This window comes from Pseudonaja textilis, chromosome 13 (assembly GCF_049901715.1).
Source record: "Pseudonaja textilis isolate UNSWEBS1 chromosome 13, rPseTex1.2, whole genome shotgun sequence".
In the NCBI taxonomy this organism is placed as follows: domain Eukaryota; kingdom Metazoa; phylum Chordata; class Lepidosauria; order Squamata; family Elapidae; genus Pseudonaja; species Pseudonaja textilis.
In genome coordinates, this window is record NC_142002.1 from 20,488,328 (window position 1) to 20,554,638 (window position 66,311).

Genomic DNA, 66,311 nt, shown 5'->3' on the forward strand with positions numbered 1-66,311 from the left:
TACTCTATATTCTACTCCATTCTACTCTACTTTACTCTACTTTACATTCTCTTCTACTCTACTCTATATTCTACTCTATTCCACTCTACTCTATATTCTACTCTACTCCACTCTACTCTACTTTACATTCTATTTACTCTATATTCTACTCTACTCTAGTCCACTCTATATTCTATTCTACTCATCTCTACTGTACTCTACTCTATTGTTGTGATGGGTCATATGATGACAAGACCCACCACAAGACCCTCACATGACACACCCATACCTGATCCATCACAAGACCTTCACCTGACGTGACCTCTCCATCACAAGTCCTTATACACCACCCAAAGCCCTTATACACAAAAGGACACCAACACACTGACCTCCCCCAAGCTCCACTGAAGACGTGACCTCACCTGGTAATGAAACGTTCAGAAACCAACCCACCAATTCAGAGAACGAACCTCCAGCCTAGCTAGCTAGGGGTTTTTTTGCAGCAGGATCATCTTCTCTTCCAATGTTCAGGGGTTAATTAGTCCCTTAACCGGAAGCCGTCTTCATTTGTGGCCGGGCGCTGAGCGTCCTTGGCCGCAAACAACCTCAGCCCAGCAACTGGCAGCTCGTTGCAGCCTCGAAGGTTCTGTTCACGTTCCAGATCCGGAGAAGGCCCACCGCCACGGACGCTTTCTTTCTTGAAGAGCTTTTCAGATGATTTTGCACACTACAATTATGTGCCTAATTAAAATTAAGAAATTAGAACACAGTTAAAAGGAGTCATATTTTGCTCACAGCTAATTTCATTAAAGTATTAATGAATAGGACTCATTTTATGGCTGGAGGGGAACTGTTTCCTGCAAACGGCCTCCATGCCAGCTAATTTATTCATGCATGAAAAACAACCCAATGAGAAATGAGCAGGCTGGGAACTTCTGGTCCTAATTAAAATATTTAAAACACGATGTCTATTCTGTTTCCATCTAGGCAAATACCTAAGCTTGGAGCCAGCATGGAGCCAATTAACATGGAACAAGCAAACACACAGCACCCACAGACTCTGATTAAAGTGCGCATTATTGGACCATACGATATTGTCGAGCACATGTATGTAAATGTTTAATTAACCCATGTCTGAATCCCTGCAATAGTCAAGAAAAGATACTTTAATCCCTGCGGATAGTGGTGGCGTAATAGCACACCACCGTCATGCTTTATATATTGCCAGATCCTTACCTGAGAAAGTATTTGGAATTATCCTGAAAAATCCCAGTCAAGGAATTTATTTTTTTTGGGTGGGGGGAGGATAGTTCTCTTGGTGCATATCAGGGAAACTGAGGATAGCCAAAGACATGGAAACTGTATTTGGAGTTGTCTTGGCCTCTACAAGAATGGCCTCTAGTAGACCGATGATTACAAACAGAAGAAGGACCTTAAAAAGAACGGCCAGAATTGGAGGAATTCTTCTTTTGATCCACCCAACATCCCACATATGACCCTATTCTGGGATTTGAAGGCACAGAAGAGCTACCCTGGTTTTCGTCTTCGTGCAAAGACCATTTCTTAATTGGTGAAATATCTGGAAGATGATTTCAAGAGGTCATCAATCCAGGTCTCTCCCATATGAAAACCTTGCCATGCACTGAGCCTTCTCTTGCTGGCATGGGTGATCGGTAGGGAAGTGACAAGCTCATGTGCCTTGGGTGCTCCTGAGTGTAAGAGGAGGAGGAGGAGGAGGAGGAAGAGGAGGAGGGAAGAAGAAGAAGAAGAAGAAGAAGAAGAAGAAGAAGGAGGAGGAGGAGGAGGAGGAGGAGGAGGAGGAGAAGGAGGAGGAGGAGGAGGAGGAGAAGGAGAAGAAGGAGGAGGAGGAAGAGGAGGAGGAGGAGGAGGAGGAAGAAGAAGAAGAAGAAGAAGAAGAAGAAGGAAGAGGAGGAGGAGGAGGAGGAGGAGGAGGAGGATTCGTGAAAGCTGCTGCTCTTTTCATGCCTCTTTAGCCAGACAAACACCCAGAACCCGTGTGGCCAGGATGGCAGCGGCCTCTTCTTGAGAGGAAGAAGAAAAAAACTCAGGGAGGAGCATCCTTCAACCTGAACTTCCTCGAATATGCAGACGTTCTGCAGCCGGAGACCTGCCGGCGTAAACGAGTCCCTGTTGAATATTTCATCCAGCTCTGCCATCCCCCTCCAGGGCTCTGAGAACGGGAGGCTGACCACCAGCACTGCTAAATGCCCATTAAGATGCCAAACGCCTCTCTTAAAAGGGGCTTAGCCAAACCAGGAACATCACCTGCTGTGCCTCCCCGCCCCCCACCCCCACGGAAAGGAAGGCAGGCTGGAGGAGGAGGAGGAGGAGGAGGAGGAGGAGGAGGGGGGGTGGGCGGGAGTCAGGGGGTTCACTGTTCATCATCATCTACCCCCAAGATGGCGATGGGGACCCCCTGCAGTCCCTGGGGAGGCTGCAGAAGCCAATAGCAAGAGGGGGGGGGACAGGAAAGACCTGTTGGCAGTGGGCTTGCCTTTCAGGAAAGGTGGACTTCAACTCCCAGAATTCCCCAGCCAGGTGGGGGTCGTGACTCGGGCCCCTCCCGTTTGGCCCACCTTCACAGCCTGCCTCCTCTGCACCCCGCTCCCCCCACCTCTGCAAAAAGAAAGGGGGGGCCCTTTTGCCCCCTCCTCTCCCTTTCCAGAAGGCGGCCTATCCCGGGGGCCTTCATTTGTTCCCACAAGCCCTGAAGTTTGGGGGTCTTCCAACCCGACCCGAGGAGAAAGGTCAGTCGGACCAGGAAGTCTCACCTTGTGGCCGGAGGTGAGAGGCTCAACACACCCAGATTCGGAGTCTTGAATCCAGTGGTGGGATTCAAAAAATGTTACTACCGGTTCTGTGGGCGTGGCTTGGTGGGCGTGGCAGGGGAAGGATACTGAAAAATCCCCCTTCCCTCCCCACCCCACTAACCTGCTTTCCAGCTCTGTTCTCCTGTGTAGGGCAACCCAAGAAGACCCAGACAATCAGCTGTGGGTGTGGCTTGGTGGGCGTGGCTTGGCAGGCATGGTGTGTCTTAGTGGGCGTGGCTTGGTGGGCGTGGCAGGGGAAGGATACTGAAAAATCCCCTTCCCTCCCCACCCCACTAACCTGCTTTCCAGCTCCGTTCTCCTGTGCAGGGCAACCCAAGAAGACCCAGACAATCATCTAGGACTCAATGGGAGGCAGAGAAGAGATGGGGCTGGCCGGTTCTCCGAACGACTCCAAATTTCTGCTACCAGTTCTTCAGAACCGGTCAGAACCGGCTGAATAGCCACCTCTGCTTGAATCCAGGAAAGGACTGCATAGCTTGGCTCGGGCTCGGCACGAGTTCCCCTTCTTCCGTCTGAAGGTGGATCCTTCCGGGGGTCTACAGGGCATCTCAGGTGACACGGAGCCAGAACCAGAACACACCTGAAGAAGAGTCACTTCCTGGGGTGAGAGAAAGGAAAGAGTCGGTGCTTAAGCTGAGCCCAAGGGGGAAGGTGATGGGTGGGTTTCAACGCCTCCTTCCATCGGGAGATTCGCGGGCGGGAGGGGTGGGATGTGGGCCCGATGCTAGCGGTGCCTTGGTGAGCTTCCCAGGGCCTTTTTCAGCTTGGTGCTCCTCCCCCGTGTATACCAGGCTAGACCCTGCGAGAAAAGGAGGGGTGGGCAAACCTTTCCTCCCTTCCCCTTCTAGCCCATCTCTTGAACGCAGCGGATCTACGACAGGGAAGAGAACCGGTGCTAGTTAAGGGCAATATTTGTAGCTTGGGGGTTGAGAGGAGGGACCTGGTGCTCTCTGAGCTGGGCTGTTTCCTTGCAGACATTACATGACCCGACTAGGGAACACCATCAGTGCTAGAAGAGAGTAGGTTTGCAAGGAGGAGGAGGAGGAGGAGAAAAATTAGGGAAAGAGGAGGAGGATTTTGGTGTCCTCTGGGCTGGGCTGTTTTCTTGCAGATGTTTCATGACCCAACTAGGGAACATCATCAGTGCTAGAAGGGAGAGGAGGGGGGAGGAGGAAGACTGTGGGGTCCTTGGTGGTCTCTGAGCTTGTTTGTTTCCTTGCAGATGTTTCATGGCCCAACTAGGGAACATCATCAGTGTGCTAGTTGGGTCATGAAACATCTGCAAGGAAACAAGCTCAGAGAACACCCAAGGACCCTACAGTCCTCCTCCTCCTCCTCCTCCTCCTCCTCTTCCTCCTCCTCCTCTCCCTTCTAGTACTAGTTGGGTTATGAAAGGTCTGCAGGAAAATCACCCAGCTCAGAGACCACCAAGGACCCTACAGTCTTCTTCTTCTTCTTCTTCTTCTTCTTCTTCTTCTTCTTCTTCTTCTTCTTCTTCTTCTTCTTCTTCTTCTTCTTCTTCTTCTTCTTCTTCTTCTTCTTCTTCTTCTTCTTCTTCTTCTTCTTCTTCTTCTTCTTCTCCTCCTCCTCCTCCTCCTCCTCCCCTCCCTCCCCCCTCCACTTCAAGAACTCAATTCTAGCACTGATGCTGTTCCCTAGTTGGGTCGTGAAACGTCTGCAAGGAAACCACCCAGCTCAGAGCACATCAAGGACAGACCCCCTCACATATAATGATCGCAGAAAGGCTCCCGGGTCTTCAGAGAGGCCCTTTTCCTCACAGGAGCCGAAACCACACCTGAGAGCTGAAACCCAGGGTCCAAAAGATCCCCTCCCCCACCAGAGCCCCCCAGCCCCAAGGCTTCCGATGTCGACCGGCCTGCCTGTGTGTGTGTGTGTGTGTGTGTGCGCGCGTGTTTAAAGGCCCATCCAGCTAGTGACGGAGAGGTGTGCCTGCCTGCCTGCCTGCCTGCCTGCCTGCCTGCCTGCCTGCCTGCCTGCCTTCCTCATCCCCGATGAAAATGACAGCCCACCTAATTAGGCCTAATAAAGCTGCAACCACCGGAGCCAGGCGGGCGCGATCTAAGGGAGGATGGCATTGACCCACAGAAGGAAACAGGTGCCGCCTTCGGGCAGCGGCAGCTCCAGCGAGCTCCATCTCTCCCCTCCCTCAATTCTCTCCCCCCTCCCCCCGCCCAGATGAGAGCAAGCGGGGCTCAGAGCGTATTCAAATGCTGGGAAGATGTTTTTCTCTCCGGTTCTTAGATCAAGAACAAAAAGAAGGAGAAGAAGAAGAAGGAGAAGGAGGAGAAAAGGGGGGCGCCCTCCCTGATCTAATCAAAGGGGGAGAAGGAGAGGAGGGGGGAGGGGGGGGCACTGACAATTTTTCGCGTTCAAAGCCAAGAATCCTCCACCTTTCCCGCATCCTCCTCATCGTCGCACTCCGTATTCTATTTTATAATATCACTTAAAGCGATGCCTTTGAATCTCAGGCAGCTCTTTGTTACGGTGGAAAATCAAAAACCCTTCAGAAGGAAACACTCGGGTCTCGGCACCCAACACACACACACACACACACGCACTCACACTCTCACACTCACACTGGGCCCGCCTTGCTTTCTTCCAGCTGCCCAAATTCCCCCCCCCCGCCCCTGCTCTGCCCCGGGAAGAAAGGACCCCTGCGTGGGGGTCTGTAGACGCGAGGAGCTGCCTAAGTAATTATTAGTGCTGAGTGCGTGACATCCCCTCTTGTCAACAACCCACATTCAGCCGAGCCCAAATCGGCAGGATGGAGGAGGAGGAGGAGGAGGAGGAGGAGGAGGAGGAGGAGGAGGACAAAATTAAGCCTGGCCCTGCCGATCGAAAGAAGCCCGTCCTTTCCTTTCCTCCAACTATCTCCCTCCCTCCCCTTCTCCTTTCCTTTCCTTCTTTCCTTTCCTCCTTTCTTTTCCTCTTTCTATTTTCATTCCTTGTCCTTTCCACTTCCTCCTTCCCTTTCCTTTCCTATTTCCTCTTGCCCTTTTCCTTCCTTCCTTCCTTCCTTCCTTCCTTCCTTCCTTCCTTCCTTCCTTCCTTCCTTCCTTCCTTCCTTCCTTCCTTCCTTCCTTCCTTCCTTCTCCCTTCCTTATCTTCCTTCTCTCTCTCCCTCTCTCCCTGTTTCTCATCTCCCTTTCCTTCCCTTCCTTCCTTCCTTCCTTCCTTCCTTCCTTCCTTCCTTCCTTCCTTCCTTCCTTCCTTCCTCTCCTTCCTTATCTTCCTTCTCTCTCTCCCTCTCTCCCTGTTTCTCATCTCCTTTCCTTCCCCTTCCTTCCTTCCTTCCTTCCCTCCTTCCTTCCTTCCCTCCTTCCTTCCTTCCTTCTCTCTCTCCCTCTCTCCCTGTTTCTCATCTCCCTTTCCTTCCCCTTCCCCTTCCTTCCTTCCTTCCTTCCTTCCTTCCTTCCTTCCTTCCTTCCTTCCTTCCTTCCTTCCTTCCTTCCTTCCTTCTCTCTCTCCCTCTCTCCCTGTTTCTCATCTCCCTTTCCCTCCCTTCCTTCCTTCCTTCCTTCCTTCCCTTTGCCCCTCACTGCCGTTGTTCCATTAGTAGCAAGGTCATAATATGGGTCCGGCTTCCCCACGGACTGTCCGAAGGGGATCGCCTGATTCCCCAGGGACCTCGCAGCCACCCTCAAGACGGAGTCAGTGTCCAAGCGTCTGAATTTGGATCACCCGACCCTGGGGAGGCGGTGAAGGTCACCAGTCCGGAAAATGGTCGTAAGTCACTTTGGTCGGTGCTGTCGTAACTTTGAACAGTCACTAAGCAAACCGCTGTAAGTTGAGGGCTACCCGGGTTGCTAACGTCCCTCCCGGGGTGACCTTGGAAATCCATACATCCCGGGCGACGGGGAGAGGCCGCCTGCGCCCAAGCGCTGCCCCCGGTGGGCGCCTGCCCGCCTGCCCTGTGAGTAAGCAGAATCCGCTGGCCTCCGCATTTTCTCCGGCGCATTTGCAGCCATTAAGTTATCTCCTGGTTATTTATTTCTGGGGGCTTGTTATTAGCTCCGCGGAGGACATGATTCTAATTATGCCAGCCCAATCAGCGGTATTGCCTGCCTGCCTGCCTCATTTGCATCTCCTTTGTCTTTCACACCATGATTTTAATCCAGGGAGACGTCAAACATCCACATCGACCCGCCACGGGGAGGTCAAGTCGCTCTGCCCTTCCACTCCATTAGCACTCCAGTGTAATTGCGTCGGTCGCTCGCCCCGCGACGGATCGCGTCCGGGTGGCTGCGGGGGGCTCGGAGGAGCCAGGCCTTCCCAGGTGGTGGGCTTCCCTCCGGCCAATTGGCGTTTATTGGGGAGGGGGGCCGCAGAGGTGGGATTCAGCCGGTCCTGACCAGTTCTGGAGAACCAGTAGCGGAAATTTTGAGTAGTTCAGAGAAGCGGGAAATCCCACCTCCGACTGGTCCCGCGAACCCCATCTATTCTCCGCCTCCCATCGAGTCCCAGCTGATCGGCTGGGTCTCCTTTGGTTGCTCTGGCCAGGAGAACGGAGCTGGAAAGCAGGTTAGTGGGGCAGGGAGGAAAGGGGGATTTTGCAGTATCCTTCCCCTGCCACGCCCACCAAACCACGCCCACAGAGTGCCACGCCCACCAAGACACAACCATAGAACGCTACGCCCACCAAGCCATACCCACAGCTGATCGGCTGGGTCTTCTTTTGTTGCCCTGCCCAGGAGAACAGAGCTGGAAAGCAGGTTAGTGGGGTGGGGAGGGAATGGGGATTTTGCAGTGTCCCTCCCCTGCCACGCCCACCAAGCCACGCCCACAGAACCGGAAGTAAACAAAAAATGAATCCCACCTACGATGCCCCCGGGGCTCTGGGACACTGGAAGGAATGCACCCAAAAGGGGGGGGGAGGGGCTCGCTCCTGCGAAGGAATTCTGGCGGGAAAGATGGAAAATGTCTTTTGGGGTCCAAGCTGAGCTCTGGCTCCCCTTTGGAGAAGCAGCCGAGGATCTCCGGTAGCGAAACCCCACAAGAAAGGGAAGGACCGGTGGCAGTTCTCCACTTCCGGCCACAGCTGAGCCCAACATTTCTCTTACTGGTGGTGAAGTCAGTTTTGCCCCCCAAAATCGGGTCACCGGCTTTTTCTTGCACCCGGTTATGAAGGGAATCGCTGCAGCTGTTACGTTGGGAGCACGGTTGTTAAGCGAATCTGACTTTTGCTGGTCAGAAGGTCGCCAAAGGGGATCACGTGACACACACACACACACACACACACACATGGACACAGCAACCGTCGTAAGTGGGAGTCAGTTGCCAAGCGTCTGCATCTCGATCCTGTGACCATGGAGATGTTGCAATGGACATAAGGGTGAAAAATGGCCGAAAAGGGTGAAAAATGAGAGAGAGGGGAGGGAGGGAGGGAGAGAGTGGGGGAGAGGGAGAGAATGAAAGAGAAGGGGAGAGCGAAAGGGAGGGAGAGAGGGAGAGAGAATGAAAGAGAGAGAGAGGGAGGGAGAGGAGAGAATGAAAGAGAGAGAGAGAAAGAGACACCCAAGTGGAATTCTTTACAAAGCTTCTAGTCCTTAATGCCCGAGGCAGCAGAGAGAAAAACGGGCCAGGCCACCTGTCAGCTGCAACCTGCCGGGCCCCCTGCGGATTCCTTCCTAAGGTGGCATTTAGGTCACCGCAGAAGCTGCTCCCTCGGTGGGCATAAAGTCGCGCTTGCGTCGGGCACAAGAGAGCTGCTCCCACAAGCGACGTCCAGGAGGATGCAATTGGGGGGGTGGGGGAAGGATCCGAACCCCTCCCTGAAAGCAGAAACGAGACTCTGTCAGTTTCCTCATCTTCACCCCAGCAGAAACTACTCAGAGGCTGGTCTCAAAGGCGGGGCGGGGGGAGGTTTATTGGGGCAGGTGGGGGGGGGCGGTTTCCTCCCGCTGGAGCTCCGAGTGGTTACAGCTCCTTTAACAATATTTATAATGAAGGGAGAAGGTTGGGGCGCCCAGGAAGATTATGCAGTCAGTTCCTCCCTCTCGCACGCACGCGGCTCCCCTTAGGCGAGCAGCCGAGGTACCTGATTCCCGATTCTCAAACAGAAACGCTTGAAAGGAGCCCAGGCGAATCAAGTTTGCATATCCTTAAGAAGGAGAGCGCACAACCGAGAAGAAAAGAAGAAAAGGAAGATTAAACAAAAGCCGTTCGGCTCGGATGGGAAACGATAAAAATTTCAGGGATTTCTGAGAAGTTGGTGGGTTTGGGGCTCTCCCTCCCTCCCTCCCTCTCTCTCTCTCTCTCTCTCTCTCATGTTCTCCCTCAGCCCCCCACCCTCTGCCCCCCAAAAGAAGCATCCGTCCACTTTGATCTCCTGACTTCTGCATCAAAGGATATTAAACATTCAGGTGCTTTTATTAGACTGGGAGAGGAGGGGAGCTCAGCATCACGTCAGGAGGAAAAACCTTCCTGCCTGACTCCGCACCTGCCTGTGGGAACGAAGAAGAGAAGGAAAAGCGGCAACAACAGCGGGAAAAAAAATAACACCTGAAAAAGTTGGTGTTTTTGTTAAGGTATCGGCTGGGGCAGCCACCCCACCGATGGCCAGAGCCCAAGAAGAAGGAGCTGGTTTTATTGCGGACAGCAGTTAGGCTGGACTCTCCGTCCTGAACTCAAAGACTCTGCAGGACTCAGGAAATAAGCCAGGATTAAGCCAGGATCCAGAATACTGCTAGCCCTTTTCTTTGATATCTGCTTCTATCTAAGAGTGGGACAAGACTGAGTTTTCCCCCACATGGGGGTATGTCTCTCAAAGAAGGCCAGAAAGTCACCCGGGGAAATTCCAAGGTCAGATTTAGACTTGGGGAGACCCCAACTCTCTTTGAAGGCCCTAACAGAAAATGAGGCTGTGTAACCACTAGACATACTAAGGAAATTGGCCAGCCTGAAGATCCCTGATGGGCTGGGAAGGGGTCTTTTTATGGGTCAGAAACAGGGCACCTCTTCATTAAAGAGGGCCCTAAGAGATTTGGAGGTCCGTTGTTGGAGGCGCAGAAGAAAATTTTTGGAGATAGGTCATCCCAGTCAAGGTCTCTCTCCACGGTCACTAAAAACTGGCACCAGTTTCAGGGCACATCATCAAAACAACAACGTTAAACCAAACTGCCGCAACCTCTGTTTTTCACAAATCACCGCATACAACGTGGCTGACTTGCTGCATGACAGACAAAACGGAAGAAGAGCGTGCAAATGTTCCACCCGGCGTCTTTAACGTAAAGTATCGGTGCAGTTGGTCCCCCTTAAAGTAAACATCTTTTGCAGTCGAAGTGCAGATGTTTGTGCCTGTCCGTCGGAGAACATCTGCAGGAAATACATCTGTTCCACAGCTATTAAATCTCAATAAACACACTTAAAGCAATCAATGGGAGTTGAATGGGCAATTATGGTTCTTATTAATTCCAAACAGCCTCTGCCTTTCTACCTTCACAGCTCCAGGCTGACATTTGCCTCCCAAATTACAGGCTCAGATTAAAGGAAAAGCAGCAGAACTGACCTCGCCAAGATAAGAAGGCAAAAACCGGAGGCCTTGCCATGAATTTTTTTTTTTTTAAAAAGTCATTCTATTTCTACGATACTTGGCTTCCATTTTGGCATTCCAGGGGATCCAGGTCGGAGGGAGAGCGAGGAGCTCAAGGCAACGAGTCAATCTGCAGGAGCTGTCCAAGGTCCTGTACAGACCAACCTGCTCTGGAGGCTCTTGGGAGTCTTTCCTTCTAGATCTGTTGTTTGCAATCATGGCAACTTTAAGATGGGTGGATTTCAACTCCCAGAACTCCACAGCCAGCATGGCTCCGGGACAATTCACTAAGGCAAGCACAAGTTTGCCGCAACCCTTCGAAAAATACAATCCTTTAGCAGGACTTTGAGCATAAACGATTCTGGTTTTCTTCACCTCAACAAAGGTGCGTCGCCTTTACCTTTTCCCACTGCTACTCCTCGGCCAACCTTTTTCTGAGATGTGAAAATACAGACCTTTGAGGAAGTGGCATCCTTTAAAATAAAGGGTTGGCTCCAGCTTCTCCATTCTGGCCTTCAGCTTCCTCCCAGCAGACAGTATAGAGTCTCCTGCTCAAGCAGGGGGTGGGGGTGGGGGTCAGACTAGAAGATCTTCAAGGTCCTTTACAACTATTATTCTAGGTTCTAGGTCCTGATACAATCTGATACACCAATCCATCCAGCCTCTGACGGGTCCCAAACGCAGGCCCTTAATCTGAAGCAAACGTGCTGATCTGCCTTGCACATCACAGGAAGGCCCTACTGCTCTACCCAGAACTTTCCCCAAAATAATTGCATTGAACTGTTGCTCAGCTCCTGTTCGGCCTTCTCGGTCCTCCTGACTCTTCTTTGCTCCCCTCTGCCCCCCAGACACATCACAGGTCTCTACCCCCCCCCCCTCCATTTCTCGCTCGCTGTCTTGGTCCTTTTTATACGCCCTATTCCTCTGCCGAAAGAACAACCAACTTTTCCCTCTGTGCGTTCCTGCCCCCTTTACACTGTCAAGCAGACACCAACAGGAGAGGGAAGATGACAAATCTCCCCCCCCCCCATCGCCCTCGCCCCCTTGTGAGAGAGAGAGAGAGAGCTTCAGGCCACTGTTTCGGCTCTGCCACCTTCCCGTGTCTCCATTTGCATATCAAGGCCACCGTTGGAGAGAGCGGCTCTCTCCGCCAGAAGGAGAGGAGGCAAGAACACAGCAAGCAGCAGGAAGGAGGGTGGGCGGGTGTGTGTGTGTGTGGGGGGGTCTCTCTCTTCATCAAGGCCCACTCAGGAATCTTTCTTGGGGAAGTGCAGGACTTGCATTCCTGGTGCTTTGCAGGCAACCCCTCCCGGGAAACAAGAACCAAAACCCAGCAGCCAAGACGACTCGGAGAGTTGGAGATGAAACCCGAGCCTCACGGGACCCGCGCCGGGGACCCCTCGCATGGCGATGAGGGCCTGCCGGTGGATCGGGCCCCATCTTGGGAAGAAGCCTCCCTCCCTCCCTCCCCTGCTTGCTTCCTGTAGACATCCCCCCTCCCCCTCCCTTTTACTTCAAGGCCAGCAGGTGCGCACAACAGAGCTGAGATGTGCACAAAACCCTTTGAAACCCCAATCCCAGAGTCAGCCCAAGCACCAAAACTAAGTTTTAGGAGGAAAAAAAAAACACCCCTGTTTTCTGTTCACTTCGCTCTCCTGAATTTCTCTGGGGAGAATTCCCATTGGCCCCTGTTGACCATAGGTGCATTCCTCTGGGCATGTGCAGAAGGCCTCCCATCCCCCTGCACAGCACCAAGCCAGCTCTTCTCCCGGGCTTTGAACAGGCTCAGCTTCCGGGATAGAAGCAAAAGGAGCACCTGGCCTTATTTGGGAGAGGATTCTGCAAGGTGGGCAGTTTGTGACTGCACACAAACACACACACACACACACACACACACACCCACAAGTTCTCCTACTGGCTCAGCTGCCAATTATGGGGCTAAACATCTGCCTCGATTTGCAGAAAGTCTCACTGACTTCATATGAAATTCTTGCACTGATTTTAGAGCGTGGTTGCAACGCTCTTCTTGCAAAAATAATTATTTGGTCCAGGAAGGTCAATGTTATATCCGTCAGGGATCCTGGCTTACACCTACTAGGTTCCTGGTTGGGGGGTGGGGGGGCGTGCAGGATGAAATTTTATGTGGTGTTGCAGAAGATTCCTTTTAAATCTTGTTCTATTTTTTTCTGACCACGTTTGCTAATTTGAGGATTTTGCTAATTTTTCTTTTAATCTTTGCTCAACCGAAAGATCTCTTCCTGCTTGACAGGGCAGTGTCAGATTGCCGCTTAAAGCAGATCCATTTGAACCAAAGTGAGGTCACATCCCGCTTCGGTTCCGACCACTTCCCACATGGGCTCCTAGCAGGATCCAGGCGAGGGGCAGATGGCAGCTCTCGACAAATGCCACCCGCACCCTCCCGCTTTGAAGGAAGGATCGCAGCAGAAATGGCACCGGGAGGCAATTTGGCACCGCCACAAGTAACCGCAAGTAATGAATAATATTTGTTCCTATTTAAAAACGGGGGCAGCCCTGAAATTTTGCAAAAATCAGCAAGAACCGTATCTCCCATTTCCTTTTTTTTTTTTAAAAAAAAGAACAGCTCCTCCTGCCCTTCTCTCCTTGGTACTAGATATCCAGAGAGGCAGCCACAAAGAGAAGCCATCCCAGGCTCCAGAAGAGCTCAGCGTCAGTGCCCCCAGCAGCCGAGCCGGTGACCAGAGAGGCCTCCAACAATTCTGCAAAGCGGCATCTGTTTCACTCGAGCAGCTTCCTGACCTCCCGTCATCCTGGCCACCAGCAAGAAGCCGCGTGGAGTGTAATTGGCCTCCCCTAAACACAAGAACCCCGCTCCAAACACTTTTGCAAAGCATAATCCAAAGAACCTCTCGACAGAACTCCCTCCTGGATGTCCTCGTCCTGATCATGGAAAGTTGCGGAGGACTTCTGGCCCTGGTTAAAAACTCATTCCCGCCATCCCAACTTTGGAGGGGGGGGAATTGCAGGGGGGGATGAGGCCAAGAGTCAGTTTCACCTGCCAAAGAGAAATGCAGTATCTTCAAAATTTTGCCTGCAACTCTGACTTGTTTAGGAAGAAAAAGGTTCTCTGTTGCATGGACAGGAAGAGGGTCCAATCTTGGGAAAGCGGGCAGGGTAAGCCAGCCCAGAGGACCCTCCAGGAAAGGGGACTGGGGCTGGCTGGGGGATTCTGGGAGCTGAAGTCCACATGTCTTCAACTTGCCACGGTTGGGAAACTATTAGTCAAACGCCTTGGATCCCTAAAGAGACTCAGGTGGTGCACAAACAGGAAATAATACAGGACAAGAATAGCATAATATGTGCACTAAAGGAAACAACAGACCAACAAAAGTCTCCTGTCGAAGGTTCAGCGCCCATCCTGGCGCCCAATTTGGGGGGAAAGTCACAGCTTTAAATGCAGAGGGACCCCAAGCTCCGTGAGCCCCAGTTTATGTTGCAAATTATAGGGCAGAAAGCAATTCTCCTGCAGCAAATAATGACAAGAAGAGGCAGGAATCTCTGGGGTGACAAAATTAAAGGAATTATTGGTCAAAATTGAACTTCTTCTCAGAAGCTGCTGTCCCACAAGATCCATAAAAACACGGAGTCAAGATATCAGAAAAGACCAGAAATGTTTCTGTTGCTCTAATCCCTCTTTCTATGAAAATTTGGGGGGGTCTTACAAGGTTACTTCAGCCCAGACGGTTCCTCGTAAACAAAAACGGAAAAAACCCCGCAACCCTTTTCATTTCCAAGTTAATGAATCCATGGGCTTCTCCATCCACCGGGGATTCAGCCCGGCAGAGGGTCTGGGTTCCAGGCAGACCCCCGGCCCCAAGAGTCGCTCGCGAGCAGCGTGAAATCAGCCACTTGTCAGCTTCTTCCCGATATTAAAATGCTTAAAGATAATAAACAGAGGCAGAAAATGGACTTGTTTTATCCGTGCCTGACTTCAGCCCAACTGGATTACCAGCAGATTAGAGGTAATTAATTATAATCTTCCAGGGGGAAACGTGGCCTAACGGGCTCATTAAAGGAAAGGTTGCCCACCCCGTTTCTTAAGTCCTGGTGGTTATAAACTCCAGCGAAGAATGTTTGATGAGGGATTTTGAAAACTTTATGGTGAATCGTTTCCACTTCAGGTGGGGAAGACATCAAGGGAGCTCCGGTGCCTCTTCTTCAACTGGGAGCCCCAGATGTGCCACAAAAACAACCCACATCCCATGCAACACCACCTCCGTCCCTGTTGGGGACACAGCCCAGTCCATGGAGGAAATGCTCTGTAGATCACGAGGGGGTTGGGGGGAGGGGTCAAAAACAGCAAGATGGCGGCCGGGGTCACATGATCCAAGCCACACCCACCTGCATGGAGGGACAGCTGTGGAATAGGGGTGGCGCTTCAACACACGGAATGGGGTCTCCCATCACAGCCCTTGGCTTTCTTAACTGCCTTGTAGGCCTCCCTGATAACCATCTGGCCAGTTCTGGACCAAGATGCTAGACCTGTTGGTTTCTTCTGCAAGCTACGATCCTCCCAGCTGTAACGGTGGATGGCACTAACCTGCTTTCCAGCTCTGTTCTCCTGTGCAGGGCAACCAAAGGGGACCCAGCCAATCAGCTGGGAACTCGATGGGAGGCGGGGCCAGTCAGAGGCGGGATTGGCCGGTTCTCCCAACTACTCAAAATTTCCGCTACTGGTGGTTCTCCAGAACGGGTCAGAACCGGCTGAATTCCACCTCTGCCTCCATCTCATCATCCCAGGGAGGGAGGGAGGGTGTGTGCCTCCTTCTAATTTGTAAACATCAGGCACTAATAGGCTGGTTTTCCTGATGTTTGCCTTCCTCGTTTGGAGAAATTACGACTACAAATACCGTGTACGGAGCAGCTCTAAACTACCAGCTTGAGCAAACAACGCCGGAGTTCGGACAACCTCACACGGCTTATTAAAGCCACTTCGCAGGCAGCTGTGATTAGCAGGCTTGACGGGCGGCCATCCTTGCCTTCTTCGGGGTTTTGGCAGCAACAAAGCATTTGGTGAGCATCTTCCCCCTCGCCACCCCAAAGCCGGAGGCCCAACCGCACGATGAGGAATAATAAGCAGGACAGATGGGCCCCTGCGGAAGAGCCAGGCCCGTGGCTGAGCGAGGAGGCTGGTGCAGAAGACGGTACCCATCGCCTCCAGGTTGCGTTTCCGCCCCACCCCCGGCTTTCCGAGGCCCTGCTGAAAATTGGCTGCCGAAAAGAGGCATGCAGATTTGGGGAGGGGGGGGCGGGTGCAGGGGGGGCACTGCCAAGACTTGGTGCCATGAGAGGAACCCACCCTATATATCCCTCCCCCACAGGGAAGATTACAGGTCATCCTGAGCTTCTGCTGCTAAAAGCAGGGTGGTTATTAAACCTAACCCAATTTCATGACTTTTTTTTTGCTGATGTTGTTAAGTGAATCAGATAGTTGTTCGGTGAATTTGGCTCCCCCCCCCTCCCCCCGCCGCCCTTGTCGGAAGGCAGTTAGAAAAGTTGCCAGTGGCAATGATATGATTCTGTGGCCAAGCACCCAAATTTTGGCCGTGTGACCAAGGAGATGCCATGATGAGAGAGAGAGGACAGGCTTGTAAATCTCTTTTTTTTTTTCAAGCACAGTTGTAACACCAAACAGTCACTAAACGAATGGTTGTAAATCGAGGACGACCTGAAGAAGGTATTAGTTTAGCTGCCAGAAAGATGCCTGTGTCCCTCGAACCATCAACATCTGAGAACCTGGCTGGTCCAAGCCATGACGGAGGCTCACGTCTGAACCTGAGCCAGCCCTGCAAAGCTTCCCAATTCCAGGCTAGAGACTCAAAGACAGGCCGAAGCCATCTTGGATGCTGCAGGCCAGCATTTCTGGGCCACCTTCTTGGGAGTGGCTCCTTCCTCTGCTTTGGGTAGGGCACATGCAAGAGAGAGGTACGAGGGAGTAAGAGGGAAGCCCTTCTCCTTGGAGCTTCTCAACGGAAAGGGCCCTGGGTCCTTCGCCTCGCTCGTCAGTTTCGAAAAGTCGCTCCATCTGATTTACAAAATATTCCGTCCATAAACCTCGTAGAGATCTCACAAAGTAGCGTGCCGTTTGACCTAATGTAATCTAACCAGCATTCTTAGTTAACAGGTGAAAAACAACAGTTCTACTTTGAGGAGACTTGATCTCACAGAGTGCTTTCCGATGATCTGGGATCACCGACATTTTGAAGCACGATAGAAATGCGTGGATGGAGGCGCCTGGAACAGCTTCAGAATTCACGCCAAAGTGATGGAAAACTTCAGCTCAGCATCTCTGATTCTGGTGAAATTAGAGTGTAAAGGAACAATTATCCCCTAGAATATCTTCAGTGGCCAAAATAAATAAATAAATTCAGAGAAGAAATGTTTTTTTTTTGCATTTGATTTTTTTGTTATAGGACAATATTGGTTTGTCAACAACTAGTAAGCTTATTGTTTCAGCCGGCTGATATTATTCACCCTGATGGACTTGACGTGAATTCTATTTTGCATTGGAACGTTGTAAAATTATACCAATTTATATAATAGCTTTGGCAGCTGGACCGATGCAAATCTCGCTCTGTTCAAATAGGACTCCTAAACAAATTTCTGCCTAAAAGTGACCTAGATATCTTTTGCCAAAATAATATCAACTGTTTCATCCTGATGCAAGTGCTCACTCACGGCTTCCCAAGAATTACATCTCACACATTGCTTGTTCTTTCTTTCTCTTCTTTCAAGAAATACATCATTTTTCTGCTTTTCCATTTAATACTAGAGGCTAGAGTAGGAAATAAAACTCTTCGCATTCGAATAGTTACAGTCTTAACATGCTGTTTTCCTTTCATTGCAATTCTAAACACCCCACCCTTGTAATAAATGCCATTCTTTTTATGGGTGGTTTGTGAAGGTTTCATCCTAAATAAAGTTGAATATAAATTCCACAAAGGCTAGTACTTGCAGGTAGAGGCACAACAATCTTTTTCTCTGCACGCAAATCTTTTTGGATGTGCACACACCTATTTTATCTTCCATCTATACATGTGGAGATGCACACTTTAAATAATAAATGGCTGACAATTCTGAAATGCATGTAAGTGTAATGTCAAGACGACAAAAGCTTTTCTTTTTCCCTTCAGGGAAAAAAATCTCTCCTATTTGGAACAGCCAGTACTAATTTGTATAATTCTAAAATCCTCTATGTATTTTGAATATGCAGAGAAATATGCTGCACTCACAATTGTTTAGAGTCTATATAATATTAATAGACGGCGAAAAAAGGACCTAAATTCCTTACGATATCATGCAGAGGCAGAAATCCTACAAAGTTTAATTTCCAATTGCCTTTAATTCAGTGGGCTTCAAATTAAGCATAATTGTAGCTGCAAATCTGCACACACAGACCCCACTGAAGTACCTTCCCTATCTGGAAAAGTAAATCATTATACCCAAGATAATGGAACTTTTACATTGTATCACACCTATTAGATATCGGTGCAACTGTCTTTAAATCCGGAGTAAACGTGGATAGAATAGTTTTGCTCGGTTCTTTGGAAGCAATTCGGTCCAATCAGTGGTCCACGGTGGATCAAAGGGCCCAGCTGACCTGGTTCAGTTCCCCCTTTCTTGCTTTGACAGACTTTTGGGGTGATTTCAGCCTCAAAATGTCTCATCGCGAGAGAAGACCAGAGGTGTCTTGGGGATCTGGAAATATTCAAATGGTTTGTAGTTTGACTGCACAAATGTTTGCCACAGTCAGCATGGCCCCTACGAAATTGTGCTGGCCAGAGACGGCAGCGTTTAAAATTTTAAAATAGGCAGTGTTAACCTCACTGTTGGCCTGGGAGGTGTTGGGGGAGAGAAATTCTCTCTTGCTTTTGATCTTTTACCTGCCTGCTTCTCTCTCCCCTTCGGCTTATTTCCACACAGAAGGGCACAAGAGAAAAGAAGAGAAGAGAAAAGAGGAGAGAAGAGAAAAGAGGAGAGAAGAGAAAAAAGAGAGGAGAGGAGACTTTGGGCAGGAATCTGCTTGTTTCCATTGTCCCAACATTAAAAAATGTCCAAGCTGGACATAAATAAGTCAACCCAGCTTAATTAAAGACTTTTCTCTCCCTATTAAAAATTTAAAAGTGCTCTTGAGTATAAATAGGCCATTTGGAAAGGGAGCAAAAGCTACACTGGCATCCACCAATAATTGGAAAATGGTTGCTTTTACTTGGATCCTGAATAGCACCCCAGCACCATAAATTACTCTAATGTTGCTCTGTTTGGTAAAGGGCATCTTTAAATGCTAGTGATTCTTTGCAAGAGTCACCTGAATGCCTGGAGTAGAATTTTTGTTGTTTTTGGGTACACGACTTGCAATAATTTAGGTGAACCCTTGCTTTCCTAGCCTAGCACTACATTTATCCATTTTACCCACAACATTCTACACAGACAGGGCAAAGGGCGTGTTTAATCCTTCCACAAGGAAACTGAGTGAGAAAAAGATGGGATAAAGACTGGAAACCAAAGGTGTCCACCTTGGCCCCTGTAAGGTATGTAGGCTTCAATTCCCAGAATTCCCCAGCCAGCACAGCTGAAATCCGTGTCTTGTGCCCAGTTTGGACGCCCTTACTGTAGACCATTCACGGGACATTTCTTTGTGTGAAGAAGATCTCCGCTGCAAAGCCCAGGATCTCCAATCATATTCATGGATGCTTTGCCTATTTGCTTACATGTATTTATATTTTACTGTTGTTTTGCACTTCCGGTTGGATGCTAACTGCATTTCATTGCCTGTATCCATGGCAATGACAATAAAGTTGAATCTAATCTAATCTAAGAGTGGGGCTAGCTCCCCACTTGAAAAACTGGCAAACTAGTCCCCTTTGGGACGTTGACTGCATTGTCCAGATGTGTCCAGCTGTAGCACCTGTAGACCAGACCAAGCATGCTCCCTAATGGGGTTGTTGGCTTAACTCAAGATTTCTCAACCTTTGCTTAAGTTGAAGATGTGTGGACTTCAACTCCCAGAATTCCCCCTGGAGAAATTGACATCCTAGATTTGAAAACTCCTGCATTACCTAAAGTTTCATTCGGAAAAGCAAGGGGTGTCCAATGTCTTACTCACCCCTAAACCCAGTGCATTTATTTTATTCATTATTTTATTCATAAAATAATTTATTTTATTTTATTCATTGGGGATTGTCCCAAACTCATTGATCCTTTTAGAGGGCGAGGAGGTCGCAAAATCGAGAAACTTTTGCCATCATCAATGACATTTGATTTTTTTTTGTTTTAATCCAGGACTTGCCCTTTCTTTTCCTTGCTGTTGGCAAGTTTATTGCAAACCCAGCTTTTTCGAGTCTTGCTCCCACAACCTGGAGGGAGGCTGAAAGAAAGATTTTATTTTATTTTATTTTGTGGAATGATTTTCTTTAGAGGCAGTTCTGAGATAAAGTGTTTGCAGTCGGCCAGAGCCAAGAGCCCTCCGCTTTGCTTTGAGCGCCTCCTGGTGGGCATAGGTCATTTCTGCAGGTTTCGCTTGTGTACTATAAATTGTTCCGGAAAAGCAAAACGTTTCTTGCTAAAATGCAATTTTCTCTGCAGGTGGAAGAATGTGGCTGTGAACCAGCAAATGCAGACAGGCAGCTGCCCGCAATTACTTATCAATCGGTAATCGATCGGCCCTTCAAAGTTAGAAGGGCACTGAAAAATGTGACTCGCAACCAGTCCTTATGACCATTGCAACGTCCTCATGGTCGTGTGATCAAGATTCAGGCACTTGGTATCTGGCAGATGTTTGCAATGATCACAGCATCCTGGGGTCACATGAACCCCGCCTGCAACTTTCCCAGCAGCTTCTGAAAAGTCAGTGGGTGGGGGGGAGCCAGATTTCCTTAACAATCACATGAATCACTTAACTGCAATGCTTCGCTTAACAACCACGGCACACACACAAAAAAAGGTTGTATAATCGAGCATGGCTCATTGAAAAGCCCCCTTGCTTGCAAGAGACATTCTGGTCCCAATTGCGTTCGTAAGTTGAGGACTTGTTGTGTTCCACTCTCATCCCAACCTTAGGAAGAAATTGTTCTCCTTCGGGTCAAAGCACGGGGGGAAAATGTTTACTGAAGACACACACACACACACACACACACACACACACACTGGAAAAATGCCCCTTGCTCTCTTCTTCTCTCAGCACACACAAACCCACAAGATTGTGCGTGTGAGCTGGTATCAGAAACCGGACGCCGTTTTAAGGCAGAATATTATTTTAAAAAAGATTACAGAATCAAGGTACGTGCCTAAAAGGCGCTGCAATCGTAGAATTGGGGTTGGAAGGGACCTTAGAGGTCTTTTTAGTCCAACCCCTCTGCTCATGGCAGGAGTCCTTATCCCATGCCAGACAAATCAATGTCCAATTTACACGCAAGGAGGCTGTTGTTGCCAGAGGCAGACCGAAGAACCGCACAAACACGGGGTTTTTCTTTTAAAGTAAAAATCTCGTGTATTTTTTTTTTCCTTTATTCGTCCTTTCAACCAGATCCCATCACGGGTGAAACCTCGTGACGGATCCCATCGTCGTATCCGCTTCCCTCTCTTAGGAATGTTAGTTGCTTCAGCCTGGTGACTCCCACAGGACTAGCTACTGGGCAGGAGCTGAGCGGGAAGAAGGCGGGAGACACACACAGAAAGCGAGCCAGGCTTGGCGTACAGAGCAGGCAGGCGCTGAGTTAGCCGGGTTCCTCGTACTTCTGCAAAGGGCGGGAGAGAGAGAAGGGAAAGCAGCAGAGGTGGAGTGGGTGGGAAAAAAAGCACATTTCCAGCTTGGAGTGGTTGGAGGGGAATCTTTCTCCTGGGCTTCAGTCTTCTCCCCCGCAGAGATTCAGGAGCGCCCGCTGGTAATCGCCCTTTGTGTCTTGCTGCAGGGAAACCCAAAAGAGAAAAGCGACTGATGAAACCTCTGAACGTTGCAAAACCAGCCCTCCGCTAACAAAAGTTCACGGAAGTTACAACGGTACTGGAAAAAGGGTGGCTTATGACCGTTTTTCACCCTTATGGCCGTATGCAGCATTCCCCACAGTCACGTGATCAGAAGTCGAACGCTTGGCAACGGGTTCATCTTTACGACGGTGGCAGGGTCATGTGACCCCCTTTTGCGTCCTTCCAACGACCCAAAGTCCATGTGGGGAAGCCAGATTCACTCAGCAACCGTCTTACTAACTTTAATATCTGCAGGGGTTCACTTCACGAACATGGCGAGGAAAGTCGTAAACAAATGTCTCGCTTAGCCACATACATTTTGCGGGTCCGTGGTAAGTTGTGGACTCCCTGTACACCAAATCTGGCTGAATTCCCCCTCCCCTTTAATCTCCAGAGCACAGGACATGAGATGAATTGGGGGTCCCCTACCCCACCTGGGGGTGCAGGGCATGGAAGGAATGGGCCCCTATTCAGTGGGGACGTGGCTCCCTTCAAGGGATTTTAATCGGAGGGGCCGAGGCCCAAGCCAGCTCCGTCCTCTCGTTCACCCACCTGGATGAAGTAGTAGAGGGATTTTCCGTATTTCCTCTTGAATTCACTCTTAATTTTCAACATGTCAACTTCAGCTCGGGAAACCATGACTCGGATTAAGACCTTGTCCCGAGTGCCTTTGCCCTGAGAACAGAAACACCTCATGCTGAAACCAAACGCCTGGGAAATCTCTGAAAGCACTTTTTCCCCCCCGTCTCCTTCTTCAGACCAACGAAAGGAAAATTGAGAATTCCTTGACAGAAAGATGGGGAAAGCAACTTGGGGAATATTTGCATAAGCAGAAGAATTAATTGCAAAGGGTTGGATCTCTTTCCCATTTCTGCATCCTGATGGGGGGAGGGGAAAAAGAGCCCCCATGGGCTCTGGAAATTATTTGATGATAGAGCAATTCAGTATCGGGGAAATAACGTCCAATTCTAACATTGGGGTAGTTTAGAAGCCGTAGCTTTTCTCCTGACCTCCTTTTAAGGGACAAATCAATCAATTAAACTCGATGAAGTCAGTGTCTGCCTCAAAAGATTGACATTTATACTGTATTAACACTTTGACTGCATCTGTAGTATGCATCTGCACCACAATCTCACAATCTCAGGGTTATTGGCAGGTTTGGTTCAAAAAGATGTTATGTAAGATTCAGCTGAGCTTCGATTCCACCACCAGGGCCGCCATCTTGACTTTTTTGACCCTCCCTGCCCCTCCCGCTCTCGACCCAGGCTGCTTCTCCAAGGGCCTTACCTTCATGGAGTCATAGAGCCGATCAGCAAAGTACAGCTGTTTGTTCTGAATGCACTGGACTGTGGAAGGAATAAGATCAAAAATGAAGGCGAGACGTGTGGCAGACAAAACAAGGAAACCATTAAAAAAAAAACTTTTGTAAATGTACAACACTCAGAAACAATTTACACACAGTGAAGACAGGGCCAAAATCTCAAAACCCGTCTTCTAAAAGGGAAGAGATCCAAATTAGGGGCGCCTTCAGTCTGTCCTAGCAATTGATTTCTCCTCCGTTTAAAACCAATCAGTTGCAATTTTGTGATGTCCCTAATCCATTATGCAATTGGGTCCAATCAATGCAACTGATTCAGAAAGCAAATAATCTTTCATCGTTTACATTCCATTGGACACTCATAACAGACATGGATTTTGAAATATTGTGGGGTTGTTGTTTTTTGCTGCACCAAATGCAACCATCTGGTGTTAATTAGAAATGCAACTTCTTTGAGAGCTCGCATAATGCAAGGAATCCATCCAAAGACGTGCCTCAAATTCATCTGGAGATTATTTTCTGTCCTCTCTGACATCGCGCAGCCTAAAAAGTGACACAAATCTATAACTTGAAGACAACCAAGCTTGAAATCCTTCTCATCGCTGAATTAATTTCTCAGAACCAGGGAGATCTCTTAAGTGCCCTGGTGTTCTGACATCTCTACTTCTGCTTTTACAAAAAGGATCCAGGAAGTGTCTTTACCCCAGTTTCCCTTCCATCAGGCCAATGTCGGCTTCCTGCTTTGGAGACAGCCCACCCAAGATGTCCATGGCCAAGTTAAGAGGGCCGGTTTTCCCTTCTCCCCCCGTTTCCTTACCGAGATTAAGGAAGGCGTTCTCAAGGTCACCTTTGACCTCCTTTTTGATGCTCTCCAGCATATCATAGGGACTGTAGCTCTTGTACCTTTCGAACACTACCAAGACAAGGGAAAGGAAAAGTCAAAACCATCATTTGGGTGAAGACAAAGTTCAAGAAGAACGTCGGGATCTAACTTAGATCTATCATGACACTGCCAGGTCTCAGGAAGAAGGCCCCCAAGTTGGACTTATCACTTCTGGTCCTCCTGATAAGCCTCCTCCAGGTTGGGACATGATAGTAGGAAACAACTCCATGAGTAACAGAGAATTACTCTTTCACCTTGGCTCAGTAGAGCTGCTTATCAAAGAAGTTGGTTGTCCATAAGGAGCTTCTCAATGGTCCACTCTCAATGGTCAAGAAAGCTCTGGAAAGTGAAGCTGCTACCCAGAGCATGGACTTCTTTCCTAGTCTTATATATTGGCTGGCAGAGGCGTCTGCCATTATTGTCTCCTTTGGACCTTCTTCTGAAAGCTGATCCTCTAGGCCAGGGGTCTCCAACCTTGGCTGGCTGAAGAACTCTGGGAGTTGAAGTCCACAAGCCTTAAAGTGGCCAAGGTTGGAGACCCCTCTGCTCTAGGCCAGACGTGTTCAACCTTGGCAACGTTAAAACCTGTGGACTTCGAGTCCCAGAAGCCCCATGGAGTTGGCCCATTGACTTGCACCCCACAGCTGTCTGCAGAGGTTCGTTGTACCTTTCTGGAGATGGGGGATGCTCCTCTCGGTCATAATGTTGATCCACTTGGGAACATCGGTGCCCTTCCGCTTCACTCCGGCATCGTAGAGGTCCTGGGGAGGAGAGGGACATGTCTGGGGTCAGCTCCCATCCACATCTGGAATGACCCGAGCACCTTAAGAGCTCAGACAGCAATTCTGCGGGCAGAATCGGCCAGCTCTTGCCAAAGTGGTACAAAAAACCAAGGACAGCTATAAAGGAAAACTTGTGTGGTCAGATGAAGTGATAGAAACCACGGACGGAGAAGCAAAATGGGAGAGGCAGATTGTTTTATGCCACATCTGGGGGAAGGCGGGTTGTTTTAATCGCTTGTGGGAGATGGGTGGCTATAAATGCTGGAAGTAAACACGTTATTTTTAGTTTTTTGACACAGAAGGGAGTATTTATTTACCCGAGCATCTTGGTCAATGAGCTCAAAGTCCACAACAGAACAGTCTTCATTTCTCCTGCCCTTGAAACAGAGAACAGAAACACAAAGTAAAAACTCCTGTTATCCATCACAGAGTCCCTAGGTAGGAAAGGCCCATGGAGGACATCTAGTCCAACCGCCAACTTTTGCACACCCGCAGGAATCCCGTTGCTGCAGCACCACCATCGGATTCTGAGATCCAGATCAAATCAATTTGGGTGTCAGAACCGTTTGGGGATCATTCGCTGAGCGTATCATCGTGAGCATAGCTGGCTGGGGAATTCTGGGAGTTGAAGTCCATGGATCTCAAAGCGACCACGGCTGAGAAACACCAATTTTGCAAGGAGTTTCCTACCTTGGCCAGCGCAACCATCAGTTTACGGAAATCGCCAGAAGTGTCAGAGATGATGTCTTTTTCCAGTTCAGTTTTGTACACTAAAAACCAAGCGGAATGAAGGTTAAAGATGGGGGAAAACACCTCTGGGTTTAATCTGACAAACCCTGAATGTTGGTCACACTGGACTGCAGCCCTGAAGTTCAGTACAGATGCAGGAATAAGTTTGGCTTGATGCCCTATAAAGCAGCTGCAATAAGAGGAAACCGCCTGGGTTCCTGACTATAGGGAGTCCTCGTTTGGCAACTATAATTGGGACCAGCCACTCAGACATTCAGCAAAACAGTCGCTATGCGAAACAGCGACTGCTTAAGATCTGATGAAGTTTTCATTTTGTTTTGAGACCTGCCAAGGTCATCAATGCAAAGATCGCTTGCACAGTGACTTTATCTTCACTGTCATAGCTGTGAACAGTCACTAAACAAGGCAGTTAGTAAACGAGGAGTGCCTGTAACTAAATTTCACCCAGAGGACACTGATGAAGCTGGGAAAACTTGGTGGGATTTTTTTTTTTCCCTACAAACTTCAAACTGTGTATTATAGAAAATATTATTTCTTGTTTTCACACCCACTGCGGATAACTTGGCCAAGAACCGTATTTTCTATTCCTTCAGTCCTGATGGGACCTGTTTGACTTTTGTATCCAGTGAAGTTTGCTAAGTTCTCCACTCCCCGGATGCAAGCTGCTTATTCAACATATATATAAATTAATAAATAAAAAATTCTGGAGATTGCACAAACAAAAGAACAGAAGTATCATCTTTGCAACAGGCCTCTTTTCCTTCAGTAAGAAATCATGGTTGCTGTCCATCCTTAACAAAACCCCGGATGAGCAACTTGGCCAACTTACTTTCCCTGTAAACTTTGTTGATGATGGCCAGTTCCTGGTTTGTCCGTGAGCAGATGATCTCAATGAGCGTGTCTTCGTCAGTTCCCAGGCCCTGGAATACAAGAAAAAAATCCACGGGGAGCTTATACGGCCATCTCGGTTGAGATGCATCACCGTCTGACTCCGATCACTGGCAAAACCTTCGGGAAAGTCTTAGTCAGCGGCCTCGCTTGAACTGAGCTCCAGTCCAGCCCTCCCACCTCCTGGGAATCACTGGGAAAACTCCAGCTTAAAGCTTGCCAAGCGGCTGCCACCATTCCTGACGGCTGGAAGGACTTATGAGTCACACAACGCTCGTTTTTGTGGTTAATGGCTGCATCTTAACTTGATCTTTTTTTGTTTTTTGTTTGTTTCCTCCTAGTAGTTTTTCTTGCAAATGCAAATGTTCGCTTGCTTTGGCTCAACTGAGAGCGAATCCATTGCTTGCAACAGGAACCCTACAAACCTAAGGAAACCTAACCGTGCTTTTCATTCACAGCACCAATGGAAGGTTAAACACTTACTCGGTTTTCCAACACTCTTTTAATTCTGTTTCCTGCCCCCCCCCCCGCGTTATTTTGTATTTTTTTTACTGCGTTCTTAAAACACTGAGAGAAAGAGATGTCCTCGCTCCTTCCTCCAAGCTAGAAGGCGAAGCAATCGTCAGCTCAGATTGCAATGTAGGTCATGGACACTAGAGGAAAGTGTTGGATAAACACAAAATACTATCCCCTTGCTGTTTGATCGATTGTTTGCTTTTATTTATTGATTCTCTATTGCCCCAGGTGCAATTCCCGGGTCCCAAGAGAGAGATTCCAGAGGCCTGAAATCCTTCCGTCCCTTCCTGAGCACCCCAAAAAACCCCTTTCCCAAATCTGCCAGTGGGTGGTTCTCCTGTGCCCATAACTCCCAAATGTCCCCTGTCTGAGTGGCTGAGGTGGACCAAGACCATCCTTGTGGGCAGGGCAGGGTGAACGACATTTGGGAGAGAAGGAACAGCTCAGTTCCATCCTGGGAACAGGAGACATCTTGCCCTTGACCGGAGTCGGTGGGATGGACGGAGGGGTGGATCTCACTGACCTTCATGGCTGCCTTCAGCTCAGAGGCGTCATACTGGGCCGGCGTCTTCAAGAGGCCCAAGATGACCGTTTCCAGGTGGCCGGAGAGCGCAGATTTCAAAGCAGCCGCGAGTTCCTACGGCGGGGACGAGATCAACCCGTTAGAAGGCCTGCCGAATTAGCAGACCGCTCCGCAAGCCACTCCGTTCCCACAAGCCATAAATTGTGGTTTACAAATCGGAGGCGCCAGATTTTCCTTACAAAACCCAGACCTGCCACCCTAAGCCAGGATTAGCAAGGGTCAAACAAAGCCACAATGGGTTATGCAATGACTCGATGCTAAGTTCCCACCTCGCCCAAGGGAATTCTAAGAACTGGACTCCCAGCCTCCGTACCTTCTTGGTTCTCCGCTGGTAAGCAAAAGCGATATCCTGCCGTTGTTCGTTGCTGCGGTTTGTCAAAAGGTTGACAATGGTCACTTCATCCACCCCTGCAGAGAGAGAAGAACGCCCCTCCCTTGAGACTTTCAAGAAGAGACTGGACTGCCATTTGTCAGAAACGGTGTCGGTTCTCCTGTTTAGGTGGGGGGGTGGACTAGATGGCCTGCAAGGTCCCTTCCAACTCTGTTAACCTGTAAACCTTCTCCTCCATTCTGTCCCTCTCTCTCTCTCTCTCTCTCTCTTTCTGTGTCCCTCTCTGTCCATAGCTTTGTTTTCCAACCTTGGCCACTCTCAAGTGGGTGGACTTCATCTCCCAGAATTCAACTGCCAACTGAAAGCGAGGACTTCAGTTCCCAAGGGATTCTGGGAGTTGAAGTCCACCCATCCAAAAGTCGCCCAGGTTGAAAAACACCACTGTAGAGATAAGCCCAAGGAGAGGGAATTTTAAAAAAAGAATAATACTCTCAATTGATAGAAGCGTGATGAGAAGGAAAGCCAATAAGAGCAGCTTGTCAAAAGTTGAGTTTCTAACATCCGCTCTTCCTTTAAGTGATGATTGATTGATTGACGAGCAACATCCGGCTCTTTTTAAAACCCCCAAAAGCCTTGGGAATCTGATTGGGGAGGGGAAACGAAGGCGGGTCTCCACACACACCCCGTGCAAAGAGGATTGTTTGGAGTTTGCGCCCGTCATGGAGAGCGCAAAAACAAGGGTTTTCAGAACGGAGGAGCCTTTCATCAAATGCACCCCAAAGGGTGGGAAAACCACAGCTGGCGGGGTCCATGCAACAGGGTGGATCCCGGGCAGATCCTCCAGAGCAAGGGGTCTCCAACCTTGGCCCCTTTAAGACTTGTGGACTTCCGCTCCTAGAGGAACTCTGGGAGTTGAAGTCCACAAGCCTTAAAGCGGCCAAGGTTGGAGCCCCCTTGCTCTGGAGCAGCCGTAGTCCCTTGAGAAGGGCAAAAGAGGAAGAACCCCAAAGTGTTTCCCCCCCCCACTTCTAATCCCGCCTCCATGCCCAGCCAGGAGAAGCAGCAGCCCTGGTTGACGTTGGACCCAACTCCGCACGGTCTCCTTGGCGCCTACCTTTGGCCTTGATGGCGGTTTCCAGGGTGAGAGCATCGCGATCGGCATCGAAGTTCCCGTAGGCTTTGACGGTGGCGTAGGCACTGGGGGGGAGGGAGTGCTGGGAGGGGGAGAGAAAAAAGGGCAACCATCAATGAGAAGATCTGCTGAGCCCACTCATTGCTTGTGGGGGTGGGCGACAAAGGCCATTCACCCAGGCAAGCCCGCCACCCCACCCACCCAGGAAAAGGAAGCCATTTGCCTTGAGTGAGGCCCCCTTTGCCAAGCTGGTGCCCCCCCTGAAGGGCTGGCATCAACCCACCTGCAGGCCCCCACCTTGGGTGAGGCTGAATGCTTGGGAAGCTTCGGCCCCATGGATTCGGGGGGGGGGGGGCTCCTTCACTTATGGACTCAATCAGGCATTTGCAAACGCCAGGCTGCCACAGGTGGCTGGGGGCAAAGCAGGAGGATGGGGGCCACAAAACAGGGGGGGGTCAAGGACCCCTCATGAGGCCCCCACCCCCCCGCAAGGGGATTCGGTGAGGCCCAGAAAGGAAGAGGGGTGTCTCTGAACCCCCCAAATCAACAGGGGGAAGACGTGGGTTGAAGCTAATCAAGTAATCGGATTCCCACCCGCCCTCAATGAGCCCCCCACCGCCAAATTCAGGAGGGCATCAGGTCTCTCTCCTCTCTCTCTTTCTCTCTTTCTCTTCTCCAGGTTCTGTATTCCAGTTCTTGACAATCCGAATCTCATTAACAAACCTTTGGGCTAGTGGTCTTCTGCAATTACAAGAGTTCAGCCCAGCTCACGTTCGGGCCCCACAAGTGCTGGGCTGAATTACAGCCCCCCCTCTTAAGCCCAGCAGGAAGGACGGCCCATGGCTAGCGCTGATGGGGTCTGTAGTCCCACGCCCCCGATTGGGGAAGGTGACTGTTGGCGCAGCCAGCCCGTCTCGCTCGCCCAAAGTGCTGGAAAGGAGAAGTGGCTTTGGCCATAAATATTTCGGGCTGCCAAGGGCCCCTCCTCCTGGGAGGGGAGGGGGCAGGTCTCCAAAGGGGTTTTGGAGCGGGGGGGGCGAGAAGGGGCACCCTCTTGCAAGCCTGCAAAGCAGGTTCCACCAGGGCAGCTTTGCAGAAAAATATCTATCCTGCTTTTCTTCGGAAAGGCTCCCCGCGAGAGGGAAGGGGAGGCGAGGCGTGTTTTCCAGGGGACCCACCCGGCCACCTTCCCTCTTCCCCAGGCAGGAGTTGGCCCCAGGCCAGGCCAGCCTTGGCACCACCGGCACTTTCCCAGAAGAAACCGCTGATTCATGAAGCCAAAACCAACAAGGAGTGGAAAAGTTAAATGCACCGAACTCTTGAGCTTGTCTGCTCTCCAAACAAAGGACATTCTTTGGCCGTTGAAGAGCAAGCAGTGGAAAAAAAAAGAGCCTGCAAACGGGGGAAGGAAATAGCTGAGCCGGCCCCTGTTCTCTTGCACAGAACCTGCTGAGCCTGTTGGTCAGAGGAGCCCGTTCTGGGCTGGAGGACGGACACCCCACCTCCCACCACATATATATATACACACACACACACACACACACACACACACACACACACGGCAGGGTTGCAGCCACTCCATGGACAAAAGCTCTTCATCGCCCTCAATGGCTCTTTGTTTTCTTGCAGACGTTTTATTACCCAACTAGGTAACATCGTCAGTGCTACAAGGGAGTGGGGAGCTTATTGTTTGAGCCTGCCCGATCTACGTTTTCTGGGAAAATCTACTTGGGGGAGGGGGGTGCAAACCCACTTAGGGTTAGGCGGTCCCCATGAATCCGGTGAGCAAAATGGACATCGCCAACGGATTTGTAGCGCCTGGGAATGCTTAGGAGGGGGTCGTGTTTCGAAGCCCCCTCCCGTCTACAATACTTACATCTCCCTCCAGGGTGAGCTTGCTGAGGATTTCGTGGACAGTTGACATCTTGACAAAAAGCTGGAGGGAAGAACAGAAAAAAATAAGGTGTCATAAACATCCACCTCAACTTCTGGGAGGCATTGAGACCTGCAAGCCTGGCCTAAAAACTCTTTTAGGGGCTCTGATTCTGTAGCCCACCCACCCCGCGCCTTGACCGCATGGCCTAGTCAATGAATGGCCGTCCTTGTTCACCAGCCTTTCACTTCTGGATTTTCCAAAGCCTCCAAAGAAATGCTTTGTTTCCAGCTAGCCCAACAGAGCCAATCCTGGGTCCTCACAGATACAGCCAGGAAAACTTTCATACCTGGACAATCCGTCACTGAAAATGTCAAATGGCAGGTTTTAAAAAGTACCTAAAACCAATTTGCCCAGTTTGGGTTTTCGATTACACATTTCAGACACCTGCTTAGGGGAATCCTTACTGCGATTAGGTGGAGGAAGAGGAGGAGGAAGGCAATTGAGGAAACATGGCATGTCCTACGAGGAGATATTTTGCTGCTGCTATTAGAATTGGTTCCCCAAAGGGGATTTTCTGCCCTTGGAGACTCGGGGCAAGAGATTCAATTGCCAAGGTGGTAATACAATTAAGCGCTATAAAGAAAGGCACAATTTAAGGAAGGAAGCGTTTAAAAGAGGCTTGGCCTCTTGCAAGCCACACAAGAACAACTGAACAACTTGGGGAACTTTGAGGAAGTGGAAGCCAGCAGCGTGCAATTAATAAGCCAGCTTATTAAGGGCGAGGCAAGGATGGGGAAACCACCGTTTGCCAAGAATTGTCTGGCCCCACCAACCTTATTCGTTCTTCAGTTCTGAAGGCTTCAAGAAACAATAGAAAAGTAAAGTAAACAAAAAGGAGGAGAGAAGGAAGGAAGGACACCGCAAAAGAATGCACATTCTTTAGAAAGGATTGGGAAGAATCTTGAGGTTCAAAAGCAACAAAGAAAATGGAGAGAAAGGTCACAAGGCAGAGCAGGGGCCTCCACCCAGCACAGCTGAGGCAGGTTTTCCATCCTGCAGAGCCCAGATTCCACTTCCACTGTGGAGCAAGGTTGCCAGCCCTTCCCACCCCTGGCCGAGCCGTCAGAAAAGTTGTTCCTCTCTGCCCCAAACTTCTATCAAAGTGTTTGCAAGCATCCTGTCTCTTCCGGGCTGGGCTGGGCCGAGGGGCAGTGGTCCTCGGAGGGTGGGATCCCACCATACCATTCCTCTCCCTCTTCCAAGAAGGGGGCAAGGCCAAATTCCTCCGCTCAGAGAAATCTTCCCGCCGCTGCCCACAAATGCAACCAAAAAAACCCCCAGACAGTTGTTTGCAAACTTTCCTTTTCAAATCCACCCCGGGCAAGGCCAGTAGCCAACTTGCAAAATCCAAGGGGGCGGGGTGCCTGAGAGACCCCTAGAAGAGCCACTACCCACTGCCCTGGATTGAAACATCCAGTCCCGAAAAGAAAAGAAAAATCTGAAGAACTCCAAAGAGGACGCTTTGAGATCCTCCAGTCCAACCCTGACAGCTGGCTATCTTTCCAAAGCTGCAGAGCGATCCTAAGGACACGGAGACCCTGATGTTTAGCCGAGGGACTGGCAAGCACATTGCTCACTCCCCCTCGAATACAGGAGAAGGTTATGGAGGGCAGAAGGGCTCGGGAGGTGAACTCTGGGCAGATTTGGGGCTGAAAAGAGGACACCTGCGAGTCACTTCCTAAACAGCTTAAAAAAAAAATGTTTCTAGTCCCTAGGATGGCCAAGAGAGTTTAGGAATAGCACAGGTCCGGATACAGCAATACCTCCATTAATTTGGAGTCTTTATGTCCTGGGGTTCTAAGGATGGACGACTCCTTGGGGTCTCCAGTGTTTTTCAACCTTGGCCACTTTAAGATGGATGGATGGACTTCAACTCCCAGAATCCCATGGTTGAGAAAAGCTATTTTAACCCCAATGAGAAGAGCTTTTCCTTCTGGCTACTTCTACGCTGGCAACCCTATCCCCAGGTATACTGCCTCCCGCCTTGGAGGCTCCATAACACCCACCAGGTGATATCCCTACTTCCTTCCTGGGCCCCTCCAGTTGCAATCCACCAGTCTTCCAAGTTGCCAAGTTTGGAGACTTCTAATTTACAGGGTCCAAATCTGGGAGAAGCAGCAGCAGCAGAAAATATTTTGAAAGGAGGGGGGAGGGAGGAGGGAGGAGGACGGAATCCAAGGAACGCCTTACGGAAACACACCCACCCACGCGGACCCACACGTTACGCACGCGTGCAACCCGTGCCAAAGCGCACGCCTTCCTGCCAGCCCGGCGCTGGAAAGGCCGGGCGGTTCCCGCCGAGCCGCCCCCCCGGACCCAGGAGGCGAGGATGGGGTGGAGGGTGGGTGGCGCGGGGGAGATGCCTCCTCCCAAGGGAATGCTGCAAGGATCCCTCCTCCGCTCGGAGAGCGATCTTTGGTCGGGGAGGAAAGCTCGCCCGGGTTCAGCTACGTGGCGGGGCCGCCTTAAACAGGTGAGGATTGCGGTGCGGCCGCTCTGCAGTTTGCAGAATCCGGGCGTTTGCGGGGAATGGTTTTGAATTCACACAGCCAACTTCTTGCGTGTTAAAAGCACCTCTTAACACTGGAGCTAGCCCCCCTCCCAAAAGGCATGTTTTAAATCCAGGGGTCCACGGGGGTCCTCAGTCCTCCAGGCCATGGCTGTCCCAAAGAGGGGGGGGGTGTTTTTCCCCCAAAGCAATTTTGCTTTTCCTTGAAGACGTTTCGCTTCTCATCCAAGAAGCTTCTTCAGAACTGAAGCTTCTTTAGAAGCCAAGGAGCTTCTCGAGTGAGAAGCGAAACGTCTTCGTTGCAGTTGCCTTTTGAAAAAGCAGCTTTAAAACCCAGGTTTCTTAGTTTCTATGGAGATTCTGCATCCTCCATCCAGGTCCTGGTTCTCCCAGGACTGGACTTTCTGGTTTTTCTTTGAAGACGTTTTGCTTTGGGGTCCAAGAAGCTGCCGAGAGCTGAAGAAGCTTCCTGGGTGAGAAGTGAAAGGCCTTCCAAGAAAAAAACAGAAAAGCCAAGTTTCTTTGGCATCCGTGATCGCAAATCCTATCTTAACTGCGGCCTGGAAATTAAAGGGTTCAGCAGGGAACCGTCGAGACTTGTTCTCCTTCTGTCTGGCATGGCTGCGTGCTGGCATGAGGAAACAGCAAAGGGGATCCCATCCCAGCTACTCCTGAGAGCAGGAATGAAAGGCTGGGTTGTGTGCTCAGCACAATTGCGCACAAGATGCTTGCACAGCAGATGAAGTTTGGGTCTGGTCCAACCCCAAAGTGAATTCTCTTCTGTTAGATTTCCCCCAAGGACTGCTGAAAAACTTCAAGACAGTTGGCCGTATCAGTGCAGTCTGCTCCAATTTGCTTCCCCCCCCCCACTCACACACAAAAGACCTGTGCTTCCATACCCATAATCCTCAGCCAGCAGGGACCAAGACAGCGCAAAGGAGCTAGTGCTTCATGGCCGTCATAGAATTGGATAGGGCCGCATCTGGAAGCCACCAAGGCGGATGCTTTTGATCCAGAGAGTCCCTTTTACTTTCCCAATAAAATGCAAGCTTTCTGGTGAAAGGTAGGCCTGTGACAGCCCTGTGAGGTAGGCCAGGATGCTGGTGCCCAGCAGGAATGAAGAAAATTCAAAATATGCTTGAGCAGAGATTTAGATCTGGAGTTAAAGTAGCATTTCTGAAACTTGGCAACTTTAGGATGGCTGGACTTCAAACTCCCAGAATTCCCCAGCCAGCCAAGCTCTTATAAATTGAGAAAAAAAACGACTTTAATACTGCCGTAACTGCTATTCAATGCACCAAGAACCCTTTTTTAAAAAATCCTTTTAATCCATCCTACCAGCCAATCCAGCTTCTCCAACCAAGGCCGAGTTGCCATTTCACAGCCAGGAACTCATCCGTGCTGGCCCAAGAGCTAAGCTGGCTGTGCCCAGACACCCAGACTCCTGCCCGGGACGGCTGCCATCGCCCCTGGCTGCTCCCTGAGGTGCCGCAGTTGCTTGGCGGGTGAGAAAAGGGGGAGGGGGCTCTCTTGCCAAGGAGGGGCTGCAAGGCCGGATTCCTGGCTTGGAAAGAAATCTGGGTGTGGCCGGGCAGGAATGCAGGCAGGGCGCAGGGAAGAGAAGGCTCTGGAAAATTGGGGGGAGGGAGGATCTGCAGGAAGAGGCCATCATCCACAGCTGCAGATGTTTCCTTTCTGGGAAGGGGGGGGAGGAAGTTAAGAAAAACCTACTCCGGGCTCCATTTTTTCCCCCACCCCATAAAATCAGACAATGTCTTCAAAACCAAACCTCGTACTGCCCCACTGTAGATTCAGGATACAGAATAAAGCGATGAGTTGGAAGGAACCCTTCTGGAAGGCCTAAGTTCTAGTCCAATATTAGGCGTCTCCAAACTTGCCCACTTGTGGACTTCGACTCCCAGAATTCCCATGGCTGGCTGAGGAATTCTGGGAGTTGAAGTCCACGTGTCTTCAAAGGTGTCAAGTTTGGAAAACCCCTGCCGCCCACATCTCATTCTGGACCAATGGCTGTCTAGTCCCTTCTTGGAAACCTCCAGTAATGGGGGTGCTGAATCAGAACTTCTGGTTCTGGTTCAGGAGAGTCCATTCCATATGCCAGGCCTTCCCTGGACGCTGAACTCCTGTTGTAAGCCTGCAGCTTCTTTGCAAAATAGGGTCTGTCCCTCCCCATGGAGAATCAGTCTTGGACGAAGATGGGGGGGGACTAGTTTGGCTCCAGCCAGCCCCCCCCCCTTCTTCTGTGGACCCCGAGCCCATCAAACCTTTCAGGGTGGGTGGTGATTTGAACCCAGGTCTCCACAGCTGTCATCTGTGAGGCTCTACTCACTATGCTACACCCCCGCCCCCTTTTGCTTCACTGCCTGGTGGAATTTCTTCTCTCCCCCACCCAGGCCAAGAGGCCCTCGGAGTGGGTGGGGGGCTGCCAATTCCTTTGCAAACAGGCTGGAGACCATCCTGGCTGCCGCCCATTGGGCCTCCTTGAACAACAAAGACATTCAGGCTTAATAGCAAACAGATTTAGTGCAGCCAAAGGCCCCGGAGGGCTCGGCCAATATTTTATTGGAGGCTCAGCGGCTGTTGCAGCAACACGAGGGATGCTTAGAAGAACCTCTGGCTCTCTCTTATGGCCGTCCTTATCTGAGACAACCGAGAAGCGATGGGGAACTCTCCAGAAGCAAAGCCCAAACAGATACAGTGCAGATTCCGGTCCTTGGGTGAGATGCAAGGAATATGACACTCTTTTGAGGCCACAACTGTGACACCAGATTTGCAAACTAGAGTGCAAAGGTGCTAGTCCACCGTAGTTTTCTAGGGGCTAGGCAGCTTTTGAAGGTCCCCGGGAGGTTTTTAATGCTCACCGGATGCCTAAAGAGGAGACGCCCCACTCCTCCAGCCTTTCCTTTCGAGTAAATTAACCCGAGAGTTTGGCCCCGAACTCTTTTGCGTCAAATGTTCATCAGAAGCTGGTCTGATGATCACTGTGTCTCTGTAACAAGGAGAGCTTTTTGTTGTGCAACAAAGTCCGGTTTCTCTGCTAAAAATAGGCCACAGGACAATCAGCCGGACCGACCCCAAGAGGTGGGAGGATGCGGCTGAAAGAGTCATAGATGGGGGAGGGGTGACTTTCTCCCCCCCTCCCCCCCCAAATGCTCCTCTCCTCCAAACCAGGCCAAGCACAGGGCGTGGCGCCTGCTGTGCTCAACAGCTTGTACCGCATTGCTTGCTGTAACATGCCAGCCGGGGAGGGGCGGGCAGGCGGGCGAGAGGAGGAGAGGGGGGGAGAATCACACTGGATGACGTCACAGAAACGGCCTGCAGCCCCTCCCGAGAGCCACACCCGAGAGCGAGGATCGTTGCAAGGAGAGGCATCGCCGCTGCAGTTGGCAGAGAGAAAAGCGCCAGGCTGAGGAAATCGGGCGGGGGTGGGTGGCAAAAGCGGGCCTTACTCAGGGGCTCCATTGCAACAGCTCTGCACCCACCCCCACCCCCCCAGTTCCCCTCGGCAGAGACTTTGAGAAAAGCTTTTGTGTCCAATCCACGCACACAATCCCACAGGGGGAGATTTCCTCCACGGCCCTCTGGTGGCAAGCGGGCACCAGATGCTCCCACCCCCCCACCCCCCAAAAAGAGGCAGTGATGGGGGGCTCCGGAGCCAAACAACAAGAGGGGGGCGGGCCTCCAGCAGCCTGCTGCTTCCACAGGTTTGAGGGGGCCGTTTTCATGCCCACCCCGATGGGCTGCCTCCAGCCCCAGGCGAGCCACCGACTGGCACAGCACTTCAGCCTCCCCTCGGGCCAGCCGAAGCGTCGGGGAGGGGGAGGGTAACCCCCAAAGGTGGCGCCATGGAGGCCAGGCGAAAAAGAGGAGGGGGCGCCCCCTCCTGCAGGAAGGGTCCCAGGAGGGGAATCCCCGAGGCAATCTGGTCTCTACCCCGTGGGGGGGGAATTGCAAAGAAGCCAACGCCGCTTCGCGCGCTCCCCGACGGGGAAAAGCAGCCCCGGGGTTCTACCCGCCCCGAGAAGAAAGTCCCGAGGCGGAGAGCAGCCGGGGGTCTCAGGAACATCCTCCCCCAAAAAAAAGGGCGCTCCGGAATCCTTGCAAGAGCCCGGAGACCCCGAGCGGGCTCGGCCACCAGCCGCCCGCCCGGCCCTGGCGCTGCCCAGGAGGGTCCCCTCCCGCAGGACCCGGCTGGGACCCCCCACCCGAGGGGGCGCCCCCTTGCCTGCAGCCGAGCCCCTTGCTCCGACGGGCATCAGCTGCGGCGGACGCCGGCTGGGCAAAAGGGTGGCGGGGGCGCAGCGGGACCCTCCGGGGAGGAGGCTGGGCGCGGGGATGCGGGGCGCCGGCCGCCCCCGCCGCTGCAGAGCCCCGAGGGGAGCGTCCGCTGCCGGCCGGAGGACGGGACTTACCGGGAGGGGCTGCAGACTCCGAGCGCCGGCCGGCCTAAGGGAGAGCGGGCGGCGCCCGGACGGCCCTTTTGTAGCCCGGGCTGCCTCCCAGTCCCCGCCCGCCTTGACGGAGGCCAAGCCCGGCCCGGCCGCCGCCTCTGACTCAGCCCCGCCGGGACGGGAGGGGCCCTGGCGCGGCTGGCGAGGACCCCGCGGGGGAGGCTGCCGGCGCTTGGGGCCCGGGTCGACGGGGCGGGAGGGGCGGCAGCAGCGGCTTTGGGGTGGCACTTGCCCCCCGCAACCCCCAGCCCCAACATTATTGCATTATTTATTTATTTATTTTGTCAAGCAATTATAAGATAACAGGTATATAAGTATAGTTATGAATACATGAAATGGGTACATATAAGAAAAAAAAAAAGAAATAATAGGACAGGGACGGTGGGCACATTGGTGCGCTTATGCACGCCCCCTACAGACCTCTTAGGAAAGGGGTGAGGTCCATAGGAGACAGTCTAAAGTTGAAAGTTTGGGGGGTTTGGGGAAGAAACCACAGAGTCAGGTAGAGTATTTCAGACATTGACCACTCTATTTTATTTGTCAATTGCTTACAAGATAATAGGTATAAGTAAAAACATAGTTATGAATACATGGGTGCATATAAGAAAAATAAAAAATATATAAAAGAAACATTAGGACAGGGACGGTAAGCATGATTGGTGCGCTTATGCACGCCCCCTACACATCTCTTAGGAAAGGGGTGAGGTCCATAGTAGAAAGTCTAAGGTTAAAGATTTTGGGGTTTGGGGAAGAAGCCACAGAGTCAGGTGGAGGATTCCAGACACTGACCGCTCTGTTGCTGAAGCCGTAGTAGTGTGGTGGGGGGTTTCCCTTGAGTTTGTATCTAATGTGTGCTCTTGTGTTGTTATGGTTGAAGCTGAAGTACTAGAGGCCGGCGTGGAGAGGAAGTGTTGCCCCTCCCTTTGCTGCAAGAGGAGACGCGGCTCAGTTGCCCCAAGGAGGGCCCTGCGGGGGGAGTAGATGCCAAGGGCGGAGGGCCCGTCTGTGTGCAAGAGGGTCAGACCTCCTGCGGGGGATCAAATCCGGCCTCTGGAGACCCCGGGCGGCTTCTTCTGGAACAGGCCAACGGGGCAACTCAATGAAGGGGACAAGTCTTCCAACTCAAGGAGAAGACAAGAGGAACGCCAGCACTTTCTCCTCTCCCTCTGCCTCTCTCAAGCAGACCTTGGCCAGGAGTGAGGACGCACTAAAAGCTGGTTTCTGCCCCTGGGACTTGCCTGAAGGTATCGCGAGTTGAGACCTCATGGAAACCCAGCAGGACTTGAAGTTTTCCTTCCAGTTGAGGTGACTTGAAGGGGGGACAGCAGAGAAGTTTTCTTAGCTGAAATGGAAAGGGGATGGACCGTCTTCCGGGCATCTCTACTCGGTGCTCCATCCAGGCTTAGCTTTTGAATCCACACGGGGTTGGCACCCAACCCAAGCGGCAGATGGGATCATGGCCACCTGGTGGGGCCTGGATGAAGCCGGCCATCTTTCCCAGAAGTGGCTTCGCAGGCTAAGTTGATTGAGGCTGGAAGCTTCGAGAGAGAACCAACACCCCTCTATTTTTTTTGCATGGCCCTTCTGAGAAAATTTCGCCCAGCAGCGAGAGCAACATTGCTCCGTCTCAGCAAAATTAAGATGTGTGGACTTTATCTTCCAAGGATGAGATCATGGCCAAATTGGGGTGGGGGGGGACCAAGATCCCATCAGCCCTTTTGCGATTGTCCCTTGCAGCCTTCCAACTGCCTGCCTGCCCATTTCACAGACCACCTCAAGAGGCCCATAACAGCACCAGCTGGGTGAAAAACACCGCCACGTCCCTCCGCTTTTCTAAGTGCCGTTCAACTACTTAAACGTTAGACATTGTCCAAGAGGCCTGGCACATAAGCGTAGAGAAAGGGTAGAGAACATAAAGTGACATAAACTTCACATCTTAAACAGCTTATTGCTTCTTTCCTGGTTTTATTGCTCTTTTTTTTTCCCCTTTTGTATTTTCTATTTAACCAGCTTGCAAAAAGCAGGCGTGTTGGTTTCTTTGGAACTATGACTAGAACAATAGGAGGGATTTCATTTCTCTTTCCCTGCACTCAAAATCCTCCGGAGCAACTGATTTCTTTCGAAATTTATTTTTCCTCCTCCTTGAGCAGCGGGTTAGACTAAAAGACCTCTAAAGTCCTTTCCGACCTCATTATTCTGTTGTTCCGGGGGGAAAGACAAGGGAGCCATCTTGTCTTGATTTAACCTTTTCCAAGATGAAGAATCCTCCGCTGGCACTCAAAAACCTTCTCTGTGCACGACATTCATGCAACATTGAATATTTCATGCTTGGGAATCCAGGCCACTTCTTAACCTCCTTTGTCTGTTTTTAAACATCTGGCACAATTTTTAAAGGGACCAGGGTTGAGTTGAGAAAGGTCTGAACTCTAACCTGGATGATGTTGAAACCGTGATGAGTTTGGCTTGTTGTTGGCTTGTTGTCAGGGCCGGCGACCTCATCCTAACCAGCTGATCCTTCCGAGGAGAGTGCTATGCCTTAAAGACTCTCCTAGCTAGGCCTGGATTCCTTTCCTGGGCCCCGTCAGTGGAGAGGTTTTGTTTGCTCTGTGTAATCCTGTGCAAAAGAGCATCTAATACAGGGAGTCTCCAAACTTGGCAACTTTTAAGACCTGCAGACTTCAACTCCCAGAATTCTCCTGCAAATCTTAAAAGTTGCTAAGTTTGGAGACCTCGGAGTTAGTATCTCTGGAAGAAGGACGGAGGGAAAAAACGCTCCAAGGATGGAAAGTGGAATACGGGTGTTTCCTACCCAATTTGGCCTTAACCAGAGTGGCATAAACTTCATTAGCCTCTCCTGTGTTTTTAATTTGTATCCTGCCTGCTTTTATTATTTATAGAAATAGCTGAAGACGTTGAACTTATCCAACACACCTTCCTCCTATTTTTGCCATAACAATGGCCCTTTCAGGTTGGGTGGATAAGATAGAAGGTCTGGCCCAAAGTCACCCAGCTGGTTTTCATGCCTAAGGCGGGACTCAAACTCATGGTCTTCTACTTTCTAGCCTGGTGCCTTAACCACTAGGCCAAACTGTATTTCAAGAGCAGAAAACAGGACAGGTAGGGCCTCAGTATCCTGGCGAACTTCACCTTTTTCACCCGTCTTTGTATCTTAAGGCCGAACACCTTCGATCTAGCTGCTATCCAGAGCCCTGAAAATAAGCCATGATTGATAACGTTGCTGTGGCAATGTGCTAGGAGAGTAGAAATCACTGGGGTGCAAAAGGATTTTAGGGCATCATTTCAGACATCCAAACATCCAGGGAAAGGTGTTCAGTCTCAGTTCTGATTTCTGAGAGGGAGGGGACACACTTCAATTTGCAAGCTATTTGCACAAAGAAACGATTGTGAAGCCGTGCAAAGTGTGAGAGGTGTTCCCTAAATGTGGGGAAAAAATATTCTAGGCTGCTGAATCACCTGACAGAAGTGAACAACTGTAATGCAGCATCACGTTTGAATGCTGAACATGAAAAAAAAAAACTTCACTGAATGCCCATTTTATTACACAACACCGAAGGAATGTTGCTGTGTATCTGGACATCTGTTGTGGTTACACAATTACTCCACTTTTGCTCTTAAAACGAAGCCTGTGGGGAGGAAGTCACCAGAAAGAAGTCTTCCATTCCTCCTGGTTAGCGCTGGGCTAGACATCCCAGGTTAGTGTTGACAAACCAGGTTGGCTTAATACTTTTCTAACTAAGCCCATGATCTGCTGTTACTCCTGCTCTGTTGTTATGACAATGTTTGGCTGTTGGTTTGACTGAGGGCTTGTTGGTGTTGGAAAAGCACTAGAAAGGCAAATGTATCTTTGTTAAGAAGTTTGAAAGAAAACTTTAGGCGCAAAATGTCACTGCACTAAAAGCAGGTAACTCAATGCTACCACAAATGTATTCTGCATTTCAGGCACTGAGTTTTGTATGTAAAATTACCTAGGCCAATATTATTCCCACAAAGAGGATGTTATTAGAAACGTTTCCAGAAAGAATTTGAAGTCTTTATTAAACATATTGGGGATTTCAGTAGGGCCAGAGATATGTATTCAGAGTCCTTGCCGTTGATGGGTAATGTTGAGTTAAACCTTGCTTAAGGCAAGGGGGCAGTGGAGGTCTCAGCCAATTTATGGAATATCTCAGAATTAGATTTACAAGCTTTTGCCAGTCATTAACCCCTGCTGAACCGTCTGCATTGAGACGTTGCCTTGGGTGCAAACGACGCTTTCCAAAATGCCTGGTGCAAAGAGGTGAATGAAGTGGGTGTCAACAATGAATAAGAAACCGGCGTGGCTAGAATTTTACCCAAAGTCTGGCCATACTCATTTCCTGACTCACTTAAAAAGGAAACTCTGTGGAAAAATATAACAAGGGGTGGGAGTGGAAGGCGGAGAAACAACCCCTGGTATTTTCTGGTAGAAAAAAAAAATAAGACTCCGGATTTTTAATCTTTTGACTGTCAGACACAATTACTCGGCACAATCAAATCATGAATGGCAAAACGTAAGAAAACTGCAAAATATCCATCCACCCAGCAAACAGATCAATAAAATCCTTGTTTGTAAAGGAAGGGGCCTCCCACCCATCCTCCACTCAACCCGGGCCAGGACTGTTTGGAAGAATTCAGGAGCGCCTCTGATGATTGATTGATTGATGTCACTCACCTCACCTAAGTGACTCTGGGCAGCTGAAGGTCCCTCTGGGAGGCCAGGAGGGCTGGGAAGAATTTCAGGCCAGGGAGGCTGTTTGGGGAGGCAAAAAGGGGCTTTGGAGGCCCCTCCTCCTTCTGCAGACTTGCCAGTTCCAGGTTTCCTATCCCGCTCGCCAGAGAAACGGGAGCTGGAGAGGAGCACCAGCCGCTCTGGGCGAAGTGTGACTCACTTAACAACGGAGCAACGGAAATTCAGGTCCTTCTGGGGTTAGAAGTGGAGGATTACCTCCATTCTTCTCCTCCAGGGCCTGGCTACGAAGAGACATGATCTGTGCCTCCAGTTCCACTTCATGACTTTATTTCCCACCTCTGCACCGCCCTAAACTGCAATAAAACAGAAAGGAAACTGGGGTTTTTTTTTGAGGGGGGGGGGGTTGCTCTTTTTCGTTAGGATTGGAAATCTCCTTCTTAGCTCCCAGAGAAGGCCGACCCCAGGCAGCCTGCCGAGGAAGGGAATCAGCGGTTGGGTTGTCCAACGTCATCCCGTCCCAAGCTAAGACCTTGCAAGCCCCAGCACGCTCGCTGGAAAGAGGCCGCCGTGCCCATCACCCAGCGGAAAGGGGAGAAAATCCAAGGTTCCCAGGGAGCGGGGATGCGTGTGCAGGCATGAGCCCGTCTGCTGGCACCAGGGCCGGAGTGAGCCAGCTGGTTTCGGAAGAACATCAGAGAAAAACGCACTCGCAACGTTGATCCACCAGAGTCCCTGCTGGGCTCCTCGCAGTCCTGACGGATGAATTCGGCCGGCTGCACAGCCCGTCCTTCGGCCACCCAGGAGACCAGCAGAAAGGAGGCCGGAGACGACACCGCGCGCGTGTGTGTGTGTGTGTGTGTGTGTGTGTGTGAGTTGCTCTCCCTCATGGGCAATTGTGCTTTAAAGAGCAAGCTGCTTCTCCTACATTTACTCCAGTAACCTTGTTGGCTGAGCAGGATGGAAAAAAAAAAAAACCACAGCCGCTTCTACGCGGCATGGATGCAGCCAAGGCCCAGCAGAAGGCGATGGGCAGCCAGCCTCGGGGGTGGAAAAGGGGGCTCCCCCAAGGACCCCAAAGCTAAGGGTCACCTGCCTCTAAACCGATGCAAAACTCTCATCTCCCTCACTTGCTGTGATTCCGACAGGCAGGAACTGGTGAAGGAGCAGCAGCGTCTCTGAAGCAGAGGAGCAGGAAAAGGGGTTTGATTCGCTTTGCTCCAAGAATTGAGGGACAATTAATTACTGTGTGTGTGTGAATGGATCAGGGGGGTCCTTCCTGGGACCAGCCTCCCTACCCCAGCTCCACCGAAGCAGCCAGCTGGGCGAAACCCTTGAGGGACAGGAGGATAATCCACCCTTGGCCGTTGGGATGTCCTGTTTGCGTCCGAGACAACAGCCGTAGTCTAGAGACTTCTACAAGCAGCATCGATGGACGGATCACAAATGAACCTCCCTGGGAAGATCTGCTGCAGGCCACTTGGGGAGGCAGAAGCCCAAGGTCTCCCGCGGTGGAAGGGAGCCCGGCAAACGCCCACAGGAGCACCTCGCTGCCTGCATCATCGGCTCGGCGGCAAGGCGGGGCGAGCTGAAAATGCGGTGACGTCACATCGGCTGCGCTGCACATCGGAACGGTGCAGGGCCGCATTCGCCCACTGCCAGTGCAAGACCACCAAAGGGGGAGGAAGTAAGAGGAGGGGGCTGCTTGGCGAGGCATAAGCCCAATGGGCCAGGCAGGTTTGCAGGCAGTCCTTGACTTACGGCCATCGCTAAGTGAGCTGTGCCCGATTTTACTGCTTTTGCTGTGGCCGCTAAGCAAATTCCCCCCCCCCAGAGCTTACCCCATTTTTGTGGAAGCCCCCCCACCCCAAAAAAAAGATGTTACCAAGGGCGATTAGACGCGCCCAAACTTTGACCACGTGACTGTGGGGACCCAAAGGCTGGTCACGGGTGGCTTTTCTCATGCCGTCGTAACTTTGAGTGGCCACTAAACAAATGGTTGTAAATTGAGCACCACCTATGCTTTCATCTTATTGCACGCGCAGTCGGGGGAAGATCCCGAACGAGCGAGCCAGGGCTGGCGGCTGCCTGGGGAACATCTCCGGTCCTTGCAAATCGCGCGTTATTTTCCCTGCAGCAGAAAACCCCATAACGGCAGCTGTTTGTGGGTTTCCTGTGGGGAGTTGAAAGGGAAGGCTGAGTTTCTGAACTTTTGCTTTGGGTTGGGATAGACGTCGAAGGCCAACCGCCCGCTCAGATTTCAGAGCTTCAAACTGAAAGCAAATGGATTTCCAGACCAGAATTCGGGATTTAATCTTACGGTGGGTGTACAGATCCCACAAGTGAGAGCGGCTTAAGCCGCTCCTCCTCCTCCAGGTCCATTCTGTACAGGGTCACCATAAGAGCTTGACAAGACTAACTGAAGTAAATAAGCGAGAGGAAAATGGCAAACCAGAAGTTAAATTCTTTTAAACCCGCCGTGTCCAACCTTGGCACAATTCTAAGACCTGTGGACTTCAACTCCCAGAATTCCCCAGCCAGCTGGGAGTTGAAATCCGCAGGACTTAAAAGTGGCTAAGGTTGGGCTCCCCTGTTTCACATGCTCACAACTTCTAAATGCAGAATTTGCCTCTTTTTAACGTGGTGTAGAAAGGGGCCAAGTTAAACCACTCATTCAGCTACCCAGAAAACCCAACCAGCCAGACGAAAAAGCAGGGATGAGCAACCACCGAATTCCCCAAGAAGCAAAGAAGTTACGGCCGCATTGAAGAGGGACTGTAGGGACTCTGGACCGTAACTGCAGAGGTGGAGTTCAGAGGCCTTTTACTACAGATCTCTCTTCTGTTGTTGTCAAGCCTATTTTTTTAAAATTCCTCTCCAGAGACAGCCAAAGCTCCGGGAACCCCACCCGATGATTGTGTGTGACTCATCTTGGAAATATTTTCCTTGTGGGAGGTCAGATTGGATGTTGAAAGAAAAAAACGGTGTTAAGCAACACTGCAACCCCAAAGCCTCTCTACCTTCTCATTAAAACCAGCCAACCCCAGCCGATTGCAGAAACAAAGAGGAAATGCTGTTTGTTGTGGCAACCAGTTTTAATATCTTAGGGCTGTCCGGGGAGTCAGAGAGCGTTACGTGGCGAGGCAGAAACCAAACTCAAACCACATTCTTTCTTGGATAAAGCACGGCATTTATCAGCAGCAAAAAATCTTGCCTAAACAAAATAAATAAAGATGAGTGCAGAAACAACCATAACAACAACAGCAGCAGCAAAAAAAATCTGAACACTTTGTGGGCCTGGAACGGGGCCGGAGGGTTGATGTCTCGGACGCCGGGTGTAACTTTGCAAAAACACGGCGGTGCTTTGGCAGCAAACTTTTCCTGTGCCGTGACATCAAGGCTGCCCTTCCCCGCCCCACTTCATCTCGGTCTCGCCTGGGGCACGACGCAACTGCGGCCACGCAACCACAGACTCCAACATTAATTAGTCTGGAGTGCAAAATAGTGCCAAATGACAAGGTGCGTACGAGCTGGGCAAAAAGCCCAAACAAAACTCAAATCTCTGTTCTATGAAAAAAAAGAAATTAGAAACCAGCAACTCGGGAATTTAAACTCTTATTTGGAAAAGACAGAGACACCCACGCTCAAAGGCAGCCCGGTACTCACTTCGACCCTCTGGAAAAGGAAATGAGTCAATAAATTGAAGTTAAAGTCTGCCTTTAGCTTCAGTGGCTACGGTTGGGCCCCCCTGTTGGGCCCTTTGGCTGAGGGCCCAGCGATGAGCCTTGGGAGGCCGTTAGCAAATCAGGGACTTCTAAAAACAACATGTCAACTTAAAAAAGCCGTTTGTGTTCGTGGCCAAGACTGTTTTCCTGACATTCCTGCAACTGGCAGAAAAGGGCAGTTTGAAAAAGGGAAACCGAAAGCCAGGTCTGTTCTCGGCCACTTCCGCTCCAGCTGCCCCAAAGGAGCCGAGCTCTTTAAGGCAACGGCCCGGGGCTTGGATTTCACCCAGCGACACGTTACTGGGAACCAACGGCGACATGCAAGCGGTTCTGATCGTGCAGACTTGGCTGCCTTCCTTTCTCGCCGCAGGAGAATCTCCTTCGATGCTCCTCTTGAGTGCCGGAGAGACGTGGGAAAGGTTTCACGGCCTGAGGGAGTGGCCCAGCCGCTTCTCCCTTCGCTGGCGAGGCAGCTCTTTCGCGGTTCAGCCAGGCTGCGGTTCAGTCGGGCGGCCTCAAGCTGGGGCGCTTCTTTTTCCAGAATTTCCGCTTTGGGCCTTGACTTGCCGGCCTGGAGCCCTTATCCTGGGCAGCCCCAGGCTTCTTTCTTGGAGGCTCAGCCTGCAAGGAACCGTCCCTGGATCCCGCGGAGACCGGCCCTCGGCGGCTGGGCGTGCCCGGGAAAGCTTTGCCTTCCTCCTCATCTAGAAGCCCGAAAGGGGGCGGGGGGAGAGAGAAAGAGGAAACGGCTTCAAAATGAGTCAAAGTTTCTGCCGGAACCGGTTATAAAACCTAAGTCACCCTGAAACCCAGGGAAAAACTCTTTCCTTGTTGCTGCTCTGCTCCCAAAGGAAAACAGTCAAACTAATTTCTGTGCCCAGGGACGGCACAACAACCCCGCACTTCAGGAACAAGCGGCCCCCTCGAGCGAGCTCACGCTTCCCTTGGCTTCCTTCGTGAATTGTCCTTTGCAAAGTGACCACGGCATCGATTTTGATCCTCATGAACAGCCTCCTTCAGAGCTGTTCCCTTTTCAGGCTTCTGGTCTATTTTGTCCAAGAAAATAGGGCCACTGTAAGTGTTTGTTGTTGTGAGGGAGCGACCGCGAGGCAGTGAGGGTTTCGGTATCACTGGAGCGGTATTATCCGCTTCCCCTCCCCTGGACCCGGGGAACAACCCGGGTTGGACTAGAAGACCTCCAAGGCCCCTTCCAATTCTCTTATTCTATTCTATTTCTATTTCTATTTCTATTCTATTCTACTCTACTCTACTCTATTCTATTTTCTATTCTATTCGATATTCTCTTCTCTTCTATTCCTATTCTATTTTCTGTTCTATTCTTCATTCCATTATCTATTCTATTCCTATTCCTATTTCTATTCTAAATTATTTTCTATTTCTATCCTATCCTATCAGTGGTGGGATTCAAACTTTTTTACTACCAGTTCTGTGGGCGTGGCAGGGAAAGGATACTGTAAAATCTCCAGCCAGAGGTGGGATTGGCCGGTTCTCTGAACTACTCAAAATTTCCGCTACTGATTCTCCACCTCGGTATCGTACCCTCTAGGACAGGGGTCTCCAGTCTTGGCAACTCTAGGACTTGTGGACTTCAACTCCCAGAATACCTCAGCCAGCCATAGGAATTCTGGGAGTTGAAGTCCCCAAGCCTTGAAGTTTCCAAGGTTGGAGTCGCCTGCTGCTCTAAGATTTCTCCCTCATCTCCATTCTCGGAACTCCTGACAAACGTATTCAAATGTCTTCCGGAATTACTTTGAAAGGTGATGAAGAGGCCCATCTCTGGCAAGGTTTTATAATTTAAAAAAAGGGGGAGCCCTGCCCTCACGTGGGGTGGCCAAACCCTAAATCAGAGGTCTCCAAACTTGGCCACTTGAAGACTTGTGGACTTCAACTCCCAGAATTCTCCAGCCAGCTATGCCTGTTTCTTCTCTCTCTCTCTCTTAATCTCCTCAAGTGGAGAGAGATTGCAGAGGAAGGGATCACAAGAGAGTTAAGCTATGCTGGCTGGAGGATTCTGGGAGTTGAAGTCCACAAGTCTTCAAGTGGCCAAGTTTGGGGACCCCTGCCCTAAATAGTCCCACCCACCCCCAAACAATCATTCCTCACCTTGGCGTTCCTGGCGCCCTCGTCCGGCCTCGGAGGGAAAGTGCACGGGACGCGGCCCTGAGCAAAGTGATGTGGCAGCGGGACGTCGGGGTCCAGGGGGACCCAGGGCACCGAGAGGGCAGCCGGGGCGGGGGGCAGGTCGGTGTGCGCAGCGTGCAGGTTGTACATTGCCCGAGTGGCGATGCCGTCCGAGCTCTTGTAGATGGAGGCCGAGGAGTCTCCCGCCAGGTGGGTCAAGAGGAAGGAGCCCTCCTGCAAGCTGACAACGCAACAGCCGTTACACACCTGCGGAGCAGCAGTGGGGGTTTGGACTTTTACCACCGGTTCTGTGGGCGTGGCTTGGTGGGCGTGGCAGGGGAAGGAGACGGCAAAATCCCCGCTCCCTCCCCAGTTATCCCTTTTATATAATTTTGCCCATGTCATATACCATGGTCGCATAATTTTGTAAAAGTTTTTTCATAAATTATGAAAGAAAGAGAAGGGTGGAAGGAAGGAAAGGAGGGAGGAAGAAAGAAAGAAAAAGTAAAAAAAAGAGATAAAAGTCGTTTGCTGACCTGGGCGGCTGTGCAAATCAAAATCGAAATCGAAACCAAAACCAACCAACCCCTCAGGGGGCTCCCTTTGGCCTTGTGGGACACAAACCGCCTCCTTCGCCCCCCATCACCGACATGCGGTTTTTGAACGTGTGCGGCGGTGATCCAGAAGAGATCTCTCCCTCCTCCTCCTCCTCCTCCTTTTCCCAAGCTCCAAGTAGTTTTCCCAGCACGGGAATTCTGGGCCTCTCCTCAGTTTAAATCGCTTGTTACGCACGCAACGTTCAGGAAGGGAAGGAATGGAGAAAGCCAAGTACGTACCCAGCCACTTTCTTCAAGATGTTTTGGAGAATGTATAATGAATTGGTTGGACTGTGGAGGGAAGAAGAGCATTCAGAGGCCACAAAATAACCAGGGGGAAATTAAGGCATTCTGCAAACATCCCAATTGCTGTTTGTTCAGGAGATAAAACAGGCAGGGTAGAAATCCGAGGAATGTATGGATTCTGAAGGCCAAGCGTGAGGGGTCAGGCTCCGTCAGCTGCTTCGGTTATTTTAAATCCATTCCAAGCAGCTGCAGGATGTGTGGAGAAACCACGAAGCCTGGCATCGGACAGGAGGTGCAGCACCCTCAACTGTCAGTCGCTTTTAGGAGCACCAAGTTCCTAGACCTCATGACTCAAAGGGGAGTTTGGGAAATCCCTGGACTTTGTCAGCTGTCGTTCCACAAAGCGATCAAGAAATCGAAGCCTTGGGTGGGCTTCTGTGGCTGAGCAGGATCCGAGTATCTCTATGGTAAAATAAAAGACCTTCCTCTAACTCAGGGGTGTCCAACCTTGACAACTTTAAGACTTGTGGACTTCAACTCCCAGAATTCCTCAGCCAGCAAAGCTGTGGACTTCAACTCCCAGAATTCCTCAGCCAGCAAAGCTGTGGACTTCAACTCCCAGAATTCCTCAGCCAGCTGGGAGTTGAAGTCCACAGCTTTGCTGGCTGAGGAATTCTGGGAGTTGAAGTCCGCAAGTCTTAAAGTTGCCAAGGTTGGACACCCCTGCTCTAACTGATATTGGCTACCGTGACACCAGGGAAACAGGTGGTCCTTGACTTACAGTCACTTAGTGACTGTTCTAGTTTACAGCAGTACCCCCAAAATACATATTTACAACCCAGATTTGAAATTCCGACAGCTGACACCCCTCCCACCTGGTTTATGACCAGTGTGTTCGCTTAATGACCATTGTAAAAAAGTTGAAAAATTGCGTGAAGAGATGCCCTGTTTAATAACCAGATCATACGTCCTGGCACAATTATGGTCCTAAATATTAGCAGCTCACTTGTGAATAACATTTATCTAAACGATCAATCAGCCGAAAACTAATGAAGAGTTGATTATTTGTAGACCAAAGAGAGGAGGATCATACAACTAAGGGGTAAATACTGATATATGTATATATATATATATATATATATATATATATTTTAAAGCCCACGATTTCTATTGCATTAGCTGGAAGAAAATATTTAAATGTAGAAAGAGGAACCTATGGTTAGGAACCCCCTGTAAGTCAAACCTTTCTGCTATGGGAAGTTTGTTACATTTCTCTGCCGCCCATCTGACTTACTTAAATGTGCCGAATCGCCTTTTCAAGGCCTTCCCCGTCAGGCGCTCAAGCAGGAGGAGTCGCGAAGTCAGAGCGTCGATGTGACCTAAACGAGGAAGGAGATGTGGAAATGAAGAAACGTCGAGGCAGGAGGCACTGCAGCTTAGACCAAAATGGAACTGCGACACCGCCGCAGGGAGAAGGCAGGCGTAATTCGAAGGCTGAGCTCGCCTGTCCCCCTCACCTATCAGCTTGTTGTATATATTGTGGTTTATCCAATCAGCCATGGTTAGCATGGTACATGCACCAGGCATCTCAGGTTGTTCTGCTTGGAGTCTTTAGAACAGGGCTCTCCGTTTTGCATGGAGGTAAACAAAAAGAAGGAGAAGTTTGAAAATCCACCTACCCACGGTGAACGAGGTATTGGAATGTAACAAGCTTTCCATCCACAGCCGACAGACTTCGTCTTCAGTCAAGGCTTCTACGCCGTAGAAGGCCTGGTATTCTAACTTGGGCAACACGTAAACAGGAAAGTGCTGGAAAACAAACAGAAGCTCTCCCACTTCAAAGTATTTTCAGTCTGCCTCCGCTGCAGAGGTCTCCAAACTTGGCAGCTTTTAAGACTTGTGGACCAAACTCCCAGAATTCTCCGGCCACCTATAGCCACAAGTCTTAAAAGTTGCCAAATTTGGGGATTCCTGGTCTACGGAGTGGAAAAGCCAAAGGTGAATCTCACCCTCGTGACTAGGACTTGCCTTCTCCGAGACCAGCTAGTTAGTGTTACAAGTAAGAAAAGCAACGGCCATTTAGAGAATTACCGTTTATTTGATAGGAAACTCACATTTCTGAGTCATACGGTGACGGTTCTTCCTCAGACGATTTTTGTTTTTACTTATTCTAGAGAAAGCACGTGACCTTGCTGTATCTTGTTCATTTATGAAGCTGGAATTGGACAGGACAGTGGCTCCAACTGTCCAGAAGAAACAAGGAATGCGCCTCTTACACCGGCCTTCCCCCACCCGCAAAACGCTAAGGCTTTCACTGCTGAGCAAGTGTGAAGTCAAAGATATAATTCTAGCATGTACTACACTACCACATATACTACTCACCCTAGAACAGACCACCAAGATTACAGTGGTTAAAAAAAAAGACCAAGTAGCAAAAACATTCACTCCTATTTCTTGCAAATCTAGGTGAGGCTTGGACGAATTTAACCCTGCAAAACTGCCCCCTTGGGAAATCCAGGGAGGGGAAAGAGGACGAATCAGAGATGACAACAGCCCTACAAGCAGCAAACCTTCTGCCAAGAATTCTCTCTCTCTCTCTCTCTTACTACAGGGCTTACAAACTCTCAGCGTTACATTTAATCCCCTGGAAGAAACAGTTCCTGCAAAGGATGCAAGTCTAATGACCCCACCAGGAATCCAGCATCGGAACTGGCTAAAGTTGACTGCAATCCTGAACACAGCACCCTTGTAATAGAGGCCATTCTTTTAAGGCAGGGGACCCCAAACTTGGCCACTTTAAGACCTGTGGACTTCGACTCCCAGAATTCTAGGAGTTGAAGTCCACAAGTCTTCAAGGGGCCAAGTTTGGAGACCTCTTTTTAAGGGTTTTAAGGCGTTTATGTACCCCCAAGAAGGCCACCCTGCCACTCGATAAGACGAGACAACCTACCCTCCTGAATTTCGCCTTTTTCTGATGGGGTCTCAGCTCCACTTTCTGGATAGAGGTCCGCACCAAGAGCAGCATGCCGTCCAAGCTGTACAATTTGTAGACCAGGTTGCCCTGCTGAGGGGGCTCGTAGTCGGCCGCCTCTTCGACCGCGTCCCACAGCATCCCTTTTCAGGAGAGAGGGAAGGAACATGTGGTCATGCTGGCTCTTGTGCACAAAAAATGCTTCACCCATTAAAGGAACTTTACTCATTAATAGGAAATTCCCATGGATCCGGAACAAAGAATGAACTGTGTTACACGCATACCAGAAATGTTTGCAGCAGGGTGGCGACTTTAGGATGGGAAGACTAAAACTTCCAGAATTCCTCAGGCAGCTTAGTTGGCGAATCCTGAGAACTGAAATCCACCCATCTTAAAGTTGAACTCTGGGAGTTGAAGTCAGAATAGAATAGAATGGGATGGGAATAGGAATACGACAGAATTCTTCATTGGCCAAGTGCGATTGGACACACAAGGAATGCGTCTTTGGTGCATAAGCTCTCGGTGTGCATAAAGAAAGTACATTCATCAAGAATCATAGGATACAACACTTAGTGATAGTCAGAGGTTACTAATAAGCAATCAACTCATACTAGGGAACAAATAAAGCAATATAACTGTAAAGATACAAGCACCGCAGTTACAGTTACTCGTTGGAAGAGATGGGTATTAGGAAGGTCACAAGCTTTTGAGAAACACGGTTTTGCAGCTGCCGTCTAGCCGTCGCGTAACCTACCTTTCTGAGGCCCCTGGTAGCAGGTTGCCCAGGTGAACTTGGAGGAGGGGCCTGGATTTGTGACGGTATTTGGTCCTGGCTCCACAACTGAAGAGGCCAAAGGGAGCGAAGGGGCGTCTGCCTGGTCTGGAGTCGGATTCAAACTCCTCTCGCCGGTTACCGGCGGGTGACCCCGACCATTCGGAGAAGGGGGCTTCAGGAGCTTCGTCTGCATTTTCAAAATCTGCCCCAGGGGGTCGGTTTCCTGGGACAGTCGTGGGCGAGACTCGCTGGGAGCATTCCTCTCCGGCGCCCCTGAGGGCTCCTGGGCGGGTTCTTCTGAGAGGACCTGTGCGGGCCTGGGGGCGGGAGGAGCAGACCCCCCAGGGCTGGGGTGGGAAGTGACCACACCAGACACGAGGCCGGGTTCACATTCGGCGTCAATGACCAGATCTTCTCCGTCCGTGTCTTCGGCAGCCTCTTCATTCGTATTGCCGTTTTTATCTGAGGTAGCGATCGAGACATTGCAGTCCAGACTTTCTTCTCTGGCCAAAGCGAAACTTCTGCCATCTGGGTCCGATTCTGTGGGCTCGAAAGCTTCGCCCAATGAGTTTCCCTCCCTGTCTAAATCCAGGAGTGTCTTCCCACTGCTAAGATCCGGTTCCGGTTCCTTTGCTTTCCTCTTCCTCCCTTCTCGCCCTTTCCCCCTGTCCGGGTGCTCCGAGAAGCCCGCAGACGATCCGGACGGCGCTGCAGGAGAGTCCTCAGCCGGAGAAGCCCTGAGAGGCTTTGTGGCCGAGGCAAAGCTCTCCAGTTCAGTGACGTCCGTACCAAAGTCCAAATCCGCAGAAACCGATTCCTGCAAGGACCTGCCTTGGTAGCTTTTGAACTCTGATCCCGGCTGGAAGAGAAAGAGAGAGAGAAAAAAAAAAACAGGGATGCACTCCGGAGACACACATTATATCATTTTCATCACAACACAACCCTTGAATATTGCCCATATTCTATTTCTTTTTTTTTTTTTAATGCAAGCGTCTTATCCTGTGAAATTTAGCCAAAGTTCCTTTTAGGACTTCAAACAAGAGTGAAACTCACCTGCACTTCTGACGGCTTGTCTAGGATCACAGCCCGGGCTACAATACTGGACTGTTTCGTCATGTGAAAATCAGCCAGGAATTCATGAAAAAGTTGGTTTTTTTCCCTCACCGTCATCTCCTTCTTTGGGAGAGGTGGGTTGATGTAGGCCACTTTGACAGGTTTCAGGCCTTTTGGGGGGGGGGAAATGGATTTTTATTTTTTTTCAATAGTAAAGGACAATTATTTTTTAATCTAAACATGGAAGTGCAAGAAGTAAAATTTCCCAGATAAAAAGAACTGCATTCGCTTTCCCAAACTTTTTTTTAAAAAAACCATCATTAGTTGGAAAGAGATAAACAGGCAATAAACAAGAAATAGAGGTTGTTTTAATCTCCACACGGAGTCTTTAGGTGTCATGTAACAGAATAAATAACCCCGAATAAACACTCTTCGCTCTCCGGACCCAGTTAATATTCAACATCAAAAAGAAACGGTGAAGCCATCTACTGTTTCTTTTTCCTAGTCTGTTTCCTACTTTTTTTGCTACCTCAAGATGAACAGTCATTTTGTATAAAAAGAAACCACATTTGTTTGCTTTTGTTTCCAAACGAAGACAACACTTAAGGAAAACTATTCTGCTTGGAGTTAAGGCATGATTCTGAAGTTCAGCGGGGCTCCCTATCAGGAAACTGGAGAGGAAAATGAAAATATGCATGGGCTATTGGGAGGATTGTAATGTTCTAGTGATGAGGCTGACCCTCACTTCGAAATAACTTGCCTAAGTCAGCATTATGACCAACTCTACACTGAAATGAGAAAAAAAAAACGGAGCTCACCAGCAAGAGAAACTGTTTTCACTGACACAGGAAGTTCCCATTGCTGCTTATAATCCAGACCGTGATTGTTCAACAGGGTATACAGAGATTCACCAGTCAAAACCACCTGAGGACAGTATTTGGCAGCCAGTTGTTCGGCATTGGGGTCGGTGCTAATGTCCTTTTTAAAAAAAAAGAAAAATGGAGGGGAGATAATAAATTGTAAATTAGATTGTACGAAATGACATGACTGCACTACCAAGGTTGAAGAATTAACTACTTAACTAAAATACTGAAGTATTTTTAGCCCATATGATAAAATTAGGCAAATATGGCTGCTGTATTTATATATTTGTGCGCTTAAGAATCAGCAAAATTAGGCAAACGTGACTATTATATAGCAGTGCCGTTAAGGACCAACAGTCTCTTTGTTCAGGCATGAATTGGACTTAGCGGAGTCTGCCTCCTGCCCTCATCCTGCAAATACCTCACTCTTACCTATACATGTGTGGGGGTGTTTGCGTGTGCTTAGAGATAAGGTATCTTGAATTGTAGAGGTTGCCAGCGATATCATTTCACCCTGGAACAATGCTTAGGTTTATTATTCGCTGCCCAAGTAGGTCTCCAATTGTCCCTAAACCAGATTTGCAGCAGCTGTTTTGAGTACAGAACATAATAGAACGATGAAGACGTTTTTCTTCCGAAACTAAAACAATGGCAAACTCTGATTATTGCTAAAGATAGGGACATTTCTGAGTTGGGTTGAGCTCAATTTGAAGCAAAATTTCATCTTTTCTAAAACAAACCAACAGCAAATGTTGGCTTGGCCCAAAGTTATAATTTCTTCCTTGTCTATAATAAAAAGTGGAAAAGCTGAAGCCAAATTAAATCCTCCTCCTGATCAGGAAGAGAGAGAGAGAGAGAGAGAGAGCTCAAGTTCACACCAGCTTATGGCTCATTCGCACAATGCCAAGGTGTGTTCACACAAGAACAGCTTCAGAACTCAACGCAAAGAGAATTCTGAGTAACAAGGGGAGCTATTAAGGTGGAAGAAAAACACACCAGCCACTGGGATCACCTGCATGGACTGGTTAATGTGCAAACGTGATGGAAATCGAGCAAAACAGGGCTTGCCTGAGTGCATCCTTACATTGTGAAGCTGGGCAGCACGATGCTCCGGAGTCCCACAGAGTTGTTCATGCTTGGCTTTATCTGCAGGCAAATTAATTGACGCTGGCAGCTTGGGGAAGAATCGCTTAACCAGGTGCACCATCCCCTTGGAAAAAGAGAAAATATATATATATATATATATATATATATTTAAATGTAACACCTTTGGTTAAATGACTGGCCAAGGAAGAAGCCACCTAGGCCTACTTCTTGGGCATGCCTGGAGGGTCAATTGGAGGGACAGCCCCCCAAATCTCCAAGCAGGGATGGAAATCGTTCTTCCTTAAGAAAAGCTCTGACTGGATGGTGGGGAATGGAAAGATTTCTATTCCTTGCAGACAGCTGGTCATTTGCATCGTTTTTTTAGCGAGTCGTTGAGGCCACCAGGAGGTTTATCTGTGTCCTCAGGGTCACCAGTCAGAGCCGAAGAAGCTTTCTTGGATGAGAAGCGAAAGGTCTTCAAAGAAAAACCAGAAAGTCCAGTTGCCTCTCGAAATAAAAGCACCTTTAGGATTTTCTGGGAAGCTTACCAAGGCAAGGAGACTTTTTTCAAACTTCAGGGTCAGCTCTCTACTAAATCGTCCGCCCATGAGGCTGGTAACTTCGTGCAGAGAATACTGTTCAGGATAATTCTTCACGCAGCTCCTACGAGTGCTCAGGAAATCCTCAAGAACGGGGAAAAGGACGGTATTTGCTTATATTTCTACAGCATGAAGGAGCTTCTAAGGCAGAACATTATTTCTCTTCTGTTTTTTTTTTTTTAAATTAACCAATGCATGAAAAAAAAAACCCAACAATCTACCATTAATTCTCCATTCCTGGAAAAGGCCGCAGAGCCTTCTTTTAGTATTACCTTGGTGTAGAGCAAGGCGTCGTCAGAGATGTCACTGTAATCTTTAGCACAGCTTCGAGCAGCGTTCTGGGCGAATTTCAAGAATTCTGCAACTTCTTTGCTCACAAATTCTTTCATTTGCTGAAACATACGTTACCATCCTTTTAGACGTTTGCTTTTACACTGTCTCCGTAGGTAGGGAGGTAAGAAGGAAGGAAGGAAGGAAGGAAGGAAGGAAGGAAGGAAGGAAGGAAGGAAGGAAGGAAGGAAGGAAGGAAGGAAGGAAGGAGAGAGACAAGAAAGGCAGCCCTTACCAGATACTGAGTGTAATTCCTTTGCTGGGACCAGGGTAAGAGGTTTGGGTCGGCCTTTAAATATTGAGACATAAGAAACAAGTATCTTCTTTGCTCTTTCTCAGACAGGCTGGAAACGTAAGGGTACGGGACGCGGGGCTCCTGTGGAGGGGCCACAGAAGGCTCCGTTTTCGCTGGAGTCTCTTGGCCAGCCTTCCGCTTTTCGGGGGCGCAGTGCGACGTAGCCGCTGTGTTCTCCGAGGGCCTGAAACAGACAGAGCCGCCTTCAGTCGCGGGCAAGCCGTCTCAATTCCCCTTCAAAGAGGGGCTAGTTCCACACGGTGACTACAGATAATCCTGGAGCCCCCAAATTATGTGGCTACGCGAGACATTTGTTAAGTGAATTTTGCCCCATTTTTTTGCCACGGCTGCTAAGCGAATCACTGCAGATGTTAAGTTAGTAACACGGTGGTTAAGTGGATCTGGCTTCCTCCTTGGCTTTCCGGTCAGAAGGACACAAGAAAGGATCACGTGCTGCAATGGTTGTAAGTGTGAAAAACGGTCATAAATCACTTTCAGAGCAATTGTAACTTTGGTCACTAAATGAGGTTTTATAAGTTGAGGACTCCCTGGACACAGTCCTGACACTTTTCTTTTTCATTCTGGCCAAAAGAGGTAGGGAGTCTTTGGATTCACTCCTGCAACCTCAAAGAGAGTGTTTAGAAGTTGACTTAGAAGGAAAAATTACATGGGGTGATGTTTGAGTTACAGATGTTAAACACTGGCTGGGATAATCCTGTTGACTCCGTTTTGTTTGCCTTTTGAAATCTCCCGAGTGAATTTGTATTCCTGCCCTCAGATAAGAACACAGAGTTCAGCACAAACGGCTGGCAGGAAACAGGGCCGAGGCCCTTTCAGGAGCAGGTACAAATAACATTAAAAAGGCATTTTTTCCCACCAGCTCAAACCATTTCCTATCATCCCTCAAACTCTTTTCAGCACATCTTGATATGCGATGGGGTGTTCCGCGCGTGCAAATCTTCTAAAGCCGCTGTGATCGCAAAGAATTTGCTTTGCGGTGTTTTTTTTTACATTTTTTTTTAAATATTTACAAAAAATATATATTAAAAAAACACATACAATTATACAGAAATAAAAAATGTATAATCAGAACAATAGACATATTTCTTTCTATTGCATTTGATAATAGATTGGATATTTCATAATAGACAATAATAAGTAATGATTGGCAAGTATTCCTTGTCTCTTGTATGTAGATTACATATTAGTTAATAAGTAACACGTTACTCTACTATTCCTATTGAATTACAACTGTATTATTTAATCAGTGAAAGCTTCATAATATTTATATAATAGGAGAGAAGCTTGAGACCGCTATTGTTGTACATTCAATATATACAGCTATATACAATGTATTTCTTGGGTTCATTTATTCTGTACGCTCTTTTTCTTACATTCTACCCAGCTGTACGATTTATCCTAAGCCAAAGAGTACTTGGAAGGAAGACTCAGAGTGCTTTGTGGTTCTATGCATCCTGCACACACCATGAGGAGTCTGGGAAACAAGCCCCCATCCTCACTGCGCGATGGGCTCGCTTTGTACTTAAATCTGTCGGACAAGCATGGTTAAAGCATGAGCGTATTTGGGGGGAACTAAGCGAGGTGTTAACTGCTGACCTAGCCGAAAAGGAAAAACTTGACTTGCGTCCCAGGGAAGGTCTCGGCAGCACCGTTCCTACCGCTCTTAATAACACCGCACAGCTGTCTCTCGGAATGAGGGAACGCGTCCATCCTCGTGGCACGAACTAGCAAATTTAATTAAGCCCTTCTCCCAGGGAAGTGCTGACTCTGCCAGGCTCGGCACAGAAGAAGCGACTCGAGCAGCTTAAATTAGCACCTTTCATGGAGAAGGACGGGAGCGGCCCATCAGGAGAGGTCAGCAACTTTGGGGTGGGGTGGGGGGGAATGAATGTCCAAGCCCCTGCAGAATGAAAGCCAGAGATGGCTTTCGCCACCTCTTTCCCTCTGCGTCACCAGTTGGGGTCTTATTTCAAGCCCTCCTTAATTCAAAGGAGAAAAGGTTTGGAGACAAGAGGAGGGGACAGAACACCTGGAACAGGTGTTTCAAGAATGCACTTACTGATTCCTCTTTGATAGTGACATCAGTTCGGAGAGGGTGGGAGCCAGAGAATATTTCTCATAAAGGTCTCGCGAGAAATACACATCCTGCCCGTTTTGGGGCGGGATGTCCCTAAAACGCAAGGAAAAAGAAAACAGCCACATCGATACAAATTTTAACGTCTTCATCAAAGGTTCGTCCAAAATGAAAAGGGTGGAATTTCGACTCAGAGAAATTGACAGCCAACAATCACGGACTGGTCGATTAATATTCTGATTTTTTTTAAACTGCCCCGTTCCAAAACAAGAGATGATATAAATAAATAAAATTATTTTTAGGTGCAACGAATGCCTTGGAGTAGGGAAGTATATGGGGGCTATGAATCCATCAAGACTGTTTTTCCTGTTTCAAAATGTTTTCAAGGTTTTAATTGTAAATACGTGTTTTTAAATTGCCAGCCGCCCAGAGTCATTGGCTGAGATGGGCAGCTATAGAAATCGAATCAAATCAATAAATTTGCTAGATAAACTTATACAACACACCCACATATTACTTTATGTTTTTTTAATGCACTTCCTCCTACTCCCCCCCCCCCCAAAAAGGGAAAGCGCCAACAAGCCTTTAGGACAGGATAATTAAATCATTATAATGGGATTAATTACAAGTCGCCTCGCAGTATATTATAATAGATGGTGGGGCTTTGCTGCTTCCAACCCAGCAGCGACGGGGAGGATGGGAACTGTAGTCTGACCACAAGAGAAGGCAGAGGTCTTGGGGGGGGGGGGGGTTGATGGTACCCCTCCCCCCAATGCATTTAATGGGGATGATGCAACTCTTATTTATCTTTAAAAGGTGCCCCCCCCCACTTTCTGGCACGATCCGTTTCCAGCCTCTTGCGGCTCTTAGCTGGGGAAGGGGGGGCGGTTACTCTGTACATGCCCAGAGGTTCGCTTTCCTCCCCGTCCCCTCGCATGCTCCGGGGGTCTAGGGCCCACAAAGCATGCCAGGGCGCAGCCCTGCTCCCACCCACCCACCCTCAAAGACCATCGTCCGAGCCCCGCAGCCCCCTTACCAGCTCAGTGCCATCCAAGCGGGCGCCGCCATCGCCATCTTGGCCGCGGCCGGCCGCCACTCGCCTTGCGTGGCTACCGGCCTGGCGGGAGGCATCAGCAAAGCACCGCCCACAGCTCGCAGTATGTCCAATCCACGGGGTGGACCTTACCGCGAGACAACGCCCGGGAAGCAAACTGTCCAATCAGAGGTGGAGAGGAAAGGATGCGTAGAGGGGGGACTAGACGCCGACTTGCGTGATGGGAAGCAAGCAACGTTGATTTTCCTTGCATGCAGATCAATAAATGCGGGCTTGTAAATTTAGGAATAAATTTGAATATTCAGCATTAGCACCTTGGAAACAGCAAAAATATAGGGTTTCCTGTTTGAGCAGGGGGTTGGATGACCTCCAAGGTCCCTTCCATCTCTATTACTCTGTTATTCTTTTTGATTGAGATTGCAATAACATCCTGCTAGAAGTGAGCTGGAGTTTATCAACCTTGGCAGCTTTGAAATTGGGTGGACTTCAACTCCCAGAATTCCCCAAAGCAAAGCAAAGCAAAGCAAAGCTGGCTGGGGGAATTCTGGGAATTGAAGTCCACCCAATTTCAAAGCTGCCAAGGTGGAGAACCACTGACCAGGAATCGGTGCCCAGGATGAAACTCGCTTGATTCCACCTTTACTCCTACCCAAAAGTGGTCTCTCACTTCACTGGGGGAACTCCCTGATGAGTGTAAATCAATTGTAAATAAAAGTGTGTAAATTGATACAGGAGATGCAGGCTCAAGCTTTTCCTCCAGTTTTCCTAAGGACAACCCTGCAGTTCAGACTGGACTGAGGGTTATGTGGGCGAAAGTGGACCAGCACAGGGCTCTCAAGCATGTTCAGCTTGAGAACCTTGTGACCAAGAGGCAAAGTTTGAGGATTGGCTGTGTTTGAGTAGATTTTTGTCTGAAATAATAGAATGAGAGAGTTGGGAGAGACCTCGGAGGTCAAATAATTGTCCAATCTCTTGAAAAGTTCCAGGGTTGAAGCACCCACAACTTCTGGAATCAAGCTTTTCCACTGGTTCATTGTCTTCCCTGTCAGGAAATTCCTCCTTAGTTCTAGGTTGCTTCTCTCCTTGATTAGTTTCCATCCGTTGCTTCTGCCTTCAGGTTCTTTGGAAAATAGGTTGACTCCCTCTTCTTTGGGGCAGCCCCTGAGATATTGGAACCCTGCTATCATGTCACCCCAAGTCCTTATTTTCATTAAACTAGTACCCAATTCCAGCAGCCATTCTTTATATGTTGGTATAGGGTTTTCTGCCTGCCCAGTGGGTTGGTTATTCTTTTCTTCCGCCCTTCATTTCTTGTGAACCCTCCATCAAGTTCTGGTGGTTGGGAAAACTCTGGATCAGAACCTCATTTCCATTTTTTAAATCACCATTCAACCCCAAAACCACTACACCCTCCTGTCAGTGGGACCTTTGCTTGAACCCTTAGCAAAATCCAAGAAGGCACACAGGGGGGAAAAAACGAACGCGATGAAGGTTTCCATTAGAAGCTGAAGTTTTATTACAGGAGACCAGTACATAAAGCACATCTAAAATTGATGTGTTCAATGCACTTAATAAAGGTAATGTAATATTAAAGGTACAGGTTCTAAGTACAATATAACAACATTCATATTAGAATGAAAATCAGAGTATTTAAAAGACAACATTAAATCTCTTATTTTTACAATTGTATTTACAAAATGAGTCAAAATACTTTATTCGGGATCAGGATAAAACTGCTGCAACTACGCTGTCAGGTATAGGAGTGAATTCTAAAGAAAATCTGATTGCAGTGAAAAAAATTAGGTCATAACAGGGAAAAGACCATTAGTATCATTTTATTACAATATTACTTTTAATATCCATCCCAATGGCTTATACTTTTTTATAACTAGAAAATGGACTTATATATACTGTACACAAAAGACTCCACGTTTTTGCATGTCCAGTACAGATTCATGTCAATTTGTAGGTAGGTATTTACAGAAGACTGAGCATTTCTCTCAATGAGGTTGGTGAAGTATATGTGCTTAATTTTCAGACCAATACATATTTATAATCAGCATTTATTATTTCTCAGACACTATGAGAAACATTACTTGCACAGACTTGTATAATTTATAAAACAATGAAGCCCAAACAGTGAGGGATTGGTAGAAAGGATGTGAAACATGGATTACACAAACAATAAGAGAAACTCTGGTTAAAAAGTGACTAGGATTGATGAGGGAGTGAACAGTAATAATGGACTTGCAACTTTAAAGAAGATTGTATGTTTAAAAAAAACCTTGATTAACTGATTAATACGTACAGAGTAAATGTACGTAAGCTTATTAAAATGTAGCCGGGTGCACATAAATTTTGATTCCCCCGCCCCCCCCGAAAAACGACTGGTGTATTAAATCAAAAACAGAAGTAGTGCATGGAGCTGAGACTTTAATAGTCACTATCCTCTATTATCAAAAAGAGTGGTAAACAAACAGCTTCTTAAATTCCTCAAAAATGTTTGCTAAAGATTTTATAACCAGTCAATAGTCCATAAAAGAGTCATAATAAATATTTCAAAGTGTATTCCTCGCTTTAGATATTTGATATCCATTATTGCTAAAATAATACTGGTCCTAATTTTTTTTTTTTTAAGTGTCAATTTCATGTGGCGGTCAATTTCAGTGCCAACTTTTGTTCAGAATTAGACTGTGCCATGGAGAACTAGGTTTGCACTTTTTACTTTGCACATCTCTACACTTATAGATTGACAGTTAAATGTACACTATTGAATGGATGAGTGATTGCCCAAGGACAAGAATGGAAGAATTGATCAGAATCTTTATAATATTTGTTCTTTTTTTCTTGTCATGTATTGATCTATCAGGCAATCATGCTTACAATGCCCTCCTATGCAGATCTGTTCACAACTTACTTGTGTATAAGAAACTTCTTGAATAAATGAGGTGGTGAATCTGAATTCCCTGGGAGGAAATATGTATTGGTTCAGGGAAGAGCTGCGCCCAATCAAACGTTTTTAAAGAAATTGGGAGTTGAAACAGGGAATTTAAGTCCACAAGTATTTACGTTGCCAAGGTTGGACACCCCTGCTTTAGTTTTTAATGAGGTAATTGCAATTCCTACTTTTGCCCACCAGATTCCGGAATCAAAAGTTCACCTGGGTTTTTCCAGATAATATTTTCAAAATATGATGCCTAAAGTTGCCCTATAGATCACCTGTTGATTCCAGGACTACCTAATTTATAGCATTAGAGCTTTGTAGATCTCCAGTAAAAAAAGAAATCTGTGTTCTTAGTCTTGCCTTGGGAACTAGCAGGACAAAATCCAGATCTTTTGGAGAAAAAACAAGAACCAAAACACCAGCCCAAATGATGGTGAATCCCTGGCCTTGCAAGAACTTCATCAGGAGGGTAAAATGAGAGGATACACTATATTGGATATCAAATATCATAGCGAGGAGTTAATTTCCTCCTGATTAAATATACTAGAGACAACTTTATAGAATTATATATTTGAAGAGAAAACCATGACCCCCAACTAATACTCTGATGCAGGTACTTCGCTGGGCACGTGGGCAGGCGTGTATAAGGTCTATACGCACCTACACACACACACACACACACACACACATAAATATTCCATGAAATATTCGTACAAGATCAAGTGTGGTATTGCCTAAGAATAAAACAGAGAAAAGGATTGTTGTTCGTTAAATTAACTTTGCTAGCACCACACATCCGAAGAACACAAAAGAACAGACGCTAGTCCTAAACATCTATTTCTAAAATAGAGTATATAGTAAAACAGATATTATACAGCATAATGTGGTATTTGATAAACAGATAAATATTTGCACCGCATAGGCTTTCCTTTTTTAAATAGTATATCTTTATCTATAGAGAATGAACGCAAAGTAGTTATAACCGTACAGGAGGTGAGCAGAACCACACGGAACAGTTAAATATGACTCAGAAGTTGAGACACAAAGAATGACATAACAAACCGAGCTAGAGAAAATGTATACAGGCCATTACAAGTCCTTAAATTAGTAGTAAAATAAGGAGTTGGTTGATCAAGTTTAAGAAAGCAGTAAACAAGAGATTTTGCATTTACATGCAGATGTCCACAATGGTATGTCTTTAAATCTATGCACAAAAATCATTGTTTTTATTGCTTGACATTCAGTTATGGCTAGAGTATTTTTTTAAAAACCTTTATTGTGTACTTTGGAAATAAGAATATTGTTAAAGGTGCCATAAAATGGATAGCACGGAAAACAATTTGCAAATAAACCACCTACCACTGCAATTCTTCTTACGTTTTTTTTTTTAAAAAGCCTTGTCTGGGGTTTGTTAAATATGTTAAATATATTCCAAGTGGGAAAAATACATCGTCGCTTGAAGCCTCCCATGGGCTCAAACATCCATACAAAAACGCATCTCCACGAAAAAAGGAGCAGGCAGACAAGACAATTTACACAGAGAGAAGCAGCCAGCTAACGTCCTATTCATCAAAAGAGGGACCACTGGAGGTGTTTTTTTTGTCATTTTTTTATACAAATTTTTTTTGTCGCGTCAAAATAGAAAATTTTGGAATTAGGAAAATATATATATACAGTACCTCTGTGGTTTGTGAAATAAAATTCACGGTATTGCTTATGAATTTTCTGCATTTCGAGAGGATAACGCATGATTGTAGGGTCCTGTGCATTTATGCATCTCCAGTAAATGAGGGGTAACGCCAAGGAGGGGTGAAAGGAGGAGATACTCTGAATTTCAAAGATAACTTTTCAGTTATCTTCTAAGAGTAACTAAATACGTACCATAGCGATAGACTCTAAAATCTGAATGTAAATAACAATTCCTCACTTGAAGATTCAAAATGCACAGGAGTTGAGGATTTCATTTTTGGATTCAGTTGGTTTATTGCTCTGAAGAGTTAGGATTACGCCCTGCTACCCATAAAAATCCAATCGGTGGATTTATTTATTGACATAAAGTAATGATAGGTTACGGCTCATTTTATTTCTAGAACTTCTCGTATCTAATTTTATTAAAACAACTGTAGGACTAAGCTAATGCCCACATATAAACATGATATGCCCTTATTCCTCTGAGTTTGCATTAGAGTGGGTGATGACAAGACAAACGAGAGTAAAATGAAGGATGAAAATGAATAATGTCCCAATAACTTTTGAGGATATAGTCATGGAGATGTTGCAGGTTTTTAAGCAGAGCCTGGGCAACCATTTGTCTGAAATGGCGTAGGTTTCCTGCCTGAGTAGAAGGCTGGATAGGAGATCTCCAAGGAACCTTCCAACTCGGTTAATCTATTCTGTTCTATATCTTCAAAAGTTATCGGGACATCATTCATTAATAAACAATTAACTGATTGGTGGTACAGGACTTGGAATGGTTTCCTTAATACTTATTTTTTTTAAAAACCCAACCATCCAGAATTATATAATGAATTTTAAATTGGTCACAATATTACTCGTAAATTATGATGGTTGAAAACGGATTTGAATCAAAGGATACTCTAATCGAACCTGGGAAAATTCTGACTTTGGCTGCCCAATAATTTAACACGCTTTTATTGCCAAACATACAGGTGAGGTTGTATTTATGCTTGCTTTTCTGAAAATGACAAACAGAAATTATCTGAAAAAAACCTCCAACAACTCCTAAGTGGGTAACACCGAGAGCTCTGCTCCGTGTTTTGTGCTAACTCAGTAAGGTCATAGATGTATCTAAGTGTTTTGCAACCTCAGCCACTTCGAAGATGGGTGGACTTCAACTCCCAGGATTCCCCGGTAAAATTCTGGGAGCTGAACTCCACAAGTGTGAAACTTGCCAAGGGTGAGGAATACCACCTAAGGCAATTGGGGAACTTGGATGAAAGTGCATGAGATGGCTGTGGGATCTGCAGCTCCATCCTCATTGATCGAGTAACCCATCGCATTGCTAGGTTTCCCGGAACTGACCTCTGACCTCCATATTCATTGCCCCTTGGCCCTCTCTTTGACCTTCGTGGATCACAGAAACCCCTTCTAATCATTGACCCCTTTGGATGAAACCTGTGTCCCTGGCATTCCCAAGACCTGTGCATATAGTTAAGAAGTCAATCCTTAAGAAAGTCTGCAGTCTAATGTGATTGGATCGGTTGACCAATTGGGAGGGGGGGAAAAAAACGACCATAATTGGTAGGATGGGTGTGATCGGATTCAGAGGTATCCAGTCACGTGTTTGAGATGCGATTCACTTTTCTT

General features: G+C 48.7%; 2 protein-coding genes and 1 long non-coding RNA gene across 5 annotated transcripts; 1 reads left to right on the forward strand and 2 right to left on the reverse strand.

Moving 5' to 3' along the window:
* Positions 1–20,885: 20,885 nt before the first annotated feature.
* ANXA2 (annexin A2) lies at positions 20,886–37,488 on the reverse strand. Of its 2 annotated transcripts, none has more exons than XM_026723802.2 (13): positions 37,446–37,488; positions 30,447–30,506; positions 28,553–28,652; positions 27,421–27,515; positions 27,048–27,161; positions 25,950–26,040; positions 25,061–25,140; positions 24,688–24,747; positions 24,256–24,349; positions 23,523–23,618; positions 22,675–22,733; positions 21,940–22,062; positions 20,886–21,326 (listed from the first exon to the last, which is right to left on the reverse strand). In XM_026723802.2, the coding sequence occupies exons 2-13, from the start codon at positions 30,492–30,494 to the stop codon at positions 21,267–21,269; spliced, it is 1,020 nt and encodes a 339-aa protein (XP_026579587.1). In that variant the 5' UTR covers positions 30,495–30,506; positions 37,446–37,488; the 3' UTR covers positions 20,886–21,266. The 2 variants fall into 2 exon arrangements, with proteins under 2 accessions (XP_026579587.1, XP_087798070.1); XM_087941944.1 differs by lacking the exon at positions 37,446–37,488 and adding an exon at positions 33,748–34,256.
* On the forward strand, positions 32,730–39,425 carry LOC148124744 (uncharacterized). Its single transcript, XR_015745162.1, has 3 exons — positions 32,730–32,979; positions 34,357–34,520; positions 38,668–39,425. It is a non-coding gene; the product is annotated as an uncharacterized LOC148124744 (long non-coding RNA).
* A 5,859-nt stretch (positions 39,426–45,284) lies between these two features.
* On the reverse strand, positions 45,285–60,112 carry ICE2 (interactor of little elongation complex ELL subunit 2). Of its 2 annotated transcripts, none has more exons than XM_087941939.1 (15): positions 60,023–60,112; positions 58,972–59,082; positions 56,832–57,075; positions 56,539–56,658; positions 56,216–56,350; positions 55,666–55,791; positions 54,537–54,696; positions 53,719–53,888; positions 52,645–53,524; positions 51,870–52,033; positions 50,599–50,728; positions 50,214–50,298; positions 48,914–48,964; positions 48,060–48,318; positions 45,285–46,631 (listed from the first exon to the last, which is right to left on the reverse strand). In XM_087941939.1, exons 1-15 carry the CDS (start codon positions 60,058–60,060, stop codon positions 46,437–46,439), a joined length of 2,868 nt encoding a protein of 955 aa, XP_087798065.1. In that variant the 5' UTR covers positions 60,061–60,112; the 3' UTR covers positions 45,285–46,436. The 2 variants fall into 2 exon arrangements, with proteins under 2 accessions (XP_087798065.1, XP_087798064.1); XM_087941938.1 differs by having other exon boundaries at positions 45,285–46,627; positions 48,047–48,318.
* Positions 60,113–66,311: the final 6,199 nt, after the last annotated feature.

Excerpts from the sequence above, each read along its gene's own strand:
- ICE2 (XM_087941938.1), bottom strand. The coding sequence starts at position 60,060 with ATGGCGATGGCGGCGCCCGCTTGGATGGCACTGAGCTG. Across the intron at positions 59,083-60,022 it reads GCTTGGATGGCACTGAGCTG|GGACATCCCGCCCCAAAACG; the intron begins GTAAGGGGGCTG and ends CTTGCGTTTTAG. Across the intron at positions 56,351-56,538 it reads ACGCCTTGCTCTACACCAAG|GATTTCCTGAGCACTCGTAG; the intron begins GTAATACTAAAA and ends CCCGTTCTTGAG.
- ANXA2 (XM_026723802.2), bottom strand. The coding sequence starts at position 30,494 with ATGTCAACTGTCCACGAAATCCTCAGCAAGCTCACCCTGGAGGGAGAT. Across the intron at positions 27,516-28,552 it reads AACCGCCATCAAGGCCAAAG|GGGTGGATGAAGTGACCATT; the intron begins GTAGGCGCCAAG and ends CTCTCTCTGCAG. Across the intron at positions 25,141-25,949 it reads CAACAAAGTTTACAGGGAAA|TGTACAAAACTGAACTGGAA; the intron begins GTAAGTTGGCCA and ends CTTGGTTTTTAG.